The sequence below is a fragment of the Anopheles coluzzii genome, chromosome X (assembly GCF_943734685.1).
Source record: "Anopheles coluzzii chromosome X, AcolN3, whole genome shotgun sequence".
NCBI classification, from domain to species: Eukaryota; Metazoa; Arthropoda; class Insecta; order Diptera; family Culicidae; genus Anopheles; species Anopheles coluzzii.
In genome coordinates this window covers 3,537,267-3,608,986 of record NC_064669.1, presented here as the reverse complement: position 1 = coordinate 3,608,986, position 71,720 = coordinate 3,537,267, and the positions used below count along the sequence as shown (strand labels likewise).

Below are 71,720 nucleotides of genomic sequence, written 5' to 3'. Positions count from 1 at the left end.
CTTTTAATATAATGTGATGCAGCTTTCTACATTTCTTTCTTAAATTTCTTTCAAGATATTTACACAACAACGCTCACAGTGCTGAGTAGTTACAGTGTTATGAAGCAGCCTCACCTCATGTGGGCCCATGCCTGAATATATGCAGTAAACGTTGCAGGAACATTGGTGGACAAATCATGTGGCGGAAATGTCATTTCATGTTTTCTGTAGTTTTTGGCAAAATCAATCAAACATTCAATGTAGATAACCTAGACATTCATATCATTTAGTTTCAAATTAATTAACCATGATGTTTCTGTGTAGTTTTCCCCAAAAACTTTTTGAATATCGATTGATTTCAAGTTACTGCGTGGCGTCGAATCGGTGGAACAAATGTTTAAAAAGGAACACAGACAACCGAGAAGCGTGGAAGAGTGTCGAAACTCTTTGAAACCCCCAGCGCCGATCGCGTAACGCTAGTTGGAATCATAAAGTTGCATTAGCCTAATAAAGCCACCAGCGTTACGTAACGTCAATGAGATTGAACCCGATTTGGGAAACAGTGTTTGCTGTTTGCTCGCTTTACTCGGAAATTTTAAAACACTTCTATGGGAGCGAGAGGGCGTTGTGACGTCAAAAAAAAAACAAAACGCAACGTTCTAATAATAATTAAAGTGCACGAGAGACCTGTCAAAAACTGTTCGAAAAGTTTCTTTCTTCCTTCGTTTGCCTGTGCAACTCACTTTAAAAACCAGTGCTAGCGCGGGGGGCCGGCCGTGCAACGCGGCGTCCGCTGCTCGCGCCGCTCTTTCGCTGTAATTAATCCGATTTGAACTTTGACCTAGAATTTTAATCATCGCCCGCTCCTTCGGTGGCGACGAACCTCGCCCGGTGGTAATCAATAGCCTGCCGAAAGTTGCAAATTGCGTTGCGGCCTGGACGTGCTTTTATTATTATACTTTTATTCTTTTTTTTTTGTGTTACTCCCATCCAACACGGGAGCGGAACGGGAGAAGATGGGCAGATTATTGGCGGCACACGGGTGTAATGCGCTGGATAAGAAAGGGAAATGATTAGACCGGCAGGAGCGCAAACCGATAAGGCATCGCGTGCGGGAAAGGATGTATGATGTTCGTGAGCGGGTGATAGTGAAAGCGTAAGGAGGAGGGCGAAATGGAGAGAAAGAGATAGAGAGTTGAAAGGAAAATTGCTATAACCACAACCGAAGTATGTCTGCTTTGCTGCGGCGCATGTAATAACTCCCTTCAAACTCGCCAATATTATTTTCTTTTCGAAGGAACAAGCGGGAAAAAGGGGGTAGTGCAGAGCTTTATGAGTGTTTATGTCCCTCGTGCGTGCGTACGTGCGTACAAATGCACCTGCAGTGTGTGTTGGGAGCGGGCGGCACAGCCTTGACAATTGCTGAAAGAACATGGACTCACTGAAAGGAACAGAATTTTCCATTTCTACCATTCTTGTCAGCAACAATGTGTGGTTTCGTTCCTTTTTTCGGTTTAATCTGGAGGGAGTTATACTTTTTCTTCTTCTTTTTTTCCTGTGCATCGGTTGCGGAGCTATTGTCCAACCATGAGCAGGCCAATAAAAGAAAAGACTACTCATCCTTAAAACCCACAACCCTCGAAGCCTCCCGTACAAATAGTGCTTAAAATACGTTTTAAGAAGACACACACACACACACACACACACACACACACACACACACACACACACACACACACACACACACACACACACTTGGTGACCATTTTCATTCCCGTCAACGAACGAACCACTATTAGATAAATATTGAACGTCAGGCTTTGCATTGTTTCGGGAACGAGCTGTGCGCCCGCGGCGACCATTCGTTCCGCTCACTTAGCGCAGCAGAGTAGCGGGCCGATGGAACGAGAAGGACGAAACAAGCAGGACCCTTGCCCTCTCGGAATTGTGATGCAAATGTCGCAGAGCCCAGCACCGGCAGCCGGCGGACCATTTTTTCACCTGTCCCGGAGGTTTCGCGGTCCTTGTCGGCTGCCAATGCTCGCGCGGTTCGTCGCCTGCTTTACAAAGCTACTGCGGCGAGCGAGCGTACGGGTTTTGAAGGTGCAACACGCTTTCAAAACTAAGAAGTTAAAAACAAAAAGACAGCTTGGAGAAAAAAAAAACCTCCCTGGCAAAACGAAGGATGGAACAACCTACCTTTCGCTGGCTGATTAATGGCATCAATGCTTAATCAAAATTAGAGCGCTTCAAAACCGTTTCGCCTTTGATCGGGCCTTAGCAACTCGCAGCTAGATTTCCCACCGCAGCGCTGGACCGCTGGAAGGGGGGGGCCGAGCGGGCAATAATATGCGGTGATTCGATTTTCCGCGCTCCGGGCAGCGCAATCGACGGATCTAATTCGCGCAGCGGGCGGGAAATGGTCGCGCGGGCTCGCCTTTCTTCCGGGCGTTCTTCTGATTTCTCCTGATTAGGTTACGGGTGGGAAACCGAAATCAAACCGTTTTTTGTTTTTTTTTTCATCCCAGCGGTTTCTCGCCGATCCGATGGGATGGGTGCGGGACCATCTGACTTGGGAGGATGAGCTGACTACTGAGCAGCAGCAGCAGCAGCAGCAATGGTTTAAATCGAATTATTGTGTTACGGCCCCGCGCTCTGTTTGCCCGCAGACACACGCACCAGGCAAATGATGCTCCAACAACGTATGCTCCTCCTTTGCGTGTTTCAGAAAACATCAAAGCCAGAAAATCAGAACCAGCCCTGGGTATCGAAATCCGCGGGACGACTGTGTTCCGACCGAGCAGAAAGAATTCGATTTTCGAAGTATTTTACAGTCAATTTAATTTAAACAGGAGGGTTTCCCTCTCTCTCTCTCTCTCTCTCTCTCTCTCTCTCTCTTGCTCTCTCTCTCTTGCGTTCCCTAGCCAGCTCGTTTGGCTTTGTTTCAGGTTGCTGCTGGTATGATTGTATGATCAGAAATGTTCCCTTTTCTTCGCGTACTTTCCGTCTTTGCCCGCCTGCTTGTTACGGGCTGGGTACGCAACGAATTTTCGACCCTAACTGGGCTAGCCTCCTCCCGCTACACATTTGCCACTGGAGGGATGGGGGGGGTGGGAGACAGAGATACAGACCGAACCGAAACTGTTCAATTCGATTCGCAGCGACCTAATGAAGCGAGCTGAATTGCGATGAAAACAAGGGAAAACAAAACCGGGCTACAGAGTGGGGGAAAATGGAATTTGTTTGAAAAAAAGGGAGGGCAACCGCTGCCTGGCGCCTGGCGGAAGATGGGCACCACCGCTAATGAGCACGCCTCCCGGGGAGACAGACACCAGCAAAGGGAGAGACAGAGAGAGAGAGAGACATTTTACAAGCTCTAAAGGCACGATTGGCGTAAACGGCAATACATCAAAGCCTGGACAGCCTTGGCGACGGAGAGGCGCAGCAAAGGGTTGTGAAACAGTTCCACCATCCATCTTTGCCAGCATTAGACACAGAGTGCTGTGAGAAGCCTGGTGCCGCACCTCCCGGAGCTCGTCTGGCCGGGCTGTAACGAGTGGAGCAGATTTGCTGCTGGTTGTTGCCCATGTTGCGCTGGTTCGGTTACGCATGGAGGTTCCATATTTAGATCGGCCGTGTTTTGCCTAGTGAGCGTTCCCACTCAGCAAGCGCTATTTCCCCAAGATGGCTTATTGCAGTATCTTGGGTACGTTCTTTGATCAATTTCCGGCTAGGCTAAAGGTAAGTTCTAATGGAAATAATTTGACTGTAGCCTAGGAAACCGATTCAATCAGGTACATTTGTTAACTGTATGATATCTTGCCTATATTTAGGTTATATGTTGAAGTTAGGACCTAAATATTACTTAAGACATGAAGTCGTAATCAAGTCCCCGTTAGGTTATGTGTCTTATCTTGACTAAGTAGAATAAGCACGAAGATTAAGTGTAGAATACTTTCTTCGAGAGTGATTGTATACTCGAGCCCTCTTCCTGTCATAGATTACACTTGTTTAAGCAGTCTTATTATCATTTTTGGTTATGATTTCAACATCTTTGTCGTTCTCAGGCTCTATTCACTATTATGGTATCGTGATCCTGCGAAGTCATCATCTCTCCATCTTAGGTTCAGTGAACTTCTATGTTCTCGGCTCGATCTATGTTGCAGATACGTATCTCAGTATGCTGATGATGTATGTTTGCCGGGTTCTACACTGCAGGTCAATTCCTCTATATCTTCTGTCTTATTGTAGAACCCAATTCAGCTATTATATCAGATATTGTGTGATGCTCCGAGCGTCAACTTTATCCCTTCAATTTATTTCAGTGTTGTCTCCAGTGTCCAGTTATTCTTGCATACTTGAATTTCTGAAAAAGTATCCAGCGTATTAATGTTTACATCAAAAGATATCTTTTGTTTCAAAGTATGTGACCATGCTCTTCGCTTACGGAACAAATGTAAGACATCTAAGCAATTCCATCGGTTTTAAATTAGTTCAACAGCTCCATGAAATCACTCAGTACATTCAAGAGAATCTTCGAGTACTTTCAGTAGAAACAGAAGGCACTTAGATAGAAGATCTGAACATTAACAATATTTGTCTAGAAATATATTAGTCTATTCTTATATTCTATAACTGGAAGTTTGACTTCAATAGATTCTAGTGCGTCTATTCGAATGATTGATTTGCTTGGGTATGCTACCATTCCAGAGTTCGCTGGGACTCTGATGTCATAAGATTCTTAAGAACTCACCGAAAGCCTTGAAGATAACTGTCCCAGATCGTTACGTAACCGGTAAAGCATACGAGCATGCTGCTCGTTAAAATTAAATAACAACACTCCGATGCGAACGCCCTCGTACGCCTGGAGCGCATCAGACGGATGCCAGAAGGATGCAGAGATAAACCAAACCATCTCACTAATTAGTGAGCAGCAAAGCGCAATGCCCTCCGCCCACCGGTCCGCTAATGTAGAATGCCGCATGCGATAGCAAATCTCGCAATCATTTTTCGATCTACAATCAAAATCAATGCATCGCCCGTTTGCATGCGTCACTTAGCGATTAGCCCCTCGTGGCCCCTCGGCTGCGCGTATCGCCGGCAACTCCGGTCGCCGGTGGCAACTGCAGCAGTAACTGCGGCAGATGTTGCACATTAATTAGCGACGCAATTTTCAAGCTTCTCAATCCGAGCTCGCCCCCGCCCCCTCCCTCCCTAGGGCCTGGTCGCAATCGTGCGGCAATGTGCGTTCGAGTGGGCCGGCTCGATTACACCTCCCATGCAAAACAGGTGATCCCCTAGCGGGTGGATTCTAATTCTGCAGCAAAATTCAATTCGTTACGCTCATTTCCGAAAAACCCACCGGCCCATCCCACCGGACGAGAAAGGCGGGAGGAAGACACCAACAACAACAACAACTACAGAAAAGAAAAAAGATAGTTTACGCAACTCTCCTTTCGCTCTGCCCGAATGGCTAGCTAGCTCTGTAGTGCTGCGTTGCCTGCCAGCCTGTGGGTCCCGGGTGACGAAATTAAATGAGTTTCCAGCAGCACACACACACAAAAAAGGGATCAAATCGGTGAGCGCACGCAACCAACGGTTACCGGCATCGGACGGTTTCCCTGCCCAGGAGACGAAGGAAGACCAAAAAAAAACAACAACCTTTTATCCTTTACTTTACTCAACCAGGCTTTTCTGTGTAACACACACACACACACACACACACACACACACACACACACGTACACAGAGCAAGCGCAACTTTTCCATTACAGCCCTCCGCTGGCTGCTGGCTGCGGGACTGATTGGCAAAACCTGGAACCTGGCGGTGGCTGGTGTACTTTGCCGCGTACGTTTTACCGCGCCTGCCACCACGCAACCGGCGAGAGCCGGGCAGGCGGGGCAACCCTACGGGGCTTTTTGCGAAGAAGAAACAAATTGATAGTCGCCTCCGATAAACTGGCAGGCAGCGGCACTGGCGACGGCCGCAACAATTGCTCGCTTCCCATCGGCCGGAGTTGAAGCGTGTCCCAATCCTAAAGCAAACTATTTGCGCCCCGTACGCCGTGACGTTTTTCCTTCGCACGATGTGTCACACAGCAGCAGCACACACATACACACACACATGGGAGGATGTGTCACTGTTATCCTGTTTTCAGCCCTGGCGCTTGTTGTTATTTCTTGCTGTGCTGCTGCTGCTGCTGCTGCTTTCAGCGCCCAGCATTTTCAACATTCCTGGCGCGCTTCCAGCGCACCCCGCCAGCATCGGGGCTGATGATTCGATAATTGAAAGCAAACTCAAGAGGGGGAAAAACCTCTCTGTATGTGTATGTGAGTGGGCATGAGCGGAATGATTTTGATATTTATAGGATTTTCCGGAGGTTTTCCGGCAAGGGCGGTGGTGGTAGTAGTTTTGCCGCACCAAATTGGGATGATGAAGTGAGCTCGGATGGTTTTCACCCACCCCGAGTAAATAACATTATTTTTTTTAACCCATTTCCATCCTACCGGCCGCACTGCCGACGGTCGGACCAGGGGGCGGAAAGGGGAAGGGTAATGTGAATTCCCTGCGTGCGGTGTGTGGCTGTTGGGCCCCCGGACCCCGATAAGGTTGGCCTGATTTGACAAATATTTGACTAATAAAGACGATGATATGGTCGATGATAGTTTCTTTGCCGGCTTTTCTTTTCCCCCTGCTTGGAAAAGCGTATCCCTGGGTGTGTGTGTGTGTGTGTGTGTGTGTGGGAGAACAAATTTAGGAGGGCGCTTGTCTCGGCAGTGGATGCAGCAGTTTTGACTTTTCGAGAGGGGTGTGTTTGCCTTCTCGAGGCGTCACCGCCTTGTGCTAATGATGATGTTTGACGATGCTACCCGGCGGAACTAATCGATAAAGGCTGTTCCGATTTTTGTTATTTTTCTCCCTGCCTCAGCTACTCCCACGCACCATCACACCCTTTTTGTTGTTGTTGGTTTTGCTTTTTATCACGGCTCCGGGGTGAGCCAGGTGGACAATGAAATTGGCACATGAATATTAACCGGCGGGCGCGGGAGTGGTAATAATAAATGCGTAAACACTTTGGAATTACTTTACTCCCCTTTGCTGAGGCATTTGATGTATATTTTCCAATCACTCTCTCTCTCTCTCTCACACACACACACACACACACTCTCTCATTGAAGCAAATGGTCAGAGCGAGGTTTGCAACAGCAGCATTAAATAAAGCCATTCCCGTCACACAGGCACGCAGGCACCATGAAAGCCCATCTGATGGCATTTCGATCAATAATCGGGATGTAAATTGAATCAAGCTTGGATTAATATTTTTTTGCACCCGGTACGGGCGTTGCCACGAGAATGCTTTAAAGCGAGCGAATTCGGTCGATTGCAAATGGTTGATTCGGTTTTGGGCTTTGGGCCTGAGTTGGCGAGTTTGTAGCGCTAGGAGAGATGGCGCTGGGCGTGTAAGACATCAAGAGCCATTTTTGTTGGGGGGATTGGCGATGCAGAGTCGTGTGTGCCTTTAGACGAGAATACATTCCAACCAGGAACGCTATTGGAGCTGGACGTTCATTTCCTGCGTTTTCTTGGATCTTGTAGAATTGGAAATACCGAAAGTGAGAGGCATATAAGATCTATAAGAGGCTGTCAGCACGCTAGTTCTGGTTAGTTGTGTACTAGAGATGGGTAAAGTTGGCACCAATCCGCAGTCGACTCTGATCCAACTCCAACTGGGAGGTAGGTCCGCCTAGCATTATCCAGAGCTTATTGGAATCGTCTGGAGCCGTCCGGAGTCAGAGTAATCCGGAGTCGTCCGGAATCATCCGAAGTTATCCGTAGTTGTTCAGAGTTGACCGGAGTCCTCTGGAATCGGATTGGAATCTGAGTCGTCTCAGAGTTGTCCGGAGTCCGAGCCATCCAGAGTCCTCTGGAGTCTTAAAGAGACGTCCTGAATCGGTCGGAGTCTGAGTCATCTGGAGTCGTCCAGAGTCAGCTGGTGTCGGGATCGACCGGAGTTGGCTAGAGGTGACCGGTACAATGTTATTGGCACGCTTATTTCAGAAGTGCACGAACATTACGAAAGAGTAAAAACGATTGCCATAATGTTAACTACGGCCAATGCCAGGCGCCTCCGGACGTCTTTGACACCAGATGACTCCAGATGACTCCAGGCCGTGATGCCGATTTGGCCAGCGTCGAAATCGAAGTAGCAATAGCCATTGTCAGATCGGAGTCCTGAATGCGTTCCAGAAAGCACACAGAAAGACACAAGCATTCGACATAAGATGCTTCCCTTGTATGTAAATGCAGCCGTAAATGTAAAATGAAACAAAACAATCGTTCAGTGAAGAATACCAAAACAACTTTCAATTGCAAGAAAACTCTGGTGAACACAACTCAGCTCAAGCGCCTTTCAATACGTTCCAATCGTTCGTGAACTAACGTGAGTTTGAAACTAGTAAGGCATAAAAAAATGAACCAGAAAACATTTTTTGGACCATTTTTTGTAGAGGCACAATGCAGAAATATCTTAACATGCTTTCAATAGCAGATTGAAATTCATACTTAATTCAACAATGTGAATGAGTGACAGAATCCAAGTTTTGTACTGAAGTGTATTTTAATATTGGAAAGTGAACTAGACAAGGTACAAAACATCGATGATTATAACATTTTTCCATTCTGTACGCAAGCGAATCTTCTGTGAACACCAATCGAGGTTTGTCAATTGAAATCTTCCTATTCCTCACCTTCAAAATGCACATAATGAAGAAAGAGTGGGTCAAGATGCCAATTGCTCTGCAGGATAATCCCGGACTCATTTCTTCAAACATACTGATCATCACTACTTTATGGCAGTTAGGTTGCTGGTGAGCTCTTTTTTGGATGAATTGGACGTGATCATAATGTATCAAAATACTGTCCATGGGCCTTGCAAGGAGTTTCAGTACGTTAGATTTTAAGTCATGTGTTGTAGGGGATCCTCTCCCTATTATTTAGGGAGCAACTTCTACTGGATTTGTGTACCACAATGTCACAAACAGGATGTTTGATCCATAGGAAGCCATCGTCCAGCTTAAATTCATGTGGCATATGAAAACTATACTCAGTATAGAATCCAGATACTATCCAGATATATCCAGATATATAAGAAAGTATAGAATCCAGATACTTCAATGTGCAGATAAATGAGAATGTGCTTTAAGAAATGTCCGCCGCTTTTACAGAGATATTTGCATCTAATGTAATATATCTACTGTAATTCTGCCTATTATGTATCTTCAAATCAATCGTTAGGTCTTCTTGCCGAAAGCAAGAATAGGAAGCACTACCGGTGCCAACTGCTGCTCATTAAGGAAATTTGTATTCCCTACCGGAGGACAACAAAGCATCGCTCGGGCAAAACCCGGGCAAGATTTATCTCTAGCTCGTCCTTATCAATCTTTGGTTCGCAACCGTGCCGGGGTTTCCGAGCTTCCCGAGCTTTCCCGAGCTGCACGATAATCGGGAGCCAAACGAAACCCGTCCCGCCCGCAAGAGACATCTATTAATTAATATTCCAATTAGGGAAATCAAAAATGGAAAACATCAATACAGCGGGGAAAAAAAAAACAGAACAAAGCTCATTGTGCTGGTGCGTTTCTGTGTGTCGTTGTTGCTCCGTTTCCTTCATGCTGTGTGATAGAGCTGTCACTTGAGCGGCGTCGCAAAGAGAACAACGCAAACTGTGCCACGTGCCGGCAGCAGCCGCCGCCGCCGCAACCTGAAACGCATTCGCCCCCCCTCCTTCGCACGCACGCCAAAAATAAACGAGCGCGCTAATGGGCACGGGAACGGCACCGAAAAATTGGAGAGGCGGTGCTGCTGGTACGCACGCCAGGATACGTTTTCAATTTGCTGTCGCACTTGGCGGTTGACCAGGGACGACGCCCCACGGGGTAGGCGTAACCGGAAGCCCCGTAACCTGGTAGGACGGGTCGCGTGCCGGGCCTTAAAGTAAACGATTAGCATTTTTGCCGTCAGATAGTGAGGACACACACACACACACACGCGCGTTTTGTGGGTTATAGCTGGGCCGAGGGTATGCCGTGCGGGTTGGCAAAAATTAATCATAATCGTATTTCTTATCTGCTAAGGCGGAGAGCAGCGCGCATCCACCGCAACACGCAAAAAGGACCGGAAAGCGCAAGGGGAATGATGATGATGATGAGCCTCGACACGCGCCCGAACGGCTGCCGGGCCTAATAATCAAGTGCTACCATACAAGTAGGCATAAAACCACCAGGCCACACACACACACACACACGCGCGCACAGATGAAAAGTGCACAAACAGTGGCTTCCCGTTGGAATTTTTATCCCAACAATCTTCTCTATTAAAAGCCGAAAAATAACTAACTCCCAACGACTTCATTCGACTTTTTGGCAGGGAGCCCTCCTCAGCCATATCATCCCCGACCATGCACACACACACACACACACACCGGCACAGGATAGTGGCAACAACAAACAGCTCATAAAACTTAATCATCCGAACATCTTTCGGCCACCCAACCCTTGGTAAAACGCGGGGCGTGTGCGGAACCGCCTTTTGCTGTGTTTTGCACTGCAACCTGGGGCGTGTATGTTGCGTATTTGAGGTTTTTGGTCCAACCCGGCTCACTGAACTTCCCTGGGAGTTAATTATCCTTGCGATTGATGCGCCGGTTCAAAAAGCGCAATAAAGATGTTGGTGGGCGTTGTCTTTTCTTTCGCTCGTTGCTGGTTAAACGTCTTCATTAAGCGAAACGCAATTAGTGTGGCAACTTATTGCCAAACAAAAAAAAAAAAACGGAGGTTGCGCCGCTTATCAGCCAGCAACCAGCAACCCTCCAGTGGGTTGTACAGTGTGCTTTAACGGCACTGTAAACTTCTTAGCGCATTAGCGACTCGAATATTACCTCGTAACGCGTCGAGCGCTCTCTTTACAGCGTCACTTAACACCTACTTCTCAACGCACAAACGCCCGAAATAGGACCTCCGAAATAGAGAACGATACGGGTAGCAGGGCCTCTTCAGCACGAAACAATAAAGGGCACACACTTTCAACACGCTTGTTTGTGTCCCGTAAACACACACACACACACAAACACATTGTGAACTGTCAAAATTGACGATCCCGAAAGAGATGCCTTTGTGGTTTCAAGTTACTTGCTTGCCTTTTTTTTATTGTTGGTACTTCTTTTTGCGCCTTTTCCAAATTGGCCATATGGCTAGAGGTCTCGATGGCGTTCGAGCAAGTCATCTCAAGAGCACCTCCTGGTGCTGGTGCAATAGATGCGCAGTATGCAACGGTGTGGCGCATTGGCGCTGTGTACTGGGAACCACTTGAAGAGCCGCATTGTGTCGATTGTCGGTTTGGGAAGTTGGTCTGGTCTGGAGTCGAAGGGGATTTCAGATTTTCTGGAGTTGCAGAGAGTGCTCACTCAAGAACTGGCTGTTTAATTTCTTCAAGCGCGTTCACTTTTTGGCATCAAGCTTGAAGATATCACTGCTCCAAAAAAAAAAAAACCACGAATTCTCCGGAATCTTGCTCAGGGAGCTTGCCTTTGTCATCGGCTACTGCTTAGCTCACTTTTCGGTCAATTATGCAATAATCTGCGCACAAGGTGGCCATCACGGCGGTGGGTCACCCGCGATGCCACAGCTGCTGCTGCAACTTCCAGTAGCCAGCTTCCCGAGCCGGCTACCGTTGGCGTTAAATCCTCTAATTTATCACCTCCGCGTTAAGCTAGACTTCCGATTTGGCCTGCGGTTTTGACGCGCTCGGTTCGTCGCTTGCTTCGCTACGTTTTTACTTTTGTTTAGCTTCCTCCTTACTGTGCAGCTTCCTTTTTACAGATGACGTGCGCGTGTGTGTGTGTGTATGTGTCATACTGATTTCTTTTTTATGTCCCTTTTGTTCAAACTATATTATCGAATCGGCTGCTATTTGTAGCGTCAAAGGGTCCAACAGTTCGGAGTAATAAAAAAACACACACACACAGCTCGAAAACCCTTCCCGGCGTCCCACGGCTGCCGAAGCCGGAACTAGTCACTCTGGTACCGCCACCCGGGGAAGCAAAAAATAAAGAAACAACCAACCTCAACTTAAACGCTCATGATTGTTGATTTATTGCAAAATCTTTTCCCGTACGGTTTTTTTTTCTCTGGTCGATGTTTTGGGACGCGTTTGCGTTCGCTTTTGTTGCGCCCGTTCGTTATGATTAGTTCCTAAATGGCCGGGCACCGCTGGGTTCCCTATCGCGTCATAGGTATGTGTCATTCCATTTCTCGTGGTCGTGCTTGTTTTTCTTTTTTTTGGGTCTTCCTTTGCTGTCCTTCCCCCATTTAACCGCGTCCATCGCGATTGCGGTGGCACAGTGTGTATTCATCGTGCCCTGCTGGAGGTGGCGAAGGTGCTGCAGGAAATTGAAGGAATATTTTACACCCTCAAATAGCCGACCGAGCCCGATCAGGGTAAATATTAATAAAGCGCAAGACGCGCTGCCAACAACAACGACAAAAAAAACGGAGCAGCATCGGACGGGATCGTCGAAGAATGGCGTAGAAAATGTCTTAAAAAACGACCCGTAAAATGAACCATCTAGCGACTAATCGTTTCGCTTTATCAAAACAGTGACAAACGATTTTTCGTCACCATTGAGACGATGTCGGGGAATTTTTGGGATCTGAGGAGGGTTTTTTTTTCTTTTAAATGTTTCATTTCGGGCTCAATTCAACCGCGCTTCCTCTGCCCCCCGGCCAAGCGTCATTTCGTTTGCCGGCGATATGAGGCGGACCTGAGGAAGAAATAAATCCCTCCTCCTCCTCCTCCTCCGCAACCGCCCGTACGACCGCCGAACTTGAGGCAATAAATGTTAGATTATGACCGGGCGGAAAAAGGAAGAGAGCCCTTTTTGTTCCTGTCCGTGACAGAAAGGACACAGCACAAGGAGGGAAGCTTCACGGTTTGCCTGCTCAGCGGCCCTCGGTGGCAAACGGCAAACTGCCAGCCAATTTGATGCGATCCCTTCTGGCCCCTGGAGGTCTCGGGCGGGCCACAGAGGTCGAGTACAGAGTGAGCTGGAGAAAAATAGACGAAAAAAAGAGAGAGAGAGAGAGGCCGAGATAGTAGGAGCACAACGGAAGATGAAACACATACACAAGATGAAGAAAAACTGTCATAAAACAGTGGTGCGCAGGCTCTAGATAGCTCGGTTGGATTTTTGTCGCTGTTGTTGTTGGTTTTGTTGTTGCTGCTGTTGGATCGTGTGACCGATCCGTCGCCCGGTCTGCCCTGCTTTCTTCCGCAATTTGGGAGCGACGTTTGCGTGTTCCTGTGTTTGATTATGACCCAAAAAGCTAAAACGAAGGAGCAAAAAAAAAAACAGACAGAACTGCCACTTCCTTCCGCACCTACGCCGTGGTTCCCACGTTTGACAAAAAAAAAACGAGCACAGACAAACGCTTGGGCGAACGCTTTCATCTGTGTGGCTGTGGGACCGTTCGTACCGCGCACGGATGTCACGGTTTTGCGACACGGTCGTGCTCGGCGCATCCAATGCGTAATTTTACGCCTTTCCGCAAATCCTTCACCTCCCGGGGACCGACTTTGGAATGTTGTGCTGCTGGCCATCGAGCTAGCTAGTGATAATGGTTTTTTGGCGGACTAAAGTGTTAAAACGCTCTCTAACACCACACCATTAACGTGCAGTTGTATGCAATTGGAGAAAATCAAAGGGATGATTCTAGAGATGATGTTTTGTCATTGCAGTGTTCCTGAACTTCAGTCCTACTCTTCACTACTGGTCAGAGTTCGAATTGGGACGAGTTTCGTGTGCTTTTAGTGTTAGAACATCCGGATCCTTTTGCTTAATAGTTATTTCATTGCAAGGAATAGTGCCTGTACTTTAAGTATACACGAAAATCTAGATCTAGACTAAGATGGAGATGTATATCATCAGGATCCGGTTGCCACAATGTACTCCAATATACGTGGAATAACGAAAGGCAATCTTCAGACGGTCTATAGTCATCCAAGACATTTACGATTCTAATGAGAATAGGGAACATCTACACAGTTGTACAAAGTATGAGTCCGATAGAATGGGTTAAAACTGCAAAACAAGTTATTATTGTTATACTATCACCTCGCAAAGTCAAATACTTGCGTTGTGGAGAGCTATTCATTCTAGTTCGTTGTTGTTTGGCGGATATTGTTGATGTCGCTTATGTGCGAAGAAACACAATGCCATCGAGTATCTCTCTGAGGATTTATTATGTAAAGTACCTTTGTACCGATATAACCTCACTGTTCCTCATAATAGTGTAAGATGTCCTTCCTACATAAGAGAACATTGTTCGAGAACAGACCATACAAAGCCGAAGTAGAAGGATTTGAGGCCATTTGAGGCCCAGCAGTTTTCTATGTCCGACTTGAAACACCTCCACTTCGGGTCTTTATAGAGAGTATCTGACCCGAGTATCTGAATAATCCTAACGATACATTGGGCTTTAGAAAGGGATTTTACAACAACATCCAGTTCGAATAAGATAGGTCAGTCGCTAAGGTAGAGATGGAATACTACCATCCCAAGCACCTTGACAGTAGCTCACAGTGATGCGATGACACGATAATGAATATCTGAACAGGATTCGTTATCAGCTTTGCCTGCAGGGTCAATGCAAGATAAGTGCTGTTTAGCAAAGTAGCTTACCAGACCATACTCAAATATTGGAAGAGGTTGGATCCAATGCAAGAGACAAATTACCATCACAGGCTTTCAGGTTCATCACCAACGAAGGTTGCTGATTTTTGGTCATTGGAGCATTCGGCGAATCTTCAGAAAGTGACCTATTCCAGTCGAAACGATTCTCGCAGGTCGCCCCAACAATTCCCCAATGCCAACTCCAAAGCGCTCCGAGTGCACTACATCAAGCGAGGACTTCCGCAACAAGGGACACCCTCGGCCCGTGTTTGGGGAAGATTGACACTTCAGCTCACAGCTGAACACACGCACCTCACACGCAGCCCCTGTGACGAGGCGGGACAAGGTGGACGAAGCGGCGACAGCGTCGCATGACATCACTGACGCACTGGCGCACTTATCAGCGCACAATTCTCGTCCAGCCTCCGGGGAGGTCGGGCGGCGACCGGGCGCGCTGTGTTGTTTCAAGCCGCCCGCTCGCAGATAGCTGCATTCCGCCGCCGGTAACTCCACCAGCCACCAGGCACCAGCCACCGTCAGCAGTCCCGGCAGTCGGCCCATCATCGCGATCCACCGCTCACCCAATAACAATAAATAAACAAATGCTTTTTTTATGGAAATTTTAAAAGTCGATAAAACGCTTCCAGCGCCTTCAGGCCGAGGGGTCGAAAATTGACGAGTCGCCGACGACTCCCTCCCCTTCCCCCTCTCTCGATCTCTTTCTTCCCCTTTCTCTCTTTCTCTGTCACCCGCATTGCAACTGATCCGTCCGTTGGTTGATTCTTGCCTCAACACCCCTTTCCCTCAACCATTTGACAATCCAGCATCTTTGCCACTACCCCCCCCCCCCCCCCCTCCTGGGGAAAGGAACCACTCAGAAACCACTCTAACTGCCACCTGAGATAAAGCGAAAAGAGAAGAAAAAAAAGGGTAGAAAAGTGCCCCAGCACTGTGTGTGTGTATGTGTGTGTGTCGCCAAGATATTTCGGTATATGCCGGGTGCGCCCTGGACACTTTTTTGTTTGCTTGGTGTGCAGAATTTCTGCAGCCCGGCGCCGTGACTATGTCGTGCACGAGTGTGTGTGTCTCCGTCCATGCATTAGGCTTCACATCTCAATGTGCACGACGAAGCTAGGTTGGGGGGGGGGGGGGGGGGGGGATGGGGGGGGGTTTGGCTAGAATAAATAAATTCACATTAACCATGCACATGGATTTAGTGTTGTGCTTTTTTGTGTGTTTGTTGTTGCTGTTGGCTTCCTTCCATCATTTCACAAGTTGTTGCTGCTTTTTTATCTCTTTTCGGGGGGTTTTTTTTTTTTTTTGAGATTTGATTTGGCACGGGCACGAGCGCCGCCATGCCGCCCAAAAGCATGTCGATCTCTCTCTCTTTCTCTGTGCCGCTGTGCCTATCGGTCTTCGGCACGAGCTCCATAATTGTCGTTGAATAATTTTGAATTTTAGCGATAGCGGCGACACGACACTAAACAGCAGGCAGGCAAAAACAAAAAAAAGGGGGGGGAGGGGGGGAACATAAACGTACAACGCACAGGCAAACGCTAGCACGGGTGGCGGCGGCATGCCGAAAAGGCCCCGGTCAGAGAGATAACGCAGCATGCGAAAACAGCCCATTTTGAGGAGCGCAAAAGATGGGCCGAGGTCCACGTCGGGCGGGGCCGAGGGGCACTGGCCGGTTTGGTTGCGCTAAAAGTGGATACTAGAAAAGGTGCTTTTTTTTCTTAGTACGACCAGAGAGAACAAGGGGAGAAAGATAAGGAAACGGGCAGGTGGATGCGCGACCTCCGGGCAGCGGCTGCGCCGAACCCAGTGACAGTTGGCGAAGTATACAATTTTGTTTGTTTTTCGGATGCCTACAGGCAAGTCATTCGAGAGCGAGAAAGACGAAACGCACTCGATTACGTGTGTGGTTGGTTTGATTTTTTTTTTGTTGTTGTTTGCTCAATATATTTTTATATCATTTTACCCTTGTTGAGATAATATATAGTTTTTCAATAATGCTTTTTTTTAGAATACTATGTACAACGAGCGACCCTAGTGGTGTCGCTACAGCAGTGGGACTCTGAGAACGTATGCGGGAGAGAGAGAGAGAGAAAAAGTAAGAACGATAGTGAGTTCGCGGATATGACAGAATTGCAGGGTTTGCCTGGATGGATTTCGCAGCGATTTATTTTTTTATTTTTTTTATTCTCCCATGTACGTGTGCGTGTGTGTGAATGTGTGTGTGTTTGAATAATTCTTGTGGTAATTGCGATGAGATGTTCCAACTTCTCGCAACCATTTCGGCCGTTCCATCTACTACGATACCCATCCCCATTTTCTCCTTCCTTCTCTTTCTCCCGCACAGTTCCATCTCCTGTGTGCCTAGTTTGCCCCAAAACGTTAGCTATCGCGCACGGGGGACGCACTGCTTAAAACCATCCTGGCACATCAGGATGTATGTTTGTTTTTTTTGTTTGTTTGTTTGTTTTGTTCGTTACTTCATCCGCTCTGTTCTTTACACGGTGAGCTCGTACGCAATTAGCCTTTTGCCACTGCACGTTTTTGTTTACCCCGTTTCCCCCGGGGCCCCACACCTTCACATGCACTCGCGTTCGTTCGGCCCTCTTCCTTCCCCCTTAATCCTTGGCTTTATTTGAATTCGCTTCCTTCCTTTCCGCGCTGGTGTCGTGTTATTTATGAATGTATGGTTGTTGTTTTTTTTTCACCGTTTGCGTGTGAGCTGTGTTGATGCGCTTAAGTGTGGAAAAGGAAGGGACCAGTGGGAAGGGGAAGGGGGGGGGGGAGTGGATGAAAAAATGGTACCATAAAGATTTCTGTGTGTGTGGGGTTTTTTTAAATACATTCTCAATTTATTCCATATTCCCACATTTACAAGCAGACTCTCTTACCCCTCCCCCATCTCTCTATGTGTAGATGTGTGTGTGTGTGTGTGTGTGTGTGTGTGTGTGTGTGTGTGTTTTGTGTTGATGTGTACGTTTTTTTTAGTAGCGCCGAACGCGCTTGTTCACGTGATTTCGGGATTCTTAATTTAACATGGGTTCGTTTGTAGTGGATGTTTTTTTTTTTGCATTATTACTTTTATTTCTTTACTTTTCTCATTAACATTCGCTCCGTCTTGCTCAAACACACGCACCCGGCCGCTCACTCGCACGCTTTACTACGATACTAAGCCATGCCATCTCCTGCCCAGGCCTGCCAGTCACACATTCACACCTATCGCTTACACACAACGTTCACGCGTACAATGGAAAAGTGCGGGATGATGAGGACGAGGGGAAGGAGATATATGGGGGAATATTGTACCTAGCCCTAGTGAGATAAAGAGAGAGAGAGAGAGTGAGAGTGTGAGTATGAGAGTGATTTTTGCATACTGTCGTCATGTTTGCTTGCATTTGCAGGTTTGTTTTCGTTTTCGCGCGATAGCGCTCGTTGCGCTCGTTGCCACGCTTCGACAGTAGCGTCCACTTCTCCCCTCCCTTCCCTCCCTCCTCTTCGTGACGTGCCCTGAACGGCACCCGAAATGCACTCTTTCCCGTCCGGACTGCCGCGGACACATACAACCTTACATGCTACCCGAACTTAAATAGTGGTACGATATACAGTTAAAATATTTTAATTTGCAATTAAAAACTATGTATATGTGTGTGTGTGTTTTTTTTTAATCTTTATGTACTACCTAGAGCCGTATTGAGTGTTGTTTTTTTTTTGTTGTTTTGCTTCGTTTTTTTATATCTTTTTTCTCCACTTTTTACCGCTACGCCTACAACCCAAAAGCCCCTGCGTAAAAGCAGGGCCTTCTGGTCCGCTTCTGCCCTGTTGCCTTTGCACGAAACAAAAAAAAACCAGCGAACGCTCGACCTCCCCCTTATACCCCCAAGATTTCGAAGGTGGCGAAAGTTCACGAAAGGATGGAAAGGACGGGCGTTTTACCCTTCCCAATTGGCAGAGCGAATCGGGAACCAACATTGCACAGCTTTGCTTGCCGCTTGCAGTCCGATGCAAAAAAAAAAACAAAAAAACAAAAAAGAACGACCAAAATAATCCAAACTCTCACACCCAACAGCGGCAGGCGAACCCTGCCCATCCTTTCTCTCGCCGCCGTGACGCTCTCAGTGCTGCGCTCAAGCTCATGCTCGTGGTGGTTTTTTGTTAATTTAAAAATCATCCTATACACATTTAATTCGTAATGGTTTCTTGCCTTACATACCTAGGAGGTAAGAGGGGGCGAATGGATTTTCCGCAAAAGGTTGCGATGGGAGGGAGGGGGGGGGGGGTGGTTGGATTGAGTATCCGGACTTTTCCGACACTCCCGGCGAATTGGGTCGGCATCGGCGGCCTCACGCACACGCACTGAAATCGATTGCGCTGGGGTGTGTTGGGGGAAAGTAATGGAGAGGGGTGGGGGGGGAGGGGGTAACGCATCGGGCTTTAGTTTTCTACTTCTTCTTCTTCCAGTTTCTTCTTCTTATTCTTATTCTTCGTATTCTTTTTCGTGAAGAACGCACCACCATACCATCATGGGTGAGATGGCAATACAGCGCATGTGTAGCCAACAGAAACAGCACAGAAACAAAAAAGAAGAACGACCTCCTCCTCCTCCTCTTGCCCCATCCCGCCTAACCCACCCGGCCACACGCGGGCAGCTACGAAAATACTGATATGAACTATTTTGATATAACATTTGTCTACTCTTGCGCCGAGGGTTTGCTTCTCGCATCCGTTTCCCGATCGCTTCTGCTGTTGTTGTGTAGTAGTAGTAGTAGTAGTAGTAGTAGTAGTGGTGGTAGTGCGGTATCCTAAACCTAAACCGTGCTCCACCATGGCCTGGCTCAGAGCTGTGACGAGGTCACACTGACACGCTGTAAAGGTTCATCCGACGGGGAACAATGCATCGTTCGCCGCTTCGCACCGCAACACAGCACCGCAACAGGGAGGACTAGCTATGGATGTGTGTGTGTAGTAGTGAGTACTTTTGTAATGGCATTTGAGTAGTAGTAGCAGCAGCGCTGTTCGACCCTCTGCTCACTCTCTCGGCGCGTGTTTTGTCGGTTTTGATATGATCTGCTCGTGTTAGCTCACCGGCAGTGGCAGATGCCTGCGTGCTGCGTGTATTCCACTCTTCTAGAGTGTGTGTGGGTGTATGTGGCGTGTTGAAGCTAGTAGAGCCGCCGGTACAGGTATCCTCCGTCGCCGCGGTGTGTGTGTGTGTGTTCCTCAGTGACCAGTCCTTTTATGTGAGGGATTGTGTGATATGGGATGTGATCGTCGCTCGTCGTCGCTGCCTGTCCAGCCAGCCCGCTTACACCATGTTGACGTACTTGTCCTGCGGGTTCATGTAGTCGAGCCCGTTCGGGCTGAACGTTTGCGTGCCCATCGGGCCGGCGAGCGCGGACGTGGACGCGAGCCCGAAGTTGGCGGAGGTGGTGTAGCCGGTGTGGCCCATGTTGTAGTTGCCCTGGTTCTGGTTCTGGAAGTAGTCCATCTGGCTGTAGTAGGACGGCGTGTTGTAGTTGTTCGGGTACTGCTGGTACTGGTTGTGCCAGAAGTTGTACGTCTCGTGGTTCGGCACGTACGACAGCGGATTGTGGGACGTCTGGGGCGTGATCGGGGGCGACGGCGTCGTCATGATGGAGGAGTTCGACCCGAGCGGCGTGAGGTTGCCGGCGGACGGGCCGTTGCCGAGCCCGCCACCCACCCCGACGCCGACGCCGCCGAGCACCCCGTTGCCGTTGCCGCCAACGCCCACGCCGCCGCTGCCCACGCCGCCGCCGCCGCCGACGCCGCCGCCGACCGAGCTGAGTGACTGCCCTAGCCGCGTGTTGATGTTGACGTAGGCGGAGGACGAATGGTGCGCTAGGTTGAGCTCCGAGTCCTTCAGCAGGTCGTACCCGGTCGGCTTCATGCCGGAGGGCTCGTTGCCGCCGCCGCCGCCGCCGCCACCGGCCGGCCCGTGATGGTAGGACGAGGGTTGCTCCTTCTTGCAGATCACGTTGATCGGCGGACTGACGGAGGTCGACGGTGTGATCGGCAGTATCGGTGACGCGTTGCTGTGGCTCAGCCCGAGCGGCCCGTTATGGCTGGGGCCGGCCGGGTTCGACTGGCTGCCCGCACCGCCGCCGCCGCCGCCGCCATTGCTGCCCGTGCCGGGCCCGCTACCGTTGTGGCTGTTGTTCATCGGCGTGTGCTTGATCGTCGGCTTGTTGTTGGCGTTCACTATCGAGCTTTTGGTGCCGCCGTGGCTGCCATTGTTGCTGCCGGTGCCGCCGGACGAGCCGGACTGGCTGCCGGACGGTCCGCTGTTGCCGCCGGACTGGCCCGAGCGCGCCGAGCCGGTCGAACCGCCGCCGGACGATTTGCTGCTGTTGAGATTCGAAGAGGACTGGTGCTGGAGCTGCTGCCGGCACTTGGCACGCCGATTCTTGAACCATACCTGGGAGGAGGGAAGCAAAACAAGAAGAAGAAGAAGAAGAAAAAAACAAAGCAAACATCCATTAGTACTGCCACTTGTTAATCGATAAGGGGGAGGAAAAAAAAACGAGCGCCCGGCACAGTGCGCTGTCAGCAGTGGTGCGGCGGGCTGCTGCCTGCTCCGGATATTAAATAGGGACGGTCCTGCGGTGAGCTCCTGCTGTGTGCGGCCTGGTGCGCACTTCAAACAGATAATGACTCTGTAATCACTGCTCACGGGGCCCACAGCCGACTCCCTCGCCCAATGGCACAGTAATAAAGTGAAGTGAATCGCAACAAATCGCGCAACCCGCCTGTGCCGTACCCCAGGGACGCACGTACGCACGCGCTTCCACTCCAGCAAGGGTGGAAATCAATTTCCCTGCACTCTACACCGCCCCATGCTTGCGACGGTGGAGGTGGTTTGGAATTACATGCGCTCTAAGCCCGTGGAAACTCCCAGGGGGGAGAAAACATGGACCGGGAGGCTCCGCTTTTCGATGCTGCGAGACGTTCGTCGTTGTCAGTCGAGCGGAAAATGTGTTTCCCACCCAACAGCTGCCGTGCCGGGGAAGACAACAAATGGTCCAAGCGGAAGGAGCGATTCGCTTGGGACACAAAAAAGCGCACCACAAAACGCCCCGGTCATCCGAGCCTGGTACAACCCAGACGCAATGGAACACTCTAGGACCTCGGCCCATGATAACGACAACAGAAACAAAAAGTTTATTGGCAAACGTGCACAGCGGGAAGAAGGTGCTGGTTCCGGTGTCCTTCCCTGCTGGCTTTGCTTTAGCTTCTTCTTGCCACTGCACTCCCATTGATCGATGACAGCCCGGTCAGAAGAAAGCGCCCGTGCAGCCGAGCGCCCCGAAATGAAGCTGTCACGCAGCCGCAGTTTGTTTGGTTAGGGCTTGCCAGGGACCCCGGTGTTTGGGATCGATCGATTCGAAACCGTCTTTGTGCGCGAAGGGCACAAGCAAACGGATGTTTTTGGTTGCGTATTTTACGAGCGGCCCGGGCGCAAGCGCAAACATGCAAAACCAGGGCCCAGCACCCGTAACAATGCGGTTTGTTTGCTCTGACTGTCCGAAATTGTTCGGTGCAAACTAAGGTAGGCAAGCGAAAAAAAAAAACAGGGGCCACAGGGAGCGGAATCGATAACTCGGTGCACATCTATCGGGCGACCAGAGCACAGATGTTTGGTTTGTTTGCGCTGTGTGTTCATTGCTGCCGTGACAATGCGACGGCTGAATGCGGACATGCGAATGTGTGTTCGCAGCTGTAAATGATGTTGCAAATGGTACTGTAAACATGACGTGCTTACAGCGGAAGTAAATCTTTAGGGCTTTGTTCTTGTGATGCTACTGGGAAATGGATAAGTGTGGTTGGGATTGAGTCATCGTACCAACAACACGACAGCATCCGACCCGCCAGCATTGTCCAGCGTTATTTGGATGCTCCTTTCACAGGAGCCTGCTGACACCCCGTTGTAAGGTAAACAGTGATTTTGCTCCAGAGGCTCCGGGACGTTTCAAAAGGTAGGATCTTTGCATTCAAAATTGCTGGATGAACATCTTCTTGCTTCTTACTGACATACTAATGCGAGTTATCGAGTCCAACTAAAAGCACCAACTAAACTTTTCGTAACTGTGGTTACATTGCACCTCAAAAGACAGGATCTTTGCTGCCAAAGCATCCAATAGATGTTGAGAGCGCTTCAAAAGATATATTTCATTATTTCTGAAGTTCCTCATGGTATATCTAATCAAAAAACTTCTAAACTGTCTTCAATGTATTCCTCGATGTCGCTCTCATTTGCATTCAAACGCTTCGAAAAACGTGCCAATTGAAATGCCACTTATCGCAAGCAAATGTTTATGCCACCGAAAATGATCTGTTTAAACACATTAACCTTAGCACAACGCTACAACGCGAATGTTAACCGTGGCCAAAGCCCACGGGGGGTGTGCCGCTCGTGCGTGAATAAAATTATTACAGCACAAGGGCTGATGCGCCCGAACAGATAGCGGGCGCCCAGCATCTGAAACTAGATTCAATTTTCCGCACCGTACTGCGGCGCATTTTCTTTTCCCACTCGCCGAAACAATAACAACGACCAAAACCCATCGCACCAACCCCCCCATCCCCCTTGCCATGGCTCGGAAATGGATTTTCACGGTGCGGCGACAGTCAAAACAAAACAGATTTCCTTTCCCCCTTGGTTTTTGGGCCGTTTTCCGGGCTTCTTGCGCCGGAGGAGGGTGTTTTTGCTCGTTGTGTTAGCGCCCAATCGCCCGAGCGTCACTCAACCGAAAGTAGCAACGGAAAACCGCGACGGCGAATGAATACCAAATCCTTGATTATCACTCCATTATTTACAGGCGGCCCCTCGCCTCGCTTTTGCGCCACGGATATGCGAAGAAGCAGCATCCTATTTCCAAACACACGCACACCCTCGCCCCTGCGGGAAGAAATCGCACGCGCCCGCACCCCGTTCCCGAGGGCAATTGATTTAAAATTAAAATTAAATCAACAAACTCCGGCTCGCACACCGAACGGGCGCATAAATGTTTAATTCGCCACAAACAACGCAAGCAAACAGAACCGAGCGGCGACCGGAGAGAGAGAGAGTGGGTGCGAAAAGGCCGGCGGGGAAAATGTGTCACTTGACACCGAAAGTGCCACCTTCCGCAGCCGCCGAACAGTGCCGGCCTGCAGTGTTGTGTTGTGTTCGCATCGCGTGCACATGTTTTGCCGCCGGGAATTTCCCACCCGATATGTGCCCGGGTGCCCAAAAAAAGGGGTTCCTCGTTCGGTTTACGGTTCGATAGAGTTGTCGCCGAGTTTTAGTTTTCTTTTTTTTTATTCGCCTTTCTTCTCCCTTCGATGGTAGGATTTTCCACCTCCCCAACACTCACCTGTACTCGTGATTCAGGAAGATTGATCTTGAGTGCCACCTCCTCGCGCATGAAAATGTCCGGATAGCGTGTCTTGCCGAACAGGGCCTCCAGCACGTCCAGCTGGGCCCGGGTGAAGGTGGTCCGTTCGCGGCGCTGTTTTCGCGGGTTCACACCTAAATGGGGGTTACCGGGAGAAAAAAATAAAAATAAGAAAAAAAACAAACGTTAGAAACTGAACTGAAACGCTCGATTTGGGTTTTGTTAGACGAGGAACGGGGGTTGTGTTATTTTTTTTTTTTTTTAGGAAGCTGGATCTAAATTGTGAGGAAAGGAGGGGTAGGGAAAGGGGAGGCTAAGCTTACACTAGCTGCTGAAAACTAATCGTACCGAATACTGTATCTGAAACGCAAAAAAGGGGGAGAACTGAACACCGAGAAAACCGAGCAAAACAGAAGACGAACCTTAAGGAAGTATTTGGATAATTTTGTTTGTTGTAGAATTTTGCGTTTTTTTTTGCAGTGACAATCAGTAAAAAAAAAAAACAAGATTTACATAAAGAGAGACTGAGGTGATCGTACAAAAAAAAAAAAAATCGCGCTATAATTTTGGCCAAGCTCAGTGTTGACAGTTCGTATGAGCAACTAAAGACTTGTGACGGAAAAAAGCGGTATTAAAACAATCTTTTGGGTAGCTCCACAAAAGGAACAAACAAACAAAACTTCAACACCACTACTACTCCACGAGCGTGATTGGAACCCGCAGTGAGTGTCGTCGCAAGAGCGCGGTACACACGCATCCACGTACGCCATCCCATCCTCCCAGGCGGCTTTGAACGTCCTGCAAGAACACACACGGAAGCAAAGTTAGTTGGCTGTAAATTGGAGAGCAAGAAGAGAGAAACACAAAAAAAAACAAACAAGCAGATATCGAATACACATACGGACGTATGTGCCAGTCTCGCTCACATTACCTTGCAACCCGGTCGTCTGTCTGTCATTCCTGTTTAGCTACAGCTGCACAAGTCAGGGTTTAACAGCCGAACGGTGGCACTAAACAGCTAACAGTGGAATATTAAATCAAATGCATTCATAACGGAAAATCGAAGCGGAGGAAGCAATAAAAGGTCCCGTGAAATTTCCCCCAGTTTCCACTGCAAGTGTTGCCGATGGTACAGCTGCTGCGCCGTGGTGTGTCAACGGGGAAACCAGGGGCCGCCATTTAAATCGTCGCGCAGCGCGCGCGGACTGCGCACAGCACTTTGGTCCTTCGAGCCGGATCACGCAAAGCGGAAAATAGTTGAGGGCAAAAAAAAAAACAGCAACAGCAACGCGCACACACGCAAGAGGGAAGCACCAATGACACAGAAACAGGCACAAACACACATACAAACACACACACACACACACACACACACACACACATATACATAGAAGAAAAATTATGCTCATCGACAAACGCGCTCGAGGTCGGCTTGTTTTATATTTGCTCGGGCACGAGCGTCTCCGCAGCCGCAGATGTGTGCGCAAAAAAGGTTTGACAAATTTATTCCAAATCACGCGCGCAGTGTCTCGCTGTATGTGTGTGTGTGTGTATAGCTTATCTGAGGGGCAAACGGCAGTGCACAGGAGCCGCAGCAAGAGCACACAAAAACGCATACATGAGGGGCGCCCCAGGAAACAAGACCCCTGATTTATTGCTCTGGCACGTAGAGCGGCGCCCCGCTTGTGCAGCGTTCTGTGCCGTGTGTGTGTGTGTGTGTGTGTGTACAAGAGACACCTTTCCAGCGGCAATGGCATGGCGAAACGCTGGCCCAGGAGGGCTGCAACAAACAACGCGGCAGCCAACCAATCCAGCCCTCCAGCGCAAGGGGCGCGCCTCGCCGGATGCTGCCGCCCGTGTTCGGTTCGGTCGGCAAAGCCCGTCGGCGGCCCGCGTCACGTACAAATTTTTACAAAATGGTGTCCGTCCGGAATCCGCGCCGTCTGTCTCGTGCTTCTGTTTCTGGCACCGCAATTTCGCCGCTTTTTTGTTGTTGTTTTTGCTCTCCGTTTCGTTCGCCGCTCGTCTTTGTTTGCGCTCTTGCCCTGTGCGCCATTCGCCGGGCGCAGTTTGGTGTGGCGCCAGGCAGCAGCAGCAGCAGCGCCATCTTTGCACCGACACCGTGTATACAGCATTATCGAGTCTTGCCTGCGTACGTCGGTGCTGGAGGATGTTTTGGGGTTGTGTGTGGCTGGAAGCACGTTGAGCAGGCAGGAGCAAAAACAACAACAACAAAAACAACAAACCACGCTTACACACCCAGACAATCCAGTAAAGTGAGAAAGTCGGGCAGGCCACGCGGACAGTGCGTGTCGTGTCAATGTTTGCCTTTCCATTCGAAAAAGTCATCACTTGTACGTGTGCGTGTGCCTGAGTGTCCCAAAAATACTCTAGTCACGTGTGTGTGCGCTGCGAGGTTTCCTCCATCCATCTACACCTACTCAAAAAAAACAAAAAAAAAGAAAGAAAAGGCTCCGTGTCCCTGCGATGTGTCTTCCCAGTTCAGGGGGCTTCCCTCGCCGCCCGCATTCGGTAATTGATATGTAAACACTCGTGCCAGCGCACGGCGAGCGCGCTAGGAAGTGAACCTGCACGGCATTCGGCAGCGGCCGGGAGACTTTTGACTTTTCGTCAGCTCCTCGACCCCCCCCCCTATGGCCTGGCCAGGGGCTCGATTACAGCGCGCACGCAAGGGAAACCTTTTCCCGACACCACGGCTCTCGTATTGCACCCAGCCGAAGCCACGCGAAGCGGCGGAGCTGTGTTACCTTTTATTCCGTCTGGGCAGTCGTTTGGGGGCGGGGGTAAGGTGGTCGTTTCGGTATTAATTAGCTGAGCCGCGCTAGAATTTCTCAACGCAACAATGCGCCCCGGGTTGGATTTGCACTGCCGGGATCGATTAGACGATGGGTAAGGAAAAACCTTTTCCCCCCGCAAAACCAGAAAGGGGGCGTACAGGGGAAGCCGTACGACACAGCGGGGAAGCCCCACAGCGCGGTCGCGCACTAGTTTCCTTTCGTGCCCAAAGCCAAAGGTCACGCCGGGTTCATTCGCCGTGGGGCTGGGCAGGCGAAGGCTTCGTGGAATTATCCAACCGACGGGTGCACGGTGTGGACAGCTACACAGGTGGAAGGATGGCGTTGATGAAAACAACGACAGTATCGTAATCATTACGAGCCGCTCCGAAACCGTTCTAGAATCTCGGACGCGCGGCGTGCCATTCCACGGTAAGCGGTTTATCTCGCTCGCCACATCTTCCTAGCATCCCGGGACAGCTGCACCGGCCCCAGCGACTTCCCAGCAGTGTTTTAGGAAGCTGCCAGTGTGACACGTTTTTGCGCTACTACCACCAGGTGCAAGCGAATCGCTTGGGCCCTTTTGGAGAGCAGATTTGAAGCAGTTTGTTAAAACACAATCCTACCCAGCCAGCTCCATTAAGTCGCCACTGGGCATGTTCCCGCCGATCCATTAGAGAACAGAAAAGGGAAGAGAGAAAGAGCGAGAGAAGAACACAACCTAATGAGCATCCAAACAAAAGTAAAACAAAAAAAAAACACACACCAACCAAATGAAACGTCCAACAGCAGCCGCTCGTCCGGCGGGGCGCAGCCGACCGCGACGCGAAAACTTTTCGTAATGGCCGGGCTTCTCGTTTCATTAAAATTTAATTTGTCACTCAAGCGCAACCTCTCTCTCTGGTGGAGCTCCCAGAAGAAGAAACAAAAAACAACAACAACAACAAAAAACTACCACAGCCAACGGACAGTGATGGGGCGATGGTGAGGTGCGCCGGCCGTTGTTCTGCCATCTTAAGGGTTCGTCGCTTGCCGCGCGCCATTTGCTGTCACACTGTTTCATTTGCGCGCTGCACAGCATTGCACATTTCGTCCGCGGGTCGGTCGGGAATTCGCTTTTGATGAGCGTCTGCCAGAACACCATCCCCCCCCCCCCCAGCCCCCCCTTCCCCACTCATTCCCCGGCGCGACCAACCGAAATGGAAGCAAATGGGCGGCAAAAGCCTTTGTGCTAAGTCTCGTCCCATTCCAAGAGCAAAAGAATAAGAAGAAGAAGAAGAAGAGCCTCCGGACGCACCGACAAAGAGAATGCAGAGAAGAAAGACACACACACACAGACCAAAAAAACCCCGAACCGAAACAGAAACGGGCAGTTGACGGATGAATTATTGTCACGGTGATCACTCGAGCGTAATTTTGGAAGCGCGCGCGCGCACCCAATTCCGTCCCCAGCGTTCCCAGCGTTCTTTTCCAGGGGCGGCTTGCTGTTGTTCCTCATCGTGGAGGGGGAGTGGGGATCTTTCTGCCTTCTGGAGTTTTTTTTTGTTTTTTTTTTTTCTTCCGTTGCTAGATTCCTCCCGGCTTCAACTGTGGAGTCGTCTTCTCGCTCTCTTTTTCGTTTCAGATATCGGTGCGAAAGAGAGCGTACGTACTACGGCCAACTACGGTCAGCTACACTGCTGTGCTGTTTGTGTGCTGGAAAATCTACATTGGAGCACAAAGGAAGGCGGTGGGAAGTGCGGCGGGAAGGGTAAGGGAAGAGGGGCCCGTGGGGGCTCGCTGAGCTGCAGACACTTCTCTACCCCTCTGCCCGCTACCCTAAGGCAAAAACGGGACCCCGACACGGAATCAATCATCCGGCAGCGCTGATGAGACGCTTGTCCCGCTTGAACCGCGCCAGGGGCCCCGATCGGGAAAGGGGAAAGGAGAAGTGCCTTGGGCGAGCCGCCGATCAGACGGAAGCTGTAAACGCCCCTTAACGAGGCTACCAGTTTTGCGCCAGCCCCGGGTACGGGGCAAGCCTCGGTAGCTTCGTGCCGGCCTACAGCCTGCCTAGAGGGTCCTCAGGAACAGGAAGGCTTTACGGGAGCAAGCAAAGCTACTACGGTTAGCGTGGTGTGGTGTGTTCTACGGGGCGTTTGTGTTTTGTGTTAGTTAACAGTAGTAGTAGAAGTAGAGTAAAAAAAAGCGAATATTTACCCCACATACCTTGCGGAAATCCTACAGCATCTAGCCCGTGGGGAAGACCGAACGGGGCTAACGATGTCATAGGCATTCCGGGCGGTAAAGGTCCATGCGGATGCGCATGGTGCGGATGGTGGGCGGACCCGTACCCGTGCGGGTGCGGCCCGAGATCGGACGACTTGAGGAAGCCGGCCATCAGGGCCTCGGTCGAGTGGAGCGCCACGGTGGATGGGTGTTGTTGACAGTAGCGACCCCCAACTGACGCGTACTGGTGCGCGTAGCTGCTCACGGTGCCGGCGTTCGCGGTAACGCGTTCGGTAACGGGCTGTTCGCTCTCCGGTCGTTGCGCTGCGTCTAAGCCTGCCAACAGAGAGGGAAAGAGAGAAAGAAAGCAATGAAAAGGTTAGTTATGGAACGCAAAAAAAAAAACATCAAACACAGTAGTGAAACAATAAGCACTGCAGAAACACACACACACACACACACACACACACACACGAGTAAAGCTCTCTCACAATACAATAGAGCAATTTCACAGGAATTTGGAAATCGCACCCAATAAGCGTGAGGCTCTAGAAGGAGCTTGCCCGCATTTCGCTTTGTGTGGCACCGGCGTGCAAAGCTGCTTTGCCACTGGGAGTGGTCCGACCGACCTTGACCCATCCCCGTGAGTCCCCTGCATGGTGGATAATCCATCCCGGGGTCCTTTCGCCTCCTGTCGATGCACTAATCACTAATCAGGCAAGAGATGCGGGGCAAAGGGATCCGGCCCTCCGGGATAATCTTTCCCGTCCAGCGGTTCGCTGCAGAACTGTCGGTTTCGGGAAAGCAAATCTTGGTTGAGGTTTTGTTTGTTTTCTGTGCGTGTGTGTGTGTGGGTGTGTGTGGTAGAACAGAAGCCCGACAGGTACGGGGACAACCTTCGGGCGGTACGCCAAAGCCAAACATAAATTGAACAAAACGAGCGAACCGAGTCCCCGGGACGAGAGAAAACATAAATAATCCATTAGAAAGGTATCGAATGCCGGCAAACGGTTTTTCGGGGGTGTCGTTCGGAATATTCCTGGTCAGATCTTGAGGCCTAGAAGTTGATGGAGAGAGTGTGTGTGTGTGAGACAGTGAGGTTCAACGACAATCTACATTGAATCATCGGCAGAATCTCACCCTCTTAGAGGAGATAACGCACTGGCTAAGCCGCATTCCATTCTCGCCTCGCGGGGTACGCATCAGCCCTTTTGCGTTTGCAATCGATTGGAGTAAGCTTGGACGCTTCAATCCGAATTCCACTCGGCAGTAATTGAGGGTGAGCGGGCGTGAAAAGCATCCCAGTTAAAAAAAAAAGTCACCTCTACCCCCGCCGGTAATGATTTGCCGCGCTTCTTGCAGACACATGTTCTCATTAAGAATTCGGAAAGAAATTCCAGCTGACGCACACAGCTTCCGAAAGCGACCACACCAAGCGTTCACGAGCGGTGTGGCATCGGAACGTGCCTGTGCCGGTGCCCGTGACTGTGACAATGGGACGCGCCACATTCATGCGACCATGTCCCTTTTTGCGCCCGGCATCCCCGCCGGGGCCGGCCGGGACGTTTGTTTTCCGGCACGTTCCGTGCGTTTCAGTTTTGTCAACTCCCTTCGGGTTCGTTGTTGGTTCGGTTCGCCCGGGTGCGGGTGGTGCAGCGCAAAAGCAAGCGACGAACCCGCACATCGACCCAGGCCCAGGTATGTGTCTCATGATCGGATGAGGAGCAAAGAGAGCGAGAGAGAGAGAGACAGATAGAGAGAGAGGAAACAGCTCCCCACAGTAAGCCGACAGTGCAGTGCATTGATTGAAAGCGTAAATATTATGGTTATTTGCTGTCGCTCTTTCTCGCTCCCCCCGTTCTCTTTCTCTCACTCTCTAAGGGTTCGCTGTCCGCTCTGGTGGTGAGTAAATAAATTTCATTCAATTAGCCGCGCGAGCTCGGAATCGTGTGCGAACAGAGCATGAATCAACATTATTTGTGCCTCCCTGTGCGGAGACCGTGTGCATGGAGGCGACCGTCGCTGACAACACGCGGCCCGTCCGTCCGGCCGGTTCGTCGTTCGATACGGTCAACGAGACCAGGCCAGGACCCTGTTGGTGTTGCGGTGAGTGTCATCTCGTTAGAAACTGACAGCTCGAGCTGCGCTTCAAGATGCCCGAGAGCGGGTTCGGCCGCCCGCCCCGGGCCAGTTACCAGTGTGTGTGTGTGTGTGTGGTCCCCTTTTTCGGGACAAAAGGCGTTGCGGAATTTTCAACCAATCCCCTCAAACCCCCCCCATACCAACCCCACCAACCGCTCGCTCACCTTCCATTTCTCAAACACATTCCGGCCCCTCGGAGGGAATGGTCGTGTCATAAATCGTCTTCACGGGCAACGGCGCCTACCGCCCGCTATCATAATTGCTGACCGATCGCGTTAAATCACCGCGCGCCAACGCCCCGCGCGTTTCCAAAAACAAAGTCGCCGATGATCCGAACTCCGACCGACAACGGCAAAGAAAAGAACAAACAAAAACAACAACAGTCACGCATCCACTTGAGGAGAGAAGAAAAACACACTCGCACACACACACACACACACACACACACACACACACACACACACACACACACACACACACACACAAGGCATCCCTTTTGACCTTTTCTCCGCGCGGAGAATGCCGCGGACTCGCGCGCCAGGGAGTGAAAGCCTCCGCAGCAAACGAGACGAACGAGCTGCGCGGCGGTACAGGCGACGAACCTTCGACGCAAACCCGCAAGATAATCACTTAATCAATCTCAGGCCCGCCTTGATCGCACCCCCCCCCCCCCCCCCCCCCCCCCCCCAAAGCGGCTGCTTCCAAGCGGGGGAGGGCATCTGGGAGGGGGTGATTTTAATCGATGTAATATGAATCAGATAGCGGACCGACGATCCGGTCGGCCGGCCCGGGCGGATAAGATAAACGATCACGCGGGAGAGATCTCCTCCCGGCCGGAGTGGAAGTGGTGCCGGAGAAAAGACAAAAAAAAGCACGCCCAGGGCGCGCTACTGGGCGGCACCAACCCGGTGTGTGTGTGTGTGTCTGCAACCGATCCGCGCCGCACCGTAATCGATACGATCGGTGCTCTTAAAGGCGCCTTGAAGCGCTCGCACACACAGACACACACACACACGGCGAAGACGAACGAGAATGCTCACTCGCGGTCATTAATAAAATTAAGAGATCAAATTAATTTCGCCTAATCTGATCAGCCCGCAGATCAAACATGGGTATTTAGGGGTGAGTTTGTGTTGCTGTTGTTGGGGGCTGTTTTTTTGTTGCTGTTGTCCTGTTCTGTTTCGTTTGGCCTTTTTGTGTTGTTGTTTTGCTTCGTTCCTTCCCCGGGAGCTTTTTTGTTTTAATTTATTTACAAAACAAAGTGTTGCCACGGAAAGCACACGCGAGCTGGGATGATTATTCTTCCTCTGCTTGTCTGTTACGGTGCTACCTTTCTCCCGTTTTTTTTGGTTTGCTGTGCTCCGATCGAAATCCGTAGCGTAGCAGCCAAAATTGTTGTTTTGCTTTTTTTTTTCGCTGATCGGAATGGTTGCATAATTTAACAGGCGCCGCCTGTTTGTTTTCTAAAGCATCCAGTGAGAGAGAGAGAGAGAGAGAGGGGGGGGGGGGGAGGGAGGAAGGAAAAAGGGTTATCGCATGCTCCCCCGCCTTTCTAATGCGTTCCACTTTGCATATCAGGGCCAAACGACGCTGCTGCCTACGCTGGCTCGTGCAGCCGCAGGAAAGTACAACAAAATGCACTCCTCAAAATGGAATAGAGGATGAGGTGGGGTGAACGAGAAGATGGGGAAAGCAGAACACGAGTTCAATTAAGGGGTGGTAAAACAAAACAACAAAACCGATCAAAAGCCACAATCGTTTAGGGCGGAAAAAACAACGAGAAACTATTTATGACTCATCGCGCCCTGAAAGCGACGAACCCCCGGGGAACGCGCACGCACATCTTAATCTGTGTTTTTGTGGTCTCTTCTTTATTGGGGGTTATTGGGGGTTTTTTTTTTATTTTTGTTCACAACGAGCTCATAAATTGGTAAACTCCCGGTAGAGAGCCATCTCTGGCATTCAACATCAATCGCGTAATGTAATGCGGGTGTGAATGTGATGCTGTACCCATCCTGGAGCGTGTCGTGCGCGTTGTGTGTTCGGCTCACTGTTGTGCCGTGAAAACGCGATCCATTCTTAGGATCTTTTTGCGCAACCGTGCCGGAGCACCGGCTAGCAGTTCGTACCAGCGTCGGAAACGGTACGCGCTCGTTCCATTCCAGCGAGGGAGGGGGAGAAGCGAGAGAAGCGGGGGCGGATTGCTTATCGGTTGAGTCAGAGCAGAGCCCGGCTGCGGTCAGGTTATGTTAAAAACCGTTCGAAAGGCCGGCGAAACACCGAAACGAATCAATATAAAATATTCAACCGACAGGCCGCCGCCGCCGCCTCCATCCCACCGCTTTCTGGGGCCTCTGGGGCCGGCTTGGCCGCCGTGTGTCGTTTTGCTTGAGTGTCGCTTGAAATTCCAAAATTATCAAAACGACCAGACGGGCGCGTAATCAGGCAACGGATCCGAAGTGACACCATTACATTCCGGACAGGTTTATATGCTGCGCGTCCGTCTGCCGCAACCTGCCTGCCTAGACAACGGCCTCGCGTTTGTTGCCTTTTTCTTCCCTCTCTCTCTCCACCAGGGCCACACCGCCCGGGCGCTGACTCCTCCAGTGGCCCTTATTCGATCGATGATTTATAACCCATCTTGTCCTGCGCTTTCTCGCGCCGCGCTGGAAATTGCGCCTAGGCTGCAGGCCGCGCTCCTACCCATTGGATGCACTATTGACAACAAAACTAAACACACACACACGCGCGCCTCTACCTGGTGACCCGCCCGATACGTGGGGCGGACGGTGGCCCAGACGCTGGTGGTTTTGGAAAGGATAAGAATTTATTGAAATGTTGTGTATTTGCGGTGGTGGCGGTGCGGCTGCCGCTCCACACCGACACCAGGCCACGAAGGCCAACAGCATCCGTGCCCTCGCAGCGCCTGTGTATCCGCGTGTGTGTCTGGATGTGTGTGTGCGTCTACCTTCACGGTGTATACCACGAGGCCACGGCGGGGAGAAAAAGTGCCGTTTCGTGTTGTTTCGATTATTCAAATGAAATCAATCAAAACAAGTACAGCTTTCTTCGTTCATTTTTCTCATCCCTCTCCATTCGGAAGGGAACCACCAACCACTGGTGCTGGCGTCGGTGTGGCGTCGTCAACGTCAACGAGATCGGGCGGCAAAGCAGGGGGCCGAAGCCCGCCAGCTCGATGCAACTAATTGCATTAATTAAGTTTGCTTACATAAGCGGGCATAAACGAGCAGCATGATTGAGTAGCTGAACCTCCTCCGCCCGCTTCGCTCCTTCCCCTTACAACCGCTTTCCTCCTGCCTTACAGATCCGAGATAGCCCAGATAGCTTGCTGTCTTTCAACTAGCTCCCGTCTGTTTGGTTTCCGTTTCGAGACTAGTTTCTGTAATTGTGTGTGTGTGTGTTTTCTTTTTCTTTTAACGTTGACAAAGACCATTCCAATCCGATCGAACTAGGCGAAGGTGACAACATCAATCAAAACGCTTCAAACGGAACGGGGGAAGGCGTAAAAATGTAAAACAAACACACACAAAACTTGTACCGTGGGCCGTGTGCAACCCCTAATTGGTGCGATCCTATCGGTGCGAGCCAAGGCACACACACACACATTGGCGGAATTTGGATTTCACAAACAGAAGAAAACAAACCGAACCAGATTCAAAACATTCCATCGAACAGGTGAGACGACCGCCGCCGACCTAGATCCAGCTGGCCCACATCACCCACAAGCAAAGGGGGGGGGGGGGTACGTGGGGGAGGGGTAGCGGAATCATCGATCAGGAAGATGTAATCATTTATCACCCGTGCAAGCCGCTGGACAGCAGCAGCAGCAACATGTGCGCTCAAGGATGGTAACGGCGAGCGCCGGTTCGCCGCCTGCCGTGTCGTTTAAGTCACTGGGCATAAAATTCACAAAAAATGCGTCAAAAAGCAGCGAAAAAAATGGGGAAAAATTGAGAAAGCATACCTTTCATCCCAGCAGTGCTCTGGAGGCGCTAATTATGAATGTTTACCCACTGCTTAATGTTGGTTCGTGGTGGCGATCAAAAATCCCCCCCAAATAAATACGGTTTAATCCCGATCGTCCGAAATGTGTTTGGCTACTAGATTTTGCTCCCCTCCAAAGAGCCTCCCAGCTCCCGGCTCCCGGCTTGCCGCGTGGCACAGCAAACAAACCGGCCGCTGAACGATTTGGCTACCGATTCCGGCCCTGCGGCCAACGTGTGAGAAAATAAACGAGCCGCCGCGACGCGCTACTGCCGACGGGCGGACCGAAAATGTACTGAAAAGAAGAGAAAATAAAAAACTCCATTCCCGAAACGGGCAAGATTTCTCGTCCCAGGCTCCCGGCGGGCTATCGCCAGCAAACAAAGGCGTCCGCCGCACGCTCACCAACACCCCCCTCCCCCCTGTGGTGAGAAAACGGGAAAAATATGCAAAAAAGGCTGCTACTAACTTTGCCGCCGGAGCGATTCGGAAATAGAGACGCACACACACAGCCCCCCCCCCTGAAAGAGCAACCCGTTACCACCGAGTGCTACCTTATTTCCCCCCCCCCCCTCCAGCCTGTGATTCCATTCTTCCACCACCCACCTCCCTGTTCCCGCCTGCATGCGCATCGTGGGCAGGCGAGGCGATAAAAAATTTGTATCTTCTAATCTTGATATTGGCCGTTGATTATTTTTACGATTATTTTTATACATCCAAACGTCTTCGTTTCGGTGCCCCCACCAGGTTCTTTCGCTGCGTTCCTGATGTGTGTGTGTGTTTTTTTTCTTCTTCGATCTTTCCTTTCTGTCTGCGGGCCGGGAGGTTTTGGGAGCTTCGGTGCCCGATGGTGTGTGATTGTGCCTGCCTTCAGCAGCACATTCCTTGCCGTTTTATAATCGAAAAAATATTTTTCTGACACTGCTTTTGCGCCCGACCCCGCCCCCGCCCTTTACGCCACGTGTGTGGGGGTGTTTTCATAGGAAGAAAAAGAGAAGCAAAAAAAAAAACGGGAAGATTTTCATACAAAAACAGCGCCCGCCGTTCGTCGTCGCGCTCAGTCCCAAATAATATTTAATAATAAAAATATCCAATTATGGAAACCGCTCGCACAGCTGCGCGCGCCCCCCCCGCTAGCTGTCTTCGCTCCGTTTGCTGTTAGCTCCCTGCAGTACGGGGCGGAAGAATTCTATTCCTTTCCGCCGCCTGTAAACCACCCGCGCTTCGGCGCAAACACAATTGGCGCGGCAGCAAAAAAAAAAAAAAAAAACAAAAATCAGCCGCGGGGCAGATTGTGATCTCATTAGACATTCGCACCTTGCGTAGCCGGCGGGAGGGCCCCACATGGCCGGGCGCGCAGCATCTCACACGGCCGTTGACAGTCGGCAGACTGGTTGGGCCGAGAGCTGGGCGGCGGCGACCGAACAGGGCGACGAACAAGCGACGAACCCTCCCCACCGAAACCGTCCGTAACCGATCGGGCGCAATAAAAATATTTGCTTCTGTGTTCCCGCCCGCTGCTGAAAAATCTCTCGCTGCAAGCCGTCCCCACCGTATCAGTGGGAAGGGGCAACTTTCTGGGGTCGGTGTGTGTGTGTTTTTTTTTTTTTTTGTATTCCCAGAAAGTTATTCATATTTTTATTCTACTCGCCCCCTTTTCCCCGTGGTGACGAACCACAGAAGAAGGCATCAGCCTCTGGAGAAGCTTCGTTCTACCAAGCTCGATTCGATCCGCCGTCCGGGACAGGACTTTTGCCTTTTTCCTTTTGCTCCTACCCGCTCGCTGGGGCCTCGTTTCACTCGTCTATCTAGAAACGAATGCGCAAGCCCCCCCCCCCCCCCCCCCCCCCGGCCGGAGAGATGATGAAGGAAAATATGAATACGGTAGCGTATAATATCGTCATATTTTTCATAATTTATATCTCGTTTTTATTATTATTTATGTATACGGTTTGGCCTGCCTACCGTCGTCCACGGACCATAGTAGGTGGAGGGATGCTGGAATTGCCCGAGAAGGCCGTGTGTTTGTGCGTGTGTGTGTGTGTGAGAGAGAGAGAGAGAGAACAAAATTCTTCCTTTCGCTGCTCGTTCTACGCATGCTTTTTTTTTGTCGTCGCCTCGCTGCCGCGTAAAAGAAAAATCTTCATCCCGAGCGGGGCTCCCGCTGTGGGGAGCGGTGTGCGTGGTGATCAAGCGACCAGGTAGCTGCCAAACCTGGCTGACCCAACTCAACTACCAACCATCCAACCCCCCACTTCTTAAGCATCCTGGCACAACCACCGAAACCAGTTTAGACCGTCCACCGGGGCGTGATAATAAAATAAAGTACGCGGCAACGAGCGGGGGAGCCCCGGCCCGGGAAAGGATGGCCGAACATTTTCCATACGACAGCTATGACCGACAGGGGAGGGGGGGAGAGGCGGACGGTGAGGTGCGATCGAAAATCAACACGATATGATCGAGTGTCATCCACCGGGGCGTGATTGTGCGGGGGGGGGGGGGGGGGGGTGAGCACCGGGAGCACAGGCCAAAACTTGCCTTTGATATCCGCCGACGCCGCCCGGATTCCTTGATTACTGTTCGCCCCGCAGCCGCGAAGCGCTTCGATGCGCGCGCTCTGAATGCTGGGAGATTATGCAAGCCAAAGGGGGGGACTGGCCGCGCGGGTGAGCGCGGGTCACAAATGTCAAACACGGTGGGGCCCCGAAAAATTCGATTATTTTGCCTTCAGAGAGCGAGAGAGACACACACACACACGCCCGTACACGTTGAGGGGGCCGCTTGGGAACACATTTGGCCATTTTCCATTCGCCCATTTGTCTTTCTGTTCCCTCCGTGAGGCGGGCCCAGCAAGACCAGAAGTTGGTTTTTGAAGTGTCGTTACCGGGACCAGCAAGGGGCATGAGGGTGGGAAGAGGCGGGAGGGGGGGGGGTGTACAGGTTGCGAGAGAGAGAGAGAGAGAGAAATGATGATTTTGATCATTTTCGTGCTTAATCGTTTGAGATGTTCTGATGCTTTTTTGGCTTTTACGGTTGTTGGATGTTTTTATTATTATTTTTTTTTTTTGCGCTCAATCTATCCCATTCTTACAGTCCGTGTGCTCCAAGTGGTTTCAACATCACTTTCAGCTTTAATTTTTATTTACTAGACTTAAGCGCGTAAAAACTAAGTTAAAGCTTTTGATTTTGCAGTATAACAGCAAAAATTGTGGTTTTAATAAAATTGCACAAACCAATGCGGCAAATACAGACCCTTGCTGTCTTGTAATATAAGCTCTATGAATAAATTTTAGATTAAAAATAGTACACTTTAGATTTTAACTTATTTTTAATTTAATTTATAAATACAGAAAATTATACATTTACGTCCCGCACTGTATGCAAGAAGTCTTAATCTTTTTTTTTTCCTTTGAAAAACACATTTAAAAGATGAGTTTTTAAACTTTTCTTTGCCCCCCCCCCTTCGCTCACTAAAAACGCTTGTTTTCTCACCAAAGATTTCCTTCCTCGCGCTCTCTCTCTCTCTCCTTTCCTCCCCACCCGCACTGCACATCAAAGGGCCCAGCACCGTAAGCAAAGTGTACCGAAATCCTTATGATTAAATTGAATGACAAGCGAGAAAGGCCGTTGTGGCAAACGGGAGCAAATCTGATCCCACCCGTTTGTCGCCCCCCACCCCCCCACCGCCATCTTTGTGGGACACGGGATAAAATAAATCGACGAGCGCAAAAAACAACCTTCCTTTTGCCTCGCTCCCCTCCCGCTGGTGCTGGATGTATTCATTTTTCCAGCGTCATTTTTTTTTTGCTTCGGGAGTAAAATATCTAATAATTAAGATTAATTTAAATGCAATTGATCAACGGAATGCCCGTCGGAATGTGTGTCTCTTTCTCTCTCTCTCCCTCTCTGTTTGTCACTACCAACGGGGCACTTTAATTTCAGTTTTATTCACACACACACACACGCATACACAGTTCTGGAAAAAAGATCCTCCCCCGCTTTCACCCTCACCCTCATCCACCCCCTTTTTCGTGTGTGTTGTGATCGAGAGTTCACGAACCAACCAAAAACCGTTCGCCCATTGCCACGGAGTGGAGCCACATTTTTGCTGCTTTTGTGCGTTGCTGCTGCTCCTGTGTGTGTGTGTGTGTGTGTGCACGCCTATGTGAATACATAATATACGGCAACGGCGGTATAAATAAATATTTATGATCCCGCGGTCCGGCTACTGAGGATTATAATTAATTATGTAGTTCTGCCTTTATGATTCAGATTCGGCATATTTTCTTCGCTCCTCGCTCCCGCTGCCGATGCATCCACTTTCTTTCGCCACCACCCCCCCCCCTCCCCTTATCCAAAGCAGCCAACAAAAAAAAAATAGAGGAAGAAAAAAAGGGGTTCTGTATTCCCTTTCACCTCGGCGCGCGGGTTTGTTTCGATCCACCCCGGGAGCCTTTTATTTGCTGGGAGCGTTACACTTTTAGCTTTAGCTCACAATCAAATGCGAGCAGGTTGCACCGGCGATATACGTGTGTGTGTGTGTCGAACATTCCAAAATCCATAAAAACCTTTCTGTCTGCTTCCCGAACGAACGGGATGAGAAAGTAATTTGTTTTGCGGCGAAATGTGCCCCACAAGGAGGAGAACTAATGTGAAGCAACTGTAGCCGTACCTGATTGAACAGCGCTGCTCTACGGTACAAATGAGTTGTGAAACGCCTGTTTGGTTGTAGAATTTTGTTTTCGGTAAAATCATTCAACTCGGCCCGACCGCTCGTAATAAAACGTTCGCGTAGCAATAAAGCTCGTACTCGCTCGTTCAACAGTTCCCGCACGCACAGGCTTCGCTTCCGGTCAGCTCAAAGGGTTCATCAAGCAATCCCGTTGCTGCGAGCGATGAAAGCATCGCCAAAGCAGCGGCGGGAAAGTTCAGCAGCGCCAAACAAAACCAAAAAAAAGGGGGGGGGGGGGGGTGGGGTAAAATAAAATTGCGCTAAATTGCCCCCCGCCGAGCGGAAGCAAGTTTTGGGGCCGAACAAATTAGCAGCGTGCCAAAAAATTTCCCGCCGGAAGTGGCCAATTCACGACGGTGCGCCAAACGGACAAACGAGCACGAGCGAGCGCAAGAAGAAGAAGAAGCAGCAGAGCCAGCCCCGTCGGGATGAATTTTGCGTGCGCCGCATTTCGCACCCGAGGTAAGGCAGCGGACACGCGCCCAACGCGTTGCTCCTTTCGTGTTACGGACGCTCGCTGCCCGAAGCGTGCAAAAAAGGAAATTTGAGCCGGCTGGCTAGAGATCAGCAAACACCCGATCGATTACGGGAAAGCGGCCTCACCCGAGACGCGGCACACCCGGACGGTGTCAGATTTGTTCGGTACGGGTCGGGTCGGTGCCGCCTTATCGGTGTTGCATATCGATCGAGAGGTTATTGTTTTTTTTTTTTTTTTTGCACAAACAAGTAACGAGAGACCGAGAGGCCAAGCGGTTCGGGTGTGAAGTGAGCATGCAAAAAAGAAAATGAAGCGAAGAAAAAAAAAAGCAACAAAATAGAAGGAAGAAAGAATTTGCCCATTTGCCTGCTTTCCACCCAAAGTGGCGGTACTTTGAAGCATCACTTTCCGATACAGCGCGCGTGCAAACACGCATAGAGCGCAGCGAAACAAAGCACGGCAAGCCGGCAAACGGTGACAAATGTAAAACAAGCCGCGTTTGCCGCCGCCGGCAAAAGTTTAGTAATATTTACAGTTGACAACCAAATTCGGGGAGCTTTGGTATTGGCAAGCCGCACCAGAAGGCATGCAAACACACACACACACAGCAAAGTGCGCAAAGTGGAGAAGTTCTAACAAATCAGCAGCAGCAGCAGCAGCAGCAGCCGATAAGGCGCGCACGAGCTCGCGAGGGTTGGCAATCGCGAAAACAGAGAACAGAAAAAAACGACAACGAAAGAACACGCTAAAATAATCGAAATGGCTTTCGAACCCCGGAAAGGGAAGGGTAAAGCGGGGAAGGGGAGGGAGCGGCGATGCGCAATCTGCTAATGTTTTCGTCCACCTACCCCCCCCCCCCCCCCCCCCACACCGACATTCCAAACATTGCTCCATACCTCGGCTCCAAAAATGACACAAATTAATAAAAAAGAAAGGAAAGACTTGCCCGCACGGGGAAGCGACGAACCCTCCAAAAAGCCACCGAGCGAACAAAAAACGATAGCACGGGACAGGGGGATCCGCAAATGGAGCTCATCGCTGGCCGTGCTGCTGGGTGGCAGCCGCAGAACGGCACAGGACCGGCCAAACGGCTCGTGGTCGCACCGCCGGCTCGTGATTGAAACACAAATAAATAAAAGTTCACCGAAATCAAGCCGCCGCCGCCGCCGCCGCCGTGGCTGCTGCCGCACGATTTGTAGCGCTTTGCGCGATCCGCCGAATAAGATAGTCCACCTGCGCACGATACGGGCAGCATTGGGGCACCCTTTTGAAATAGTGGGCTAGCAGTGGTGGCTTCTCTGGTAGAACTGTGGCATCAAAAAAGGTCTAGGCGACGGCCTACACACTTTGATTTCTGCCCTATTTTGCACACTTTCACAACGCAACAAACTCACAAACACACAGCCACCGGTGCACACTTTTGTCACAGAGTCACATCACTTTGGTTTTAACTTCAGCATTTCGCCGTCGGTTTCGGATTTGGAGAACTTTTCGACCGTTACACACGGACGTCACAAAGCATAAAGCACTGTCGCGGACGAGCCACTCGCTCTCGTCTCGTGTGTTATCAGCCATCATAAAACGCTCATAAATATCCCGAACACCATCTCGCAGGCGCGCGCTGCTCGATCGCTCCCCCGACGGCCCGAACAGTCATGTAAAAGCCAAACGGGCAGTGCCGAAGAACGCAGAGCGCAGTTTTACGACCCGCGCGAGGAGGGCAGCAGCAGCAGCAGGTTGTTACGTGTTTGCTGCGAGGGTGTGCCTAAATTGCTTGTACTACAACGGCGGGCAACAAGCAATTTGGTGCATATGTGCAATAAGGGAAGCAATAAATACGTCAATTGCCAATTACAGCTTAACCTCACCCAGCAACGATCGCCTGGTACAATGCGGTTTGCCGGCGTTTCGACGCTTCTTTCCAATGCCGCAGTTTTCCTTCCTTAGTCAGCGTACGTGAAGGTAAATTGGGCACGAAAATAAAGCAAGTGCAACGCTCCGCGGTACGCGTGCACAGTTTTAAGCGATTGTTTTCCGGGTAAAATGCAGCTCAAAAAGGAAGCCTGATTGCATAGTACAGATATTACACTTACACTCCATTTGCTTGTGAGCGTGTGCTCCACTGCCTATTTGACATTTGACAGCAAAACAACGGAAACCTGCCGCTACGGGCAGAACGAACGACATCAAGCGACGAACCTCGTTTTATTAAACTGAACGAAATTTCCCAAGTGCCGCCAAAGATGGAACGATAGCCACGCAAGCTTCTTTTTTCCTTTTGCTGCATGAATCATCGCGCGCAAAAGGTGCGCACCTTCGGGTAAAGTGAGCCTTCGATCATCTTCGCCTGCGGCTACAGACAAGCGGATCAGGGGGGGAAAAAGTGCAGGAAACAAAATAAAAGCAGCATCGAACACGAATCAAACGATCACGGAGCAGTGCGGCAAGGAAGGAAGGGATGAGCAGGGGGGGGGGGGGGCGTGCTGGCCGAAGGAAGCCAAAGCCAAAACAACACGCCAACAAAAATCGTACAACGGAAGTGTCAAAAATGTCAACCCTGTCAAGGCGCAGCCGAAACCGTCGTCGTCGCCGTTTGGGACTGGAAATTCTAAGTCACTCTAGATTATCTGATGCTTTTCGGGTTTCTCTTAATGCCGGTGCTGCTGCTGCTGCTGCTGCCGCCGCCGAGGCTATCACACCCTCATTCGCCCCTACGCTTGAGGGGCAATCAGCAAAATGCGTCGAGTCGACAGTTGAAATCAAACATATTTTCCACCACCACCACCACCACCGTGGATCGAACGTACACCACAAAAAGGAATTTCGGCCAGAACGGCTAGAACCAGACGGGGGAGTCGCCCGCGCGGGGTTGGCTTTCAGAAGAAAGAAAGAAAGAAAGAAAAAAACACGCTGCACATCGCGCAGTGTTTCGATTTGTAAACGACTCATTTACACGATGTTAATAGATCGTGTCGCGCACAGTTTGGTGTGTATGTTTTTTTCCCTCCTCCTCCTCCTCCTCTTCCTCCCTTCGCTTGCTTCCTTGTCTTCTGCCACTCCTTCTGCCTCAAGGATCGATCACGGCTACGGTACGGATCGTTTACGGGCCGGCCAGAGTAGCGGTGCGGCGCGGGGATTTGTTTTATAGCGGCCACTCAACGTCACCAGCGTCGGTCAAACCGCGCTGGCCGGCTGGAGTGGTGACTCAGGTGAAGTGCGGTCCGCGACAGCCGCGGGAACAGGAAACACGGGCAAGCACGGGGTGGTTCGGTGTTGCTAATGTTTTACAAATAACCACGACACGAATGGGGGGCAATAATCTCGAACACATTTATAAACTTTCCTGCGGGACCTGCGGCTGGAGCGACCTCCCTCTCCTTCTCCGCTAGCGAACGGTGCCTCCCTCGCCCCTCCCCCCTTCCGCCCAACGAACCATTATGGGGGCCTTATCGAACGGGCAACATCCCGGGCCGCGCACATCCACACACCAGCATTAGCCATCAATAAAATAGCGAACGCGGTGCGATATTTCAAACGCTTTCTGCGCCTGCCATAATGGCGCAGGCACACGCTAAAAGCTTCTACCACATCTAAATTGTAATTCATCCATTTCGGGGCAGGAGCCCAAGTGTTGCCGCTCGCCGCGCGGGGGTCTCTGTCGCGGCGGATGACTTTTTGGAGATGATTCTATGCTCCGCTGCTTTGGGAAAACGGTTTTCAGAAGCCCTCCCTCGTTTGACGCTGAAGAGCAGCAACATGGGAATGACATAATTATGCAGCCGTCGCCGATAAGCAGTGCATCCCGAGCGACCAGCAATGGAATGGGGCACGGAATCTTGAGAAGATTGCGAACTACAACCCAAAAAAAAAATGAAACAAAAAGGAGAGCAATAACAATCGCACTGAAATTGCGCTGAATTGCCCGGCGATGGCACCAGCAACTGTCCCCAAACTGTCACAGTGCCTGGCTAGACGCCCGACTCGTCAGTGACGCCAGTGACGGCGACCGCACGGCGGCTGCCGGAGACTCCAAAGATCCGGCGAGTCTTCTTCGCTCTCGCTCTCGCCGCAGCTCCGTGCGGATCTTAGCGTTCGTGGTTGTTCTTGTGCTCCAAGTCTTCTGCTCCGGGTTGATAAAGAGCACTTAAGCATTCATAAAGATTTGTTCTTCGTCGGTGTCTTTCTTTCTGTGGTGATGGTGGCTCGTAGGGATCCAAACAAAAAAAAAAACAACCCCACAAGAACATCGTAGCCTACACAGCAGACCAGTTGAGGTGGTTTCTTTCTTGCTGTTTGTTTGTTTTTTTTTTTTGCCACAGAGCTCCGATTTTGGGCGTTTGAAGTCATCAAAGAGGTCAATACTCACAGCCCGAGACGTCGATTCCAGTATTTCTCGATTCGTTAATTTGGCCGTGCGGCTCGTTTCGTTCGAAATTGAAACTCGCGCAAGTCGTCGCCCGGAGCGCACCCACACGCCTGACAGACACGGCCAGCGGGGAGAGGCAAACTCGAGGCCCGAGGAAATCAAAAGCCACAAGGCTCTAATCTTGCCAGCCGTCCGGAGGCACGCAACGCGGAGATGGGCGGGCGCGCGCGGTGTGGTATGACACATGACGCGTTTGACGCCCTGTCAGCCGAGCTCCAGTTTGAGGCCCGCGAGCGCGCGTTATTTGGACGCACGCGGACGCTTCCGAATGTTCGCGGGGTGTCTCCATTCATACCTTGCGCCCGGCTGGACGGGCAGAGCGAGGGCCAGAAGGGTGAGAATTGATTGATATTTCATTGATTAAAAATCTCGACCCACCAGGGCCCACAGCCAGCCCGAGATGAATTGAATAGTTTTCCGTTCGTTTGGCTTCCTTCTTTGCCGTTTCCTTCTCCCGCGCTATCTGATCGTTTGCCTCTTCGCTTCCAGCTTTCGTTGCGTGCTGCTCGCTGGCAAAGGTTCAGCTTGGGGGTCTTAGAACCGGGGCATTACCTTCCCGCCGCCGCACAATCATACACACGTCACGGCGATGACGAAAACGCACCACGAATAGGGTCCCTGTATTTTTTGGACGTGTCCATTCATCGTTTTTCAATCGGAACGGACCACATAACTCATCCGCAACGGTGCTCCCTCCCGGTGCCCCTGGTCGCACGATTTGGGCGAACAGGTAGCAGCAGCCCGGGCACCGGCAATCGCTAAATTTCTTCTTTCGGAAAGCACGGGGCAAGCCGAAAAATAGCGTACAGAGTTCGTGCGTCCCCGTACTCCGGCTGGCTAGCGACGCAAACGACACGGGACAAAGAAACGGATGCAGCGGATGCACCGGACCTTTGGGTCCATTGTACGGAATGTGCCGGGGCCCGGGTTTTTCGATTCCGAAGAGCCCCGGTTTGGTCCGCTGTCGGTGGGAAAGTAGCGCGCTGCTGCATCCCTTTGCAGCAGGGTGTAATGATGATGTAATAATCGAGCAACTTGTAACCGAACAGGTTCGGGCAGATATATTTCGCCCTTTTTGTTGCTGTTTGCCGAGAAAGAAGCTTCTAGGCTGCTTTGGGTTTGTGGGAACTAATTCGAAAAATTGATGTTTTGAGCGTCGCTACAAAAATGGTGTTCTGTTGACCGATTTCTAAAATAAACAGACTTTTACGAAGAAAATCCCAGAGTGCAGATCGCTCACATATTCTGGTGTCGATGTCGGACTTTAAGTACGACGGCAATTCTACCGCTCGATAACTGAAACCAAGTCTTGATACTCCAATATCCCAAGCACAACAATACCGTCGGACATTAACTGGTCAATGTTGAGACTTATTTGACACATGAAACGATCACTTCTACACGTAATTATGAAAGTGTCTCAGTAATGGGCATCTTCCATAATTTTGCAACTCCCAAAGCCCATGACTACCGCAGGACGTTAACCAAACAATCCTTGGAGTTTAGCTTTCTAAGCTTATTACTACCGTCGGACGTTAATCAGCCAGTGCTGAGTCTTGCTTCATGCGTCAAGTGATGACTCGACTCCCTCCTGTAACCTCACGACATGATGAAGTCTTCAAATGCCTCAAGCTCAAGACTACTCAAGTTGCTTACGCCAAGGACAAGGAGTTGACCTCATTCAGTTATATTTAAATCCTGCTAGTGTTGCCGAACAACGTGCAGATTTCTGGAATTTCCCCAATGCTACAAATGCTCCAAATGCCCCAAGACTTGCGCTGGACGTAAAACAAACAGTCCGGCGGTGTCATTTTGTACGTCAATCGAGGACTCGACCTCCTCCAGTAACTTTAGCACCCCTCGATACCCCCAGGAAAGATTAACTCAGGCTTGCAAAGACAAAACCTTGTTCAAGATGCCCGATTTCTCGGCATACCTGAAGTATGCCGTTGGACCACAGGCAACCCTTCCGTGACAACCCTTCGCACGGTAATCGATGTCTCGATCTGCACGGACCACCGCAAAAGGTCCACACTCTTTTCCCAAGTTCTGCGTCAATCTTCACTCCAGCCACTGCTCCTCCAATGCGCACTGTGTGGGTCCGAAAAATTGATTGTTGTTGCTTCACCTACGTACGGAAAACGGGGGGGCAGGATCACTTCACGCGAAACATTGCCAAACATTGATTGTTGATTGTTGCTCACACACCGATTGCACGCATTGCTCGCTGAAGACCGATTGTTGTATTCGCGGCGAATAGTGTCCCTATGACTCCAACACACTCCCGTCGGACAGCCCAGACCTATCGTCCTACCGCCCGCTCCCCAGCGAATGCGGGTGTGTGTATATTTGTTGGTTTCTCTTCTGTCACGCGTGTACTCACCTTTAGGCAGCGTCGCTGTGATGGCACTTTGATAGTAGTGTATGTTGATTGGATCGTAAGCGGGCGGGTTGGCGTTCGGAAGCACTCCAAAACCCCCTCAACACCTGGGTGTCCGGGTGACAGGCAGCGGGTGTCTTGCCGACACCGCTCTTGCTGACCCACAGGAACACACACACACACACACGAAGACACACGCGCACACTTAAGCACCGATTGTTATCATAAGCACCAGCGTAAGCACTCGCGGAAAAGTTAGCCGATCCAGCATTGGATGCAAGATGGTACAAACACCGGCGCACGCTAAGTTCACTGCAACATCGATAAACCACTGTACGCACACGAAGAGGAAGCAAGGTGTCCGCGTTGACTGTGTTGCTTTAACTGAATGCTTTTTGTGGCACCGTTTCAGGCTTCAGGACTTGTCGGGCTGCTTTCCGGACGTTTGCCCCCTATCGAGGTTGCGCGCCTGCTGCCCAAGGTTGGTTGAATTGATTGTGGAACGCGTGTTTTATCTGCTTGGCAGGGCTAGATGAGCATGTGTCTGCCGCCTGGTTCGCACGGATATGTGTGTTGCTGCTGGGTATCGCGCTAGTCACGCTCGGACGTCTGGTTTCCTGCACGACCGAACGCACGCTGTCGTCGCCGTCCAGCAATTCCTCTCGACTCGGTGAGGCACCAAACCGTGCCACACTCACCACACTTACACGTGCACATAAACACACACACACGGGCACACGGGCACACGGGTACAAGCACACGTACACTCACTCACTCACGGTGGGGACACTAACGGAGCACACACACGCACGCACGGAGGATCATTCAAGGGTGCGTTCGTCGCCTTCGACGACTTCAACAGCAATGGTTCAACTGCTCACTGTGGGGCCTTTTTTTTGTGGCAATTTTTTTCTCTCTCTCTCACACCGCGTTCAGAGCACGCACGCACTAAGGGTCCCGAAGGTTGGCTTGGAGGAGCTTTACGAGACACACCACGCTACAACGTTCACGAAACGCTCACGCACGAGAGCACACGCTGGCAGCCTTTCTCACTGGGCGCGCAGACGGCGAAACTGAGCAGCGCGTTCGCACGGACCCACGGCACGAAACCGTCGTGAAAAGTGGCCCTTGTTACTGCCTACTTCCTTTCCTTGCCGGGAGAGCAGACAACCCCGCTTAAAACACACAACAACAAACGAACGAACTGTGGCCACTGACACTGTTTGCAGGGGGGGGCACACACACTCGGTTTTAGCGTTTTGCGCGCAGAAAACTGCCCCGTACGGTATGGTGTGTTGCTTTAATTAAACAAACAACAATAAAAATGATAATTAATGTTAATCCGCTCGGCACATGTACTCCTGCTGAATGGTCGCGTCGAACTAAGTAGAAAAACAAACCATCCCTCATGAGCTTGCTGCTGCGGCGGCTGCTGCTGCTGCGACCGGGCCCGACTGGTATGCCACATCGGGAGCGCGCGCGCACTCACTCACACCAACGCAGGCAGCGGTGCCCGTCCCGGTACGCACACTAGCGCGCCGGCTGTGCCGCGAATCGTAGGCCTTGTAGGCAGCTCGTTCAGGGCGGACACCTTTTGCTGCCCACCGTGCCGTGTAGCGCGTCGGGTCGGTCGTTTCACTCGCACGGGAAACGGCTTGGGCCGCGTACGCTAGCTCCGTCCCGCTTCGGCCAGCAAAACGTAACGGATTCGTGTGCGTACCTTTTGCCACTCCTCCTTCCTGCTCTTTCGCACGCACCGCGTGCGGCCCAGGACCAGGCGCTCTCGCTCGCTCCCCGGGACCAGTGCTTTCATTTTTACTTTCCGCTACGCACGTATGGAAACACAGTTCGCTTCATTTTACTCGCTTTCTCACTCTTGCTCTCTCCCTCTCTCTTACGCTCTGTTTTGGAGGTGAGCGTCTCGTTTCGGCCTTTCCTTCAGCTCCGAGGGAGCTACAGCGCTCGCTAGCTGATGGAGCTACAGCTCCAGCGCTCCTGCTTTTTTTTTTTAATTTTTGAGGGGGCACCTACTGCGCTACTGAGGGGTTCGCTCTTCTGCGCATGCAGCGTTTTCAAGGGCCGCACTGTTACGCAGCTGCACAAAGAAAACCACCCCACCGATGTACGTACACAATTAGAGTGGGTGAAAACTGTCAGCATCAAACCAAAGCCCTCTACTACCCCCCCCCCCCCCCCCTCCTCACCCCAATGGAACAGGGGCATCGATCGATAGCGGGGACAAAACAAAGAAAAGCATTCCAGCACTTGGTGCGCATCCTTTGCCCTCGAGCCCGAAACGGGGAAAAGCGCTCGGGAAAAAAGTCTTACGGGCAGGGTTGAGCAAGTTCACAGGCAGAATTTTTGCATCAGAATATGCGAACAACTGGGGCTAGATTATTTTATTTTGCAATTACTTATTTGTTTCTTTTTTTATTTGTTGTTTGCAAACGATTCGCAGTCGGCAAAGCTGCCAACTTGAATTGGTTGAGATTCGGCTCCTTTGCACTCTGTACTCGCTCTTGAATCGATCAATAATTCTTGCGAAAATGCTATCCACTTCTCTGTACTTGCGTGTGTATGTGTGTGTGTGTGTTTGGGTGTAAGTCTTTGGGGATGTTATCAAACCAATGTTTCCAATATTGAATGTGTGTGCGCGCGCGCGCGCTCGCCTTCGTGCCACAACAAGACTCGTCTACGACCAGCGAGTTTCGAAGAGGGCCGCCATTTTGGGGACCGACAGACCATTTTGTGTGCTCCAAAACTATATCTGGAACAATGCTACCGTCTTCCCCTACACCGCCCACCTCATACCGTCTCCATCGCAGCTTGCTTGCTTATTAGGATCCTTATTAGGTTGCTTATTAACGGCCTGTGATTCCGCACCACACACAACAACAACAACAACAAAAAAACACATGAAACAGCAGTTCAAAGAACCTTCCAAAAAGTGCTCCAAATAGTGGGCACGTTTGGGGAAGATTGCACTCTGGCTTTTTAGCTGCTTCTTCGTCCCTCCTCTTCCCCGGCGTGTGCGTGTACTCTAACGAGGAAGTATGCAATCAGCTGGCCAGTCTGGCGAATGCGGGAATTTGCCCCCCCCCCCCCCCCCCCCCCCTTTGGTCCCTGTCCCTTTGTGTACTTGCGCGTGGTCCGCTCCCCGTGGAAAGGTAATGCGATTAGGGATTACGCTAGCACCCCCACCTCCACCCCCCGGGGACGTACGCCGCCTGACACCGAAAAATTTTTCGGCCCCAAGCGCGCGGGCGCTGATTTTAAAGTCGGTGCGCCACGACCCCCGTCAATAGGGCAAAACATTAAATCAATAATCAGCACCGCTTAGAGACGCGAACGGAGGGCGGAGGGCGTTAAGGATGGGGCCTGCTTGAAATTTATAATTCTTTGTATTTTGTTTTTGGCTTTGGTCGGTTGGTCGGTCCGTGTGTGTGTGTGTTTAACGGGGGTCTTTGAGGCGTAACTAATTACCAGAAACAAGGGTGTGTAGCATGCGCAGGGCTACACTGCGCGTACTTGTTGCCTTGTCTTTGCCCCGTCAAGCTGCGTGGGTTTTTTGCGCAACAAGATTGCTCCAGATTTTTTTTTTTTTTGTAATGCGCTTCAGCAAACATCACACGTCAGAGCAGAGCCATGCACAAGTACAGGGTAAACATGCTACTGATGATTATCCTGGCCTCTGGCCCAAGGCAACTATGTCTCATTCTCGGCAGCCGCAAACAGGATCGTAAACAGGATCATCACGATCACGGCCCGGAAGCGCTGAAGTGTGCCTTGCCCAATAAAAATAAAAATCCAAGAATGAAGAACCATGAGGGGGCAGAGCAATACTAGGCAAGCTTGCGCGTCATCTGCAAGCCCACTGTTTGGGCAATTGCTGCTACGGCTATTCAACACTTTTAAAAGGCAAGCTACTTTAATGAAATCTTGGGCTCGCGCTACCTCCCCCATTTTCTATTCGGGTGTTCGGTTGTAAAGCCAATCCACACCAATCGATTGACTTTTAAATTACTTTGACCGCCTTCCCAATCTGGCCCCGCAAGCGGACCGTGCGTGGCCAGCTTTATTACCCCGCATGCATGTCTTTTGGGCAGTAGGCAGTCCTGTGCGTCCACGCCTCCCATTAGCTGCCGGGCAGGTCCTTTCCTGTTCCTGACGATGCCTTGCAACCCGAGGTCGTCGCTGTACCCGCAACCCGTTGCTAGGGGTTTGTACGGGCCATCTTGGATGGCCACAGTTCCGCGGGTACAGCGAGCTCGCCATGTCCTCGCGCTGGCCTGTCTGCCACTACCCAAGCCCGGTCAACCCTTTTCAACCGTTTACCGTTTACCCCCGTTTTCGGACAGTCGACCGACCGTTCCACGGGACCATTGAGCAGAAAGTTGCCTCGTTTGGTGAACGAACTGGCTCGCTCCAGCTACCCCGGGCCGGGTCAGCAAGGACCAAGGGACAGCTTTTAATGAACTTTTGTGCCAGCGTCCGCAAAAGGCACGAAATTTCGGGGATGGGCTGACGAGTTAACTTTCGATTCCACCCACCCCCTCCCCTTTGCACCACGCACCATTTGTGTGGCAGAAGGTAAACGAACGTGCCTCACGAAACTCTCACTTCCACTACCCCGGTTGCGTTCTGGTGGTGGGTTTCTGATGTGAACGGTTTTGCAGGAACTTTACATATTTTTTACTTTTGCTTATTTTTTGGTAGCAGTTTTATTTAAAAATGCATTTAAAACACACACACACACACCCAAGTTTTGATGTGCAGTTAAGGTACGGGACGCCGGCTTTCCGCCAATTTTCTCGCCAAGCGCACGGCGCACAGCTACCGGTCGCTAGGGGCCCGTAGGGCAGCCACAGGCCACAGGAATGTAATTGCGTAGAGCGACCGAGGAACCCCGTGCGATTAATTAACGAACACGAACACGCTCCTGCCAATCACATCAGCCCTGGGGGCATACGGTGTTGGCTGGCACCGTCCGCGCGACGCGACCGTACCGGCAGGCAGGCGATTGATTTTTGCACCTTTCGTTGATTAATTTGATTGTTTTGTGAGTATTTGTTTTTCGTTTTTTCTTGCATGCAACTGTACGATGGAGTTTGATTAACTTTCAGCGCAAACGACCAACGGTGTCGGCGAGTTTCATCATTGCAGCATTCCAAAATTGATGCTCTGTCACTGCAAGGTTTCATAATTTCAGAAATCAAAGCCTTTTAAATATTAAATGAGCAGAAAGTGTTTTCTCCCAGTTGAAGAAACGGCAAAGGAAGATTTAGGTTTGCTGTGGCAGTAATACAACTATAGCAAATTCACCAACACTCGTGCAAGCCTTAAAGATAGTTAAATATTAATGTAGAGTGGAGAAATTTAAAAATATAAAAACACACATTGAAGATGAAAGAAAACTTTTACTCCGTATGACGAAATGCTATATATTCCTAACAAATGCTAGCTTGCCCTCAACTTGCGGCCTACTGCTTCTTGTGCTTTCATGTAGAACATATAGAGAAGAATTTAGATCAGGGCTCTCCAAACTACGGCCCGCGATGACTTTGTAAATGTTAAAATAAATAGCTTATTTTATTGACTAATTCATCAAAATTCAAATATTTACTTTTGAAAGACGAAGATCAAATTTGAATAAAAGAAAGCTGTAGAAATTTGATACATTCAATTTATATTTTCTAATTAAAACGAGATTTGAAATTTCACCTTTTGTAAAGATAGCGTTAAAATGGCCCTCAGCAACGTTAATTGTGAAGCAATGTGGCACGCGAACTGAAAAGTTTGGAGACCCCTGATTTAGATAATCAGAGTGGACAAAAACATACAAAAACGTTTTGTTTCCATGATGTTTGCATTAAGTAAAAAAAAAAACAAAAACATCGATACAGCCTGATCATCTGCGGAGGTCTAATGCTGCTTCTTTCCTGTACAAATACCTCCACATTAAAGGGGAAAAAATTGATTATTGCCTGCGGCTTTCACTGCTAGATTAATAATCTTTTTTTTCCGGAATTCTGTTCAATTGGCATGGTTGTGGCATTTTTCTATGCTTTTAAAATTCCAATAATTTTCTCTTTTACAATAGGAAAGTACAATTTGCACCAATCCGTATCCCTGAGCTTCCATCGCATCGGAAAGCTAAATAGTTTCTCCGAATAAGCTGTAAATGACGCAACTCGGACACGGAGTGTGTATCATCACAAAGCAACTCATTATTAAACAGTTTTAGTGTTTCATTGTTTCAAATTCGCAGATCTGATTAAATCACAAAGCATATGATGTGAATGATACATTCTCATCACGGTATTTGTGCGGCTTGCTTTATCGAGAATTTAAAAAAATAGAAATTCAAAAATACATTGTGATAATGATGCTAAATAGCAGCTAAATTCAAACCAATCTTGTTTTGGGGAATTGTTTTCAAACAAAATTATTTTAAAATCAATTTCTGGTTTCTGCTTTCTCTAAATCAATGGCTGTTAACATATAAGAGCTGTCGTTTGGTGCAGTTTCATTAGAAATAGAATAATAATTTCAAAATCCAACTGTGGGTTATTTATTGTTTTTTTTTCTGTGTCTTGTTATTTATTTGTAATGTGAAAAGGCTTCACAATAAGTTCCATTCCCATTTTTTTAAATAAACACTAAACTTTTTATGGCATTAGATACCTGCTGTCGTTCAACGTGGCACACTGGACGTCAATAACTAATTCCACAAACAGTTGTCGTACTTAAAGTCTTTAATGGCAGTAAATATAGTTTTACAAACAAACAATACAAAATATTACAATCGGTATCTTCGTCATCATCTTCATCTTTTCTTAATCTCTTCGACAATTGTAACAGTAAACCGTTAGCAAATAATTAAATTACCGTCATTATCTGAACAAAATAAAAACAAAACATCAATGCAATAAGTTCTATGTCTAGAACGTTCTCTTTTTTGAACGAATCATGTTTCGGCACTACGATCAAGTAACAGCAAATTGATGTGGCTAGAATAAAAATAAACAAAATCCGGTTCGAAGGACCATTTCTGTACAGCGCTTATCCGTGCCGCACTGCCAGTATGACGCATAAACGTCCGTAAACTTTGGATTGGCTGCTCGTTGCTTGTAATCCTGCTGTAATTCATTCCCTGCAGTGTAGGTTTAGAAGCGGCGAACCAAACAGGAGGCAACATTGACAATCAAGACGTTCCGATACCCTAATTGCCGTACGAGCAGCGCAGCATAGTGCAGAATTAAAAACATTAAAAACAGAGAAAAACCTCCAAAAAACCCCGAACGCTGACAATCCTCCGCCCAAAACGAGTGACCTATGCCCAAACCAACTTGGCCGCGCTTGGCATCCTAATGTTAAGCATAATTTAAAGCATTTCCACAGCTCGGGCCTCGGGTCTGGTTAGTTAATAAAATCAATAAAATAAAATAAAAATCCCCAGGTAACGTTTTTTTCGGGCTGTCTGAGCGCTTCCAATCGCTTCGTAAACTACGTCGTTCAGATCATTTTCAGGAGCGAGAGAGTGAGACAGAAGGGAAGAAGAATAAAAAAAGGTACCAACGTTGAAAAACAAATCCAGAGCACCGAACAATGCACCGTGAAATTATGAAACTAGTTTGCTACCGGTATTGGGACGGTTATTGAACGCGAACGCGTTTCGGTTTTCCGCTGCTTCTTCTTGCTCCTGGAATAGCTCACTGGATGTTTTTCTTCTTCTTCTTCTTCTTCTTCTTCTTCTTTTGCGCTCTCTCTCTCTCCCTCTCGCCAGAAGTCCATTTTCATCTCGTCTGTTTGTTTTTTAGTGCTCTTTTCTTTCTTTCTAGCTTTCTACATTTGCTGATGCTGCTGCTGCTGCTGCTGCTGCCTACATTCAATAAACGATCCGCAATTGATCCCCGCTGATGTTCCTATTTTTCATTATTAAAGCAGCCGTGGCCGTGCTTAACTTTTGATATTTTTCGGTTAATTTCGCTTACGATGGACTTTTTGTTTTGGTTTGGTTTGGTTTTATTCTTTCCACGGTCCATGCACGTATGTGAGCGTTTTCCTCCTCCCTTTGCATCACGAAGGCAGAAAACAGGACAGCTCGCGAGCCGCATTGAGCGACAGCAAAACAAATTACCTCCACGGCCCCATCCCCATCCACCCCCTTTTCCACGTCTTTTTTTTTTTTCTTGTTTCGCTAACGCACGAATAACGCAACACCACGGTTTGTTCGACGGGCGCTTCAGAGTGGCCCCAGAAAGCATGAATGTCGATTAGTTCGTAAAGCTGCTACATTGAATTGAAAGAAAAATCCCCCCCGTTGCCGTGTACGAAAGGCGTCCAATAGCGCGCGCACAGTCTGCGCGCAACGTGGCGGCACAAAATGTTAGAAGCGGCAAACTGGCCCTCCTGTCCCCCTCCCTCTACCCCCCCCCCCCACCCCCTCAACACCTCTCGCACGTTAACAAAAAGAAAACAAAGCGACAAGAAAAACCACAACCCCGGCAGCGATCGGAGATTGGACGCGTCGGCACACGGAAGCTATGTTCGCGAGCACCAAGCGACAAATCTGACACAATCGTCGACCTACCGAAATGATCGATCCGATCTGTCGCCACGGGGTGTGCGTGTGTGTGCGCGGGGGAGCGGGAGGGAAGTACGTTGGAGCTAAAGCTAAAAGAAGGTTGGTGAAAAATAATAGCCAAAAAAAAAAGAAGCAAGAAGTAAGGAGGCAGTGGCACCCGGCCAAGGGGATCCAAAACACACCGACAAACGAATCTAACGAATGAGCGCCTAAATGAACGGACCCGCACCATCAGCAGCCGCAGCAGCAGCAGCAGCAGCACCCGGAGCAGCAGCAACCGAAACCAGCCGAAAGACGCCTTTATGTTAATAAATTTATTGCTATACACATACACTTCGTGAGCTGATTAACAATATTAATCATAAAGTCATAATTTATCATCCGCCGGCAGTCGAAAATAAAAGTCTTAAAATTTTGCCACCGCCATCGGGCCTCGCCACGAGCTTCGTGGTTGTTTGCCGAGGAGAGGGGTGGGGGGGGGGGATGCTGAAACAGAACTACATTCTGAGACGGGGCCGGACCTGGGGGATAGGCGGTAAAGGGGGATGTATCTTCGGTCTCCCCCTTTCTTTGTGACCGGCAAATGTTGTCTTTTGCTTTTCATTCCTTTTTTTTTTGTTGGTTTCGTCTCGGCTTCTCCTTTCCCAAAAAGCTTCCAGCAAACTTCAAGATCCTGCCAAAAGGGGATGCAATGGGACGGATGGAGGTGGAGGCCCACAACGACTGATGAGTGATGCAGGAGTTGGGGTACAATTCGCAGGAAAGAGAGAGAGATAGTGTGTGTGAGAGGGTCTTAGTGAAGAAACAACAACACAGAACGCCGCCTTTCGCCTTCAAGGATCGTGACCAAGTGTCGTGGCTCCGATTTAGAGAGAAGACGAGCAGAACAGCACACTCATACGCACTCGGTTTGGGTCGCGCATTTCGGTGCTGGGTGGGTAGAAGTTCGTTCCAGAGTTTGGGTGCGATGGGGCAAGGGGGCGGTCATCTCTTAGCCAAGGATCGCAAGGTACAACTGCAGTAAGAATTCGCTGTAATACTGACCTCGATTGTTGGGAGCTTTAGCTTGGCGGCGCTAAAGGCTTTGGCCACTGCAAATCGGCCTACCACCCATCCTCTCTTGCCTAGCTTCCCTCCCACGAAACCTTGGACTGATTAGCCAACAATTCTTGACTTACTGTTTGCGTGTGTACCGTGGTGGGACCCCTTGGACATCTTCGATCCGCCTTGTCCATCATAACCTCCCAGAAACCCGATTCCCAGCCCTGGGTGGCTTCAACGTCCATCTCCAACACGATCACCTCCTCCCTTCCCGCTCTTCCCAAGCATCTAGATAAACAAACGGCGCGGCCTGGATCGACATTCGTAGGCACTTTAGAGCCTCTTTTTTCGCGCCAGCCCAAAAAATCTCCCACGAAATAACCTTTTGAACGCCACCACGTCACCGCAAAGGTACGGCCCGGCAGTGCCCACCGGACCGGGCTTTACCCTGAACGGGGTGTTAAGTGGGATGGGGGGAAAGGGTAGGGGGGGGGAGAGGGGGAGGAGAGTGTCCACAAAAGCAGTTACTTCAGTGTGCAGCCCGCAACTGAGACGCGCCTGACAGCCTGAGAACGTTTTAACGTGCACGTCAAAGTCGTGTCCGAAGCATTGACAGCTTTAGTGACAGATTTTCGATTTGCCCCGATCCGTGCGCGCAGTAGGATAAAGGGCGGGATTTGGAAAAGGACGGACACACACAAACACACACACACACTGTCATGCGCATACGCAGTCACGAAAATCGCTTTCTCAATCAAAGCTTGATCCACGGCTGCGCGCCTGTGTGTGAGCCGATTTTGCCGTTCGCTTGTGTGTTGCTCATTCGGGCCCCCGGAAAGCATCGTGAAGAAAGGGGTAGAATGTAATTTAGGTTAAATTGGGGAGATCTGTGTGATGCTGTGGCCGTGGCGTTTCAACAAACGCAATGGCGGCACTGACCGCCATGCATAAGCTGTGGGATGTGGGAGGATAATACAAATGAATGTTGGGGAAACTGGATGCTCTACTCTGTCTCCGCATTTGTACGCGTCTTGACACGTCTTCGGAAGCTAGTACGGGCTATGAGTTATGAGGAACTTGTGAGGAACTTGTAAGAGACGCATCCTAGCAAACATACGCATTCATTGAGCCGAAACGTACAACTGTGTTTTTGTTGACTGAAAGCAGCAATATTCTTCAATTTAGCTCCAGAACTAGATACATGAAAAGATGTACCATACGCTGGCTCACAGTTGTAGAAGCCGTAGAATTATGGCGTCTCTAGGAGCGCCTGGAATTTCCAGTGGCCACTAACCATCCATGCTAATGATGATCCGTTAACTTTTATTGCAATAATAAAACGTATGCTAGTGATTGTAGTTCGATTGTTACCTCATCGGATATTAAATTAGGGTTTACTTACATACTGCCACTACTGACATGGCTACTACTATTACAAAGGTGTTATCACCGTTTTTCCTACTTCTGGCACTGCACAATGTCTACGATGAATACTCAATAACGGATTTGCGTTGTAACAAAACCGTCGTATAGTTACAGTGTCTCTCTACGGTGTAGTCTCTTCAAGACACATTTTTTAAAGGTGATCATGAAGATGACTCGTCTTGTCCTATTTTTTATACACATGTTGTTTCTTTAAGATCAATCTCTTCTTGGAGACTATTTCTCTGAGCTGCATATGCGTGTTGGCTGCTTAGATATTCCAAGCTGAATTGTTGGATGGAAATTCGCAAATATATTTTATTTGGCAGGTTTGGCAACACTTGAAGCCTTGGATAATAACTGATTCATTTTGTTCCGCTAAGATGTATGTCTCTGTAAGCATTCGGTATCTAGAAAGATTATCGTAGTTCAGCGTAGCTTTCTAAATGATTCTTCACTGAAAGTCCATTCGTAGTGTAATCTAAAGTGCTACTTCTTCTCCTAAATGTTATCGGTAATGTCTTACGACCTAACAACATGCTCGCCTAGGATTTAAGGTCAGTATGAATCGTGAAAAAATGGCTAGAAAATGCAACATTAAAATAAAAGACAAAAAATGGAATAGAAAAGAAGAAAAACGAAGCAGAAATAATAACAAAGAAGAGCAGAATCAAAACAAATCATGAAGTACGGATTGAAATAAAAGATTATTTAAAAAAAAGGACTAGTAAACGATTACAATCGTTCTGTATTACAGAAAAGAAAGAAACAAGAAGATGTAAATAAACCAAAGCAACAAGATAAAATGAAGGAAGAATCGCAAAGGAAAAGAAATGAAAAGAAAATCAACAAAGTAGCACTAGTAAGTGATTAGAATCAAACGAAGGTGCACACAAAAACTTATTATCAGAATCGTGTTATCAGATACGGTAGAAATCACAGTCACATTGCGCCCAGACACTTCCTAATCGTACTGGGACACCTTTACAATCCCACTCATCAACCTACCCCTCCTCTGTTGTGCAGGGTATAATCAGGGAAAGCAGGCGAGTATGGTATGCCAACGACTTGCACTTTTACACCACGTTTATTGCACATACTGCAGGTCGCCCGGGTCGAAGTCCCGTCGTCGTTGGCGGGCGCGCGCGCACTTCCTAATTGCTCTCAGGACGGAGGAGCTCAGGCCATGCGCGCCCTTGGCACCTATGATCTGCGTCTACGGTCGTGAAAGTGCTACGCAGCGTGCGCAATCATTCTCGCAGTGCTGTCATTTTAAAAAAAAAAACTATTCCGCCCGTTTTGTAGGCTTCGTATTGTGGTTGCTTTGGTCGAGTTTCCTGGGCGGCAGCGCCTCATCAGCTTTCCTTTTATTCAATCAGATGCTTCGCTTTTCGCGCCTTGTTTGCAGACGAATGCCCTGCTCTTGATCAGCACACACCAGCACCAGGTTTGGTGGGCGCTAGAAGCAATGTTCACGCGCATCCACCACTCCCCCCACCCAGCCATAATATAAGGTCAACGGCATCAAACGGAGGAAGGAAACAAATCGAAACGCTCCACTGATTGCGCTTTCTTCATTGCGCGCGAACCCATCAGAACAGCACCTTTATGGGCAGGGTCATTACGATTGGTTCGGTTTATCGCCAGACAAGAAGTACAAGAAGAAGAACAAGCGGAAGATGAGAAGAAAGCGTAAGTAATTAACGAATGGGATAGTTTTATATTTTTTTGGAAACACGACCCACTCCACAGAAGCTCCAAAAACGCGCGGACGCGTTTAAGGCTGCACAATTATTAATTCTTAAATTATGAAATTATTATTATTTGCAACAGTTTCGTGGCTACTGGCCCTCCTTTTGCAGGCGTATCCAGTAGCACAGACATCGCATAATCAGGCAGGCCCCAGACACAGCGCTGCAGCTCGACGGTGGAAGAATGAAGTTGGACTTCGAAAATTCCGATTTTAATGCCCCCAGTCGGGCAGGTTCGTAGCCTATGGTGGCAAAAGGCGCGACGAGTCGCGCTCTACGTCGCACCACGGCTATGGTAATGATCTGCAAGCCCTCCGTGCGGCTCCAAACTGCTCTCCCCCCTGCTGCACCCATCTCCCGAGGCATCGCCGATCGTGTTCCGATTCGAAAAGCTCCGCAAAACGCACTAAAAATTAATTTCAATCCGCTTGTTGTTTCTCAACATCGCGCACCACCGTCCGCGGCAAGGTTTCAACGCGTGTTCTTGTGTATTTGCTGCTTGGAAGGAGTTTCAATCCGCGTGTGTGTGTGTGTGTGTGTGTTAGTTTTTTTTACTCTTTTTCCCCCTTTTGCTCCACTCCCCCTCAACTTTTGTGTCTTTGGTTTGATGGGGGAGGGGGACAGGGTGGACAAAACCCCCTTTTGCCCGCGCTATGCTATTGCCAGCCGAATACATGTGTTTTGTGTGCAGTGTTTTGTACCTCTCCTATACCCCTCCCCCCACCCCTCCTTTTCTGCACGAGTCGCGGGTGCAATAAAAGCATTATAAATATTTTATTTTACTTTATGATTTCTTCGAGCGCTCCCTTGGCACCATCGTTTCGCTTGTCAGATTTGAGACTCCTTTACTGCGTTCGTTTTCTTGGGCCTCCCCCCCCCCCCCCCCCCCTACCACCTTCCCAGCCTGCATTTTCGGTGCCGGGATGGATGGTACTGCCGGAAAGGATTTTACAGCCACCGGCGGGAATTGTCCACGAGATCGAAATGAGGCGGGCGATGCTGTAACGCTTCTTCTCCACCTTCCTCCCCCATCCGGCCATTCCTGCCACGGTCACGCCGGCTGATTGGAGCCTAGCGGGAGCAGTGGAAGAGAGAGAGAGAGAGAGAGAGAGAGAGAGAGAGCAAAGGGAGAACACAAGCTTCCATCTTCGAAATGGTTTAAAGCCTCGAATACCAGTAGCAACTTTCCGTTTGCCGATGATGATGACTCCTTGCCGCTTCTGGGAGGGGGGGGGGGGGGGGGGGGAGAAGGGGGAATGGAATACCATCTACCTTCATAATGGGGGAGAGGAGAGAGCACGGAGAGAGTGGGCGAGGAGAAAAAGTGAAACACAGTAGCAGTTTGGAATAAATTAAAATTAAACTCTTGATTGCCTCCAAACATGCCTCCGCAAGCTTCGGGCATCGTCCCGGACCATCCCAGCCAAACAGTGTGTGTGTGTGTGTGTTGATGGGGAGGGATTTTAGGACGGGGGAAGGCAGGCAAGGAACAAAGGCCAGAGTTACGTCTCCCGAAGGCTGGTGGGACGGGAAGGATTAAAGCTTCACCAGTCCCCGCGCTGGGCGTTTGCTTAGATTGGGCCCCGTGTGGACACTTCGTCGTGAACTTCGTATTAGACAGTCGGAACCCGCGCGGGCCTTACGCAGGCTACGCGGGCCACTGACACACCAGCGATCGTCCAAACTAACCAGAACGATCCGGGCGGCACGATGAAGACGCGCACAAAAGGCCACCCCCGGGTTGCTGTCGCGGCGCGAGAACGTCGTAAAACGAGATTTAAGCAGCTGCACGGAGGCTGCCCGGCCCCGGGTCCCCACACGCGGGTGCCTAATCCGAAACTCATTAACTAACGCCCGCCGCCAAATTAGACCGTCGCCCGGTAGATAGACGGAGGGGTGCGCGGGATTCGTGAACCTCCAGCTCCCCTCCACCCTATCCACCCTGCCGCCTCGCACACGCAAATTTTTCACAAATCGTCGCAAAAGTTTCCCCTTCCCCCAAGAATCTTGGGACATTGTGTGGAGCCTTTCGGGAGTTAGCTACAAAGCTGGAGCATAAAGACCGTGCGCCGGCCACAACCTAACCTCAATTAACACGCAAGCCGACGGTGACGGTTCGGATCGATAGGGCGGCCCAGGGGAACGCGGAGGAGGTACCAACCTTCTGGTCTTTCACCTTACGATAAAAGTTGCTGCAAGCCCGCCCGCCAGCCAGCCTTTCGCAAGCATATCGATCCCGTGTGTCCGTCCGCCCGCCCACGCACCCTTGCGCGCGATGTCCGGTGTTATGCGATGCGTGGCCAAACAGAAAACAAACAAAACAAAAAAAACAAACTGAGAAGCCCTTCGCTGGGGATAGACGGGGGCGATAGAAACACGCAGTTACCAATTCGAAAAGGGCTTCCCATTGGAGTGCGGCCTGATCGCCTTGTCCTGAGGTTCAACGTCCAACGGGCCGTCGCTAATGGAATCGAGTCGCCACCCCTGTCCCTGCCGCTCGGGTTACACTGAAGGGGGGAGCCCCCACTCCCTGCTAGCAATAGCCCTGTGATAGTGTCAAATTTTTGGAGCTACCCCCCCCCCCCCACTAGCTCCTTTAACGCAAGGGCGCGAAGGGAAGCCGACACGCCAAAGCTGTCAACTATTCGGCAACTAGGCAGGTTGGTAATGTTATCGGAAACCACCCCCGCCCAGTCCTCTGCGCTCCCGTTTCGGGCTGCCGGGCCTGCACATCAGACCACGAACCCATCAACGTCACAAAAGGGGAAAGCAAGGGGGGGGGATTGGGGTGGAGGGAGTGCGCGCACACGCACGCGGGCATTCGCGGGGGCCCCTTTGACGGCCTGTCAAGGCCTGCCCGGCCGGGCTGTCATCGAACGTTACAGTCGGTAATCGCGCTGATCAAGGATGGAGGCTGACGAGGCCTGTCGGCACCTTTAATTTCTCACCTGACGCTCCCGCACGCCTCTCACTCGCTCTCAGGTGTAGCAACTCAATCAACAAAGGAAGGGCCGCAACACAGTTTCGGCAGCGAATGCGCTTCCCCGGGAATGCGAACAGGTTTGTTCTTGGCTTCAGCGGCAGCTCCGCCAAAGCGGCTATCGCCAGGTAGCGCCGGGAGACGAGCCCCTGCTAGTGACATCACACAATAGTGCCTCGTGGACCTCTCGAGAACACATTCTGACGCCTTAGCCCCATCTTTCCAAGACCTGTCCCTTCGGCGTACTTACGCGGTCAGTTGTGCCTTGCGGACAGGCGCACAGGCATTACCGGGCTACCGGGCACACCGAATCTTCAGGCCCAACAAACAAAACCCTTTGCCTCTTGCCACTGTCGGGTTGGGCACCGGGTTCAAGTACGAGCGGATGATACCGGGCGGACCCGGACCAGGGAAGCCATGTGTGGACTACCCGCTCCCTGACCGTACCGTAAAGCGCAGCGGGGTGTTATGTCAACAGATTATGATAACCCTGATGAATGGCCAATTTGGCAGCACAACACAGCGCGCAGCGGATGCGCGAGTCGGGCTTTGCGGGGCCACCTTGGCCACCAGAAGATTATGCGGCACCGGTCTCCGCCCCGGAATACCGCTCTCGGGCTGCTGCTCGGATAATCCGCACACCAACTCATTCTGTCAGTTCATTTCGCATCATTTGTGTGTGTGTGTGTGCACCGATCGTGCAGTTTGCTTTTTCGCTTGCTTTGGTCCTCGGTGCTCCCGAGTCCAGGCGAACTCCTGCACGAGAGGTGATCTCTGATGATGAGATCTGCTCTCGAACGGCATTAGAATGTCCTTCCCTTTTTTTGGTTGTTTTTGTTTCAACCTCTACCGAGCTCGGCCGTGGAACCGGGTCGTCTAGTGTCGTTTGTGTGCGCGTCTACCTGTGATCGTGGGGTGTGTTGGAAGGTGTGCCGGCCAAACCAAGTGGCTCAAGATCACACATTACACACATCCCACAAAAATAACATTTGTCTAACAGTGATCAGGTTTCACAAGGACGCCCAACATCAGGTTCCTCCCAAATGCCTACAGACAGTGTGGTGGGTGCGCTTGAAACTTAAAAACGCACTTCGAGGCGTTCAAAAATGCCGCAAGCGACGAACCCCTCCGATTCTTCAGCTCGATGCGTAAGGCGGGCTCTATTTTCCGCCTAGTGGCTTTTGCAAATCCTCTGAAGATCGCCGAAGAATGCCGGGGGAAGGTGTTTTAATGACTTCTCACAGTTCGGTGGCGTAAATATCACGCTTCCAAATAGCATTCCGAAGTCGTAATGAGCTGTCAGCGTTTTTTTAACGATCGCGAACCTTTGATTTACAATGTTTTTTTTTTTTGTTTTTTGGGCAGTGCGCAAAACAATAAACGCTCCAATGTTCTACGAATTTCAGGTGAATCTTTCGACCAAAAAAAAAATCTGTACCCAGGTTGTAGGCCGATGTGTTCGATATTCAGGTCTGAAATAATTGTCCGGCACAGTTTTTCAATGAACGTTCAGGGGCCCCAACGGGACAATGCTGCCGTCCACCAGCAGGGCCATGGGCCAAAGTGACAACGAATAGGGGCTCACACCATGACGTCTACCCCGCCGGTCCGTTCATCGTCCGCTGCCGTGGGCAGCGCTGGTCCCGTTTGCAGCAAAAACCCTTCCAGCCCCTCAAACCGCAAAAACTTAACCGCGCACTAAACTGCGTGTAATAATGATGATCTCCTACCGACAAAAGGGCACCGTACACACACACGCACACCCCTTAACCGGTAGAGCAGCTCCCGCACAAAAGGGTACCAGCAACGGTGGCAAGAATGGGCAAGCCTCTGGGCAAGCCGGTAATCATTATTAACCGGCACAGGCCCGGCTAATCCCCTTCCTTTTTTTTTCTCGGGGAGGCGTCCCCTGGAGGAGGTGCCTGCGCTGTCCACGGTCCGCGTAGGCAGGTAGCCGGGAAACCGATCCTTGCCGGTGCTGCTGACATGCGGGCATTGGGCAGTGGGCGCTTTTGTGTCTCCCGGCGGGCATCACTTTCACGCCGCAAATTTGCAAACAGGCCGTGCCTGCGGGGACGACCTTCCTGAGCCGTGCACGAGGGAAATGAAGACGCTGTTCGATCGCAGTGTCCTCACCTGCACCTCGATCCAAGGGACAGCCCTGTCGATCGAAAATTTCTCCAGCATGATTCACCACCAGACCAGGCACTGGTAGGACTCGATTAGAGGAGGAACCACTGCCGGACAATTTATTACACACTTCTCACCTTTTTTTTTGTTCCTTGTTTGGTCGGTGTTCTGCTTTGCCCGTTGTCAAAGCTATTAACCGGACATCGATTTTTCGGTGATGCTTTCCCACAGCGCACCCCAGGAAGAACAACAGCAACAGCAATAACAAACAGTCACCGACCAGCGACCTATGGGAATGGCGATGGCGCAACATTCTCTCGGAGCTCTCGGCCCGGCTCGTTGCTGCCCCACGGTTTGTGTTTGTATCTTTTACTTCCCTTTTTACGACACTCTGTGGCTCTGAAAGTGTGTGTGTGTGTGTGTTTTTTCTTCCCACCACAGTCTTACCGCAGTGGCACGTTCGTGGGCTTCCCGGCCGTCAACTTCACGCCACCGCCCCCCAAAAAAAAAAACGGGGACTTTCGGTCCCACCAGACCCGGGGCGGGGAAAGCAAACGGTAACATAAAAATAAAACATAATACAACTTGCCAACCTCGTTCGATGGCAGTGGCGAGACACACATAAGTATAGAGAGAGTGAGAGAGAGAGAGAGAGAGAGAGAGAGAGAGAGAAAGGGAGCGAGAATGCCAGGAAATAGTCAAAACGACTTAATCCAGTGTCGATGAAAACGTCGAACTGGAGCAAAAGTCCAAAGGGAAGAAACACATAAAAACCTCGTGCGACCCTTAAATCGGGATGGAAAGACTCAGTCAGCACACACACACACACGTACATACAGATTGTCTTGGCAGCGAGGGCCGAGGGCGAAAGGGGGGGGGGCCGCGTAAAAGCTGACAAGGAATTTAGGAAATCTTTTATTTAGATCAATAATAAAATCAAATTATAAACACCCTGCCACGGCGATGCTAGTAGGAGTAGCTTAGCGGGACGGTACTTCGAAGGGTTTGTTTCTTTTTTTTTTCGCCGCACGTACTGCATTCGTGACCGCTGGTGCAAGAAAACAAGAAATGATAGACGGGGAAATAATCGGGAAACGGACACGGTAGAGCAAACTTGGTTTAAAAGCAAGAAAGCACACGGAACGGAAGGAACGGATGCGTGGCGGCCCGTGGCTGCAGCTATAGAGGGGGGGGGGAGGTGGATGGAGCGGTGGTGCAACATTGTTTCGGCAACCTGACCGGAAACCCGGGCCTCGGCGCGGTGTGAAACGGGCGGGAAGTTCGATCGAGTAAAACACCGACCCCACTAAATCCGTGAGCGCATTAGGGAATGTTGGAGAAGGAGGAAGAAGAAGCGACAAAAGAAGGAAGCGCAATCTACAACGCTAAGACACATTCCTTGACAGTTCAGCAGGCTGTCAGAAGTTGAGATCGTCCGGGGCGACCGAGCTCTCGCTGGAAAATGGCTGGCATTGTTTCGGATGGCCGTGTGTGTGTGTGTGTGTGTGTGTTAGTGCTCCCGAACGATGCACACCAGACCGACCTGGGAGAGAAAGGGACAGCAACATCTGAAAACAAAAACAACAAAAAAACAACACTGAAACAAACACACTAAGCCTTAAAGGTACGAGATCTTACCGTTTTACACAACACTGTGGGACGAAGCAAAAAAAACGTAATCAAACACAGACGGAGAACAAAAGTGAAACAAAAATCAATAAACAAGCTTAAGCTGCAAAGCGACACAAAGATCGTAACAAAGCCACCCCCTCCCGACCACCACCACTCCTTCTGCGCAATCTGGTGCACACAAACTCTGGTTTTATTAAGTTCCTGCGAGTTCGGCCCGGGAAGGTACGCCACGCAGCGCGCAAGTGCGGACTGAAAGTGCGCGGGAGTTGGGAATTTCGATCAACGAAATTCGGATCTGACAAAACTTTGACAGATATGCTTGCACCGGGGATGACAGGCGGGAGGGAAGAGCAGTACGGAAAAGGCCCGATGCTGCGGGGAGTCGTTCGGAATGGGCCCCGGGCCTCTGATCGAATTAGGCCGATAGGCCGATGATTGCACGCCACGTGACGAGCCAATCCTTCGCTTCCGCTTCCCGTAGCGACAACAAAAGAAGAAGAAGAAAACGCCGCTACCCCTAGCACGATATTGCACACCGTGACAGCAACCCTCGGTGATGAGAAGATTGATGACGACGGTAAGACTCCCCGAGATGCTATGGCTCCATGTTTGGGGGGGGGGGGGGGCTTCATGTGTGATGATGCCTTACAGCAAAGTTCGTTTCTTCAGCAAACTGGGTGGAGTAGTTCATAGTACGGTAGCTTCAGCGGAAGCATCGGAGAGCACTAACAGCGCAAAGTTGCCTGAAATGGAGCTCTAGAGCCTCTCCAATATCAGCGTGGACTACTGAAAACCGCAAGAAGAGCTAGATATTCATCGAAGATAGTCTTTCGATACAGACCTCCAGACTCTTATGAATGAGGACTTATTGATAGTACCTACATTTCAAGGGATTTTGTACGATGTAAACTCTTGTTACTACTGTTACTTGTTAAGGTTAAGCCTCGTGTGGACTATGCCTGTCATTCTTAGGATTGATTTGCATGATATGGGAAATCAACAGGTCACTGAAAGCATGAGTGAAACCTCATCACTCATGAGACTGGCTGGTAAGAAAAGCTAGTCCTCTAAGGTAGTCTTTGGATATAGATATCCTACAGATAGAGCCTTATGATTTGGGACTGATCGATAGTAGCTACAATCAAAGGGATATTATACGATGTATGTTCTTGTTCTTGCACGACTTAATGATATGCCCGTCATAGGATCAAGGACAGAGTTACCTAACAAATAGGTCACTGTAAGCAAACACAAGGCGTTGTTAAAACTGCTCTTAATCGACTAGGGTCTTCTTCTTTTTGGCTCAACAACCGTTGTCGGTCAAGGCCTGCCTGTACCCACTTGTGGGGTTGGCTTTCAGTGACTTTTTTGGATTACCCCCTATAGCACGATAGTCATTCCTACGTATGGCGGCACGGTCTATTTGGGGCTTGAACCCCATGACGGGCATGCTGTTAAGTCGTGCGAGCTGACGACTGTACCATGAGACCGGCTTAAATCGAATAGGGTTGATATACCAAATACGAAGAACAATAACGTCTTGTTGGTCACAATGATCTCAACAGAAGATAATATCTATTAATTAAATTATTCTTTATAAACCGCTTGACCTGAACATGCGAGATCGCAACTAATCAGATATCTTCTTCTCTTTGGCGTAACGTCCTACGCGGACATGCCGGCCTTAACAGGCTTTCAAGACTTAATTCAGACTATTAATTCAGACACAATTTAACTAATCAGGTATAATATCCCTAAATATCCTCGATCAGATAACATGTCTATATAACATGTGGTGGAAGTTGTTGATGTTTTATTTGGGTCTCTTCAAAAGGTGATGATGGTAAGCAGTCGCAGCAACACTCTACGACCACAAATTAGACCCCACGGTGCAGACCCTTTCGAGCGAACTTCATTCTACAAATTCTTGGAAGTTTTCTTGCATTTCAGCACCAACTCCAACATGTTTGTAAAAATTTTGCAGCCCAATGCTCCGCTTGCCAAACTTCCCGAAGAAACGTAAACATATACAACTCGTTGCCTAACTTAGTACTAGAAATTTAGTTGGCGTTTTGCCAGCGAGGGGAAAGTCGGAGTTCAAAAAAATGCATGGACCTTGAGCACAACAGGTAACTGAACAATTTTAATCGTCTTGTCTTGAATTATCCTTAACTACCGATCGCTAATCTGACGCCAGACTAATTCCAACTGTGCATTTAGTGTCTCGGTTTAGATCCTTATCCCCGCTGTACTGTGGGATTGCATTAAACAGTCGCAATTTAAATCCAAATCTGTGCAAAGCCTTCGAATACGGACTGCTGCGTGATAAGAGATTCCAATCAATAATTTTATGCTCATTGGAAGGGCTTAACAAGTAACGCTAGATCCGACGGCTAAGCCGCTGCTATTAAGTTCCTTAAACTTAAACCCGGCTCACTATCACCTCTGCCCTTGTTTATCCTCGTTGGTCAACAGGACGGGCGGCCGGGCCATAACCGTGGCACCTGCTGACAGCGATCGGCAGTTTGCAGCGACCAGCCCCGCTACTCTCAACGCTGATGTTTAATTACTGTTTTTAATTACTCATTGCATCCTCCACGCCACGATGACGGCGGCTTAACGGTTAGTCAGGTCCGAGCGCCTAGCGAAATCAGTTTAAAGTTTTACTACCGTCCTGCAAATGCACCTGTTTTTCTACGCACCGTAGAGCCATTTATCCTTTCAAACTCCAATCTGGTCGCCCTTTTTCTCACCCCGCACGGTCGGAAAGTCGTAAAGTGTCGGCTCAACCGACTGACAAGGTGTGTAATTAAAGACAGCCTCGCTGCAAAACCAGACGCTCCAAAAAACCGGACGATACCGATTAGCTCAATCCAGAAGCTCATTACAAGTCGACCAATTGCCGCTCGCTACATGGAGCAGGCGTGATGGGCACCAGGAGCATGCCCGCACAGTGGCTGGGCGGGAGTGAAATATGGAAATTTGAAAAGTGTATGTTTGATGCGGTGCGGGCAATTAAGCACAGTGCGGATCCGCTGCCCACGCGCAGAACGCACGCAGAAAAAGGGATTAGAGTGTGTGCGCGGGCGCAAGTTTTGCCAACCTGGTTGGCGACACCCTTCTTTTCCACCCCGTCCCCAGGCTCAGACGAAACCAATTAAAGTTGCTTGGTGACGGACTTTCATCATTTGATTACACCACATTCCCGCGTCATCTTAAGCTCGAGAGCGCGCGCGCGCGCGCGCGCTCGCGTCCACGCTCGCGGCTCGCCTAACACACGCAATTGCGTGTGTCAGGGTGGACAAGTCGGCGACAACAGCGTTTACGACCGGGGCCGTCAGGCCCCTTCCGGTAGTCGGTTTCGGTGAAGGACACTCTCGCCGCACCTGCAGCAAGAGAGTAAGAGGGAGAGTGCACGGCGCAACCGGTGTAATAAAAATATTGCCATGGATGATCCATGGACGCTGTCCCGAATCGAAGCATCCGTAACCCGGCGTGGCAAGCCAAAGAGCAAGCCGCATCTCGTCGACTCGTCAACTCGTATCGGCCGGCCATAAAAGTACGTCGCCCGGCCACGGCCGTCCGTAATGCGTTCGCGTCCGCCCGGCCGGCCAAACGGGCGGCCATAAAACAATTTACGATTATTTTACGGCGCACGAGCGAATGTTACACCTTCACCACTCCCCCATATGCTGTTACCCCCATGCCCCCGTGCCTCTCTGTCCTAGGTTGAGGTGTTTGCTTCGGCACCGCAAAACCAATTTCTTCCCGGCTCAGCGTACGGCTCGGCTAAACGGTTCAGAGCAGCATAAAATTGGTAATTATGTTATTAAGTAAGGCACCCCCCCCCCCCCCTTTGCCTACGCCCTTTGCTTGTCTTTTTCCTTTCTTTGAGGTTTGAGTCGTTCAGTGGGACTGTTTTTCCGACTGTCTTGGCTTGCTGCATCGGGCTTGATCCACGATCCAGATGCATGGTTGAATTTATTTTTTTTATTTTTTTTATTTTTTTTTTTGCAAAAAACGGTCATAAACGGTCACTGTCGGACACGCTGTAGCGCCGGCGCAATAAGTGCCTGTCGCAAGTAAAAGTTTATGGTAAACATGCAGCGTTCCTCCCTTGAACGCAGTGCCAATTGCCCTGGCCGGTGTGATCGCAGCCGCAGGACAAGTTCGATTTTAGTTTGCGGTTTTTGGCCCTTTTTTGCCGTAGGGATTCCTGAGCAGTCCCGCCCGATCCCAGCATCCCAGCACCGTACCTAGCGCGTTCGTTTCCCGAATGGCACAGGTAGCGTCGCCGAGCGTTCGATCGAGCGCGCGCCGTCGACCGTACCGGGCCCAACAGACACCGGGTGACTCAACTGCGCATTCCGCACCCCCGGGAACCTTGAAATCGGAGCTCTCGGATCGAATCCGCCCAGCGTCCGGCTAGATAAAGTGTGATAATCACCGGTTTGGGTAGCTTCTTGATGAATTAAACTGATTAGCGTGGCTGCGGCACTGCTTCCCCTCTTTCGGGGATTTGGCCCCTTTCTTCCTTTTTTTTCTCTTTTTGTTGTTGTTGCTGTTTTGTGTATCGCTCTTTCCTACGCTGTGCGGTCCGCGTATCGGTTTTGGTTTGCTCCCTTTCCCGCCCGTTCGGATTGTCTGTACGATTGCCCTGAGACAGGTTGTCTCGGTGTCAACATCCCGAATGGAAGCGACACAGGACACGGCACACCATATCCGCTGGATGGTGACGGTGGACAGGAGCAGCAGGCGCGGGAGACACAGGCAAGATCGGCAGCAGCCATTAAAATATCGAATTTCAAACTCAATTATGACAAAACATCTACATTCCGGAGTCGACATTGCCCGGCGCGGCGGGCAGGTTGATCCCGGGCGTAGCCCAAAGTGCACCAC

At 50.2% G+C, this 71,720-nt stretch overlaps 1 protein-coding gene across 2 annotated transcripts; it reads right to left on the bottom strand.

The window, feature by feature from the left end:
• Positions 1 to 19,796: 19,796 nt before the first annotated feature.
• LOC120955289 (homeotic protein ocelliless) lies at positions 19,797 to 47,378 on the bottom strand. Of its 2 annotated transcripts, XM_040376022.2 has the most exons (4): positions 47,282 to 47,378; positions 29,107 to 29,451; positions 24,092 to 24,246; positions 19,797 to 21,153 (listed from the first exon to the last, which is right to left on the bottom strand). In XM_040376022.2, exons 2-4 carry the CDS (start codon positions 29,285 to 29,287, stop codon positions 20,023 to 20,025), a joined length of 1,467 nt encoding a protein of 488 aa, XP_040231956.2. In that variant the 5' UTR covers positions 29,288 to 29,451; positions 47,282 to 47,378; the 3' UTR covers positions 19,797 to 20,022. The 2 variants fall into 2 exon arrangements, with proteins under 2 accessions (XP_040231956.2, XP_040231947.2); XM_040376013.2 differs by lacking the exon at positions 47,282 to 47,378 and having other exon boundaries at positions 29,116 to 29,371.
• Positions 47,379 to 71,720: the final 24,342 nt, after the last annotated feature.

Excerpts from the sequence above, each read along its gene's own strand:
- LOC120955289 (XM_040376022.2), bottom strand. The coding sequence starts at position 29,287 with ATGGCCGGCTTCCTCAAGTCGTCCGATCTCGGGCCGCACCCGCACGGG. Across the intron at positions 24,247-29,106 it reads ATTTCCGCAAGGTATGTGGG|GTGTGAACCCGCGAAAACAG; the intron begins GTAAATATTCGC and ends ACCCCCATTTAG. Across the intron at positions 21,154-24,091 it reads TTCCTGAATCACGAGTACAG|GTATGGTTCAAGAATCGGCG; the intron begins GTGAGTGTTGGG and ends CCCTCCTCCCAG.